Source organism: Prionailurus viverrinus, chromosome X, assembly GCF_022837055.1.
Source record: "Prionailurus viverrinus isolate Anna chromosome X, UM_Priviv_1.0, whole genome shotgun sequence".
NCBI lineage: Eukaryota > Metazoa > Chordata > Mammalia > Carnivora > Felidae > Prionailurus > Prionailurus viverrinus.
The window spans coordinates 51,786,094-51,853,428 of NC_062579.1; the positions used below are offsets into that span (position 1 = coordinate 51,786,094).

General features: G+C 42.9%; 1 protein-coding gene across 1 annotated transcript; it reads left to right on the top strand.

The window, feature by feature from the left end:
- Positions 1–21,504: 21,504 nt before the first annotated feature.
- On the top strand, positions 21,505–55,439 carry IGBP1 (immunoglobulin binding protein 1). The gene is made up of 6 exons (XM_047844443.1): positions 21,505–22,147; positions 22,531–22,824; positions 30,974–31,169; positions 38,754–38,833; positions 39,505–39,617; positions 54,948–55,439. The coding sequence occupies exons 1-6, from the start codon at positions 21,957–21,959 to the stop codon at positions 55,091–55,093; spliced, it is 1,020 nt and encodes a 339-aa protein (XP_047700399.1). The 5' UTR covers positions 21,505–21,956; the 3' UTR covers positions 55,094–55,439.
- Positions 55,440–67,335: the final 11,896 nt, after the last annotated feature.

Genomic DNA, 67,335 nt, shown 5'->3' on the forward strand with positions numbered 1-67,335 from the left:
GGTCTGGGAAACTGGCATACTTTTTGCAGGCCAGCATCACCAGAGATGCCTGCATGTATATTCTTGCCTTGGGGTGGCCGGAGAAAGGACTGTCTGACTGTTCCCTGTGATGCCCAGTCTATTGACCAAGACCTGAGGGAACTGCATTCAGGACGCAGCTGATAGGAGGGAGACAAGAATGTGGCTAGTTATAGGGTCTGGCCTTTGGAGTTTTTCTGGTTGGAAAATCTAGGAGCCTGATTATCTTTTCCCAAGAGGCTTCAGGGCCATCATTTGGGTGGGAAAGGGTTCCCGGTTCCACACATAGACAGCCTGAATCCCATGCTCACTTGCCCTTGGTGACTTAAGTGTCTCTCTCTCCCTTTCTCTCCGTCTCACTCATTTGCTCTTTTTGTATCTGACTATATATGTGTCTCAGTCTCCCTCTCCACTGTCTACATTTCTTTCTTTGCCTCTCTCTCTCTCTCTCTCTCTCTCTCTCTCTCTCTCTCTGTGTGTGTGTGTGTGTGTGTGTGTGTGTGTGTCTTTCCCCTCTCTGGCTCTCTCTGTTTCTGTGTGTGTACATGTGTCTCTTTTTGTTTCTCTCTGCGGCTGTCTGTCTCTCTTCTGTCTCCCTCTCTCTGCCACCCCCACTCACTACTCCTCTTTCACTCACTCATCACTGCTCACTCCACATACCCAGACACAGAAACACCCATTTTGTCCCTTTGGCAAACACACATTTAAAAAGGTAATTAGAAATGAAGGGAAAGGAAGTGGCCCAGAGCACAGATGTCTGCTTCAGTCAGGATGCTCAACCAAGCCCCTTGACTCTTCCTTTGGTGTGTGTTGAGGTCACAGGGCTCCAACCCCCCAAGGAACTATTGTCCTCCCAGAAACTGGTTCACTGGGATATCCGTGAGATGGATGACAACTTGCTGGGGCCTGTAGCATCAGATGGAGGAGCTGGGGGATGAATGAAGGTGGACTCCATGGAGTAGATTAATGACTTTTAAGGTCTGTCCCCGATGTGAGATTCTAGGATTCTGAGATTTTACACTTGTGATTTACTTGACCCTGAAATGACTAGACGGGGGTCAGTTCTAGGCTTCTTACATTAAGTATTACAAACTACATTCAAAGGAGAGTGAGTAGAATGGAACAAGGACTAGAGACCACATCACTGTCTCACAGCCAACATAAAATTAAATGCCTCTGTGTGCCAGACACTGGACAAAGCATTGGCCATATGGAGATTAATAAGGCACAGTCTTTTTGACTTCAAAGAGTGATCAAATCTAGACATACAAGTTTAATGATAATAACCCACATTTACTGAGTGCTTACAAATGTGCCACATACTGGTCTAAGTTTTTTCCATGTGTTATCTGGTTTAGTCCCCATTTTACAGATGAGGAAACTGACACACAGGTTACATTTGGTGACACTTCAGTACCATAAGGATTGATTGAAAGAGCTAGGGCTGCCTAGCCTGGAGGAGAGAGGATTCAAGGGAACGTGGGTCTTTTGTCTTCAGACTTCCATCAGAGTCCGAGAGAACAGACGTATTTGTATGTGGCCCCAGAAGGCAGAGCTGGAACCCAAGAGTGGAAGCAGATCTGGACTTCATACAAGGAAAAAACCTGTCTTAGGAGTCAGAACTGTCCATAGCTAGAAGAGGCTTCCTGGAAAGGGAGGGAGATGTCTAAGCAGAGGCTGCATGAGCATTCAGGTAGGAGGGAAGGGAAGATGTGCCTAAAGGTCTCTTATAGTTCTCAGAGGCTATATACTGGCTTAAAGACCCAAACATGACCTCTTTAAAGTCCTCTGGGGATTCACACTGTAGCTGCCACGTGTCTACCTCTATATATAGGGAGCATCTGTGGCTTGCTTGTGCTCATCCTCCATCACATATTTCCTAATTCTCTTCATTTGTCTGCTCCCAAAGGGTTTGGGGCCATGCCTTGCAAAAGAATTCCCCCCGGTCTCCCCCCCCCCCGCACAGTTTCCTAGTCAGGCCTTGAGCTGACAGACATTGGCTCTTTCTCAGGATGATCAAACCACAGCAGGTGACTAACAAGCCAGTCACCACCACCCAGGTCCACGAAGCCCACAAACTCTCATGCCTCATACAGGGTGAACTGTGGTCACCCATTAGTCTGGCCCAAGAGACTTCCTGGCACCCAAGATACCTACTCTAAGTGTGGCACACTCACATTGGCAGCTAACCAAAGCATCCAGCAGTGGAGAAGATTGTGAGAAATGGTCAAGCTCATGAGGTGGCCAGGCACAGTCCTCAAGGTCACCCCTTTCAGGGCTTGCAGGCTATGGTAGGGAAAGTCCAGACTGGCCAAGCAAGAGCAACCAAGGCCCCTGGGAAGGCTAATCAGTTTGTAGTCAGAGAAGCCAAGGGTCTGAGCTCCTGTAGGCAAGGGGGCCATGCCTGGGAGCTTTTCATTTCATTGTGCTACAGAAAAATCTTCCATGGCTTAAAGAGGACTACAGACCCTGAAAGGTGTTCATGGTTAAAGTCACCCCTGCATTGCCAGAGAGATCTATGGAATGAAGGGAGGCAGGAGCAGACTCCTGAACATAAGACTGTGGGATTGTTTCTTTGAAGGCCCTAAGGGTTCACTAGGAAAGCTGTCCTGAAGGGCTGGGGGTACCTTTTGAACGGTTCTTCCCCCATGGAACCATACTTCCAACACAGGTGCAGGTTCTGGCCCCCTGAGTCCACAGTCTCCAGCTTGGGCATAATCTCAAAGAACTAGCTGAGCAAATACTAATATTCCTCTGGATATCCAGAGATGTCAAGGGCAGAAGGACAGTATAGAAATAGGGACTGGCCTCAGAACTGGGGATGCCATGAGGCAGTGGGTTGTCACATTCTGGAGACAGTTCCAGGCCAAGCTGAGGTGCTGAAGGGCAGGAAGCTTACCAAGAAAGTGTCTTGGGAATTCTGCCTACTTTGGCCAAGTGGGATATGTCAAGATGATGCCATTTAGATTGGATGTTATGTCATGGCCACTCTGAGATTCCACCTAGTCATCTCTTGGTACCAACTGGCAGCCTCCTTAAGCTGGGGACAAGGGATTTAATTCTAGAAAGGCCAGGGAGCTGTCAGAGAGATTAAGATAGATAGAGGAGATGGTATTGGATGGGGAGAAACGGAAAGGTACTCAGTCAGTTATGACTCAGGTCTAATACCTGAGACTGGTATGCCCCATCCCATTCCTCGGCTGCAGGTAACTGCAGGCCATTGGGGCTCAAGTGGAGCTGCCACAGGTTTTGGACGCAGAGGTGCAGTGAATAGAATTCCTGGCCAAGTCGAGCTCCTACAGCAGGAGCAAGCCAGCAGAACCACAGAATGTAGTTGTTGCTCAGGTGGATATCCAACAGCAAAGGGGATCTGACAAGGTGCCCCAGGCCAGGCAAGGCATGTGGTTGTCTAAGACATTGAGGCTCTTGAATGAGCTGAGTTTGGCCACCTAGTAAGCAGTCATGTCACTGTTGAAGCAGTTGGCTGAGAGGTCCAAAGCCTGAAGGTGACCCAAGGACTGGAGTGCTCTGTCATTAGCTGGATGGTCCCGGAGGTTGGATGCCAGGATGAGGGGGCTGGACCAACCAAGCTCATGAAGGGCCTCTGAGGCCAGAACCTTCAGCTAGTTTCCCTGAAGTGCCAAGTGTTGGTCTGGCCTCAGTTACACCATCTCCACCGCTAGGGCTTTTAGAAGGTTGTGAGAGAGGTCCAGTTGTTCATGGGAGCCCTGCCAGAGAAGTTTGGAAGCCAAGACCCTGGCAGGAAATATACCCTGGCCATCAGGGTGGGGGAGAGAAAAGAGTATCCTGTGAGCTAGACAGTGAGGTGGAGTCAGGGAACAAGAGCTGAACCCCATTCACTTCTGAGTACCTCCTGTGGCACTGTCACATACATGACCTTGCTCCAAGAAGTAGGGGTGGTTGTTCTTGCTTTAGAGATGATGAAAGACGCTCAGAGAAGCAAAGTGACCTGCCCAGTGTACAGAATTTTAACCCAAGTCTCACTGACTCAAAGCCCATGCCCTTTATATTACTTATCTTGCCTCCTTGAGTGTATCTTGTTCTAGTTCAAAAGGCCCTTGTTCTCTATGGCAACAGGAAATTCGTTTCTATCTGCAAATGAATCAGGGGATCCTACAGTACAATACAATCAATATAGTCCTTGAGTGTTAGAGCCGGAAGAGACCTTAGAGACCATGTCTCCCTGAAAACACTCTCATTTTATAGCTGGAACAAAAGGCTCAGAGAGGGGGAAGAGACTTGTTTAAGGGAACAGCAAACCTGAGTCTGCCCACTCACCTGCTGCCCCAGGAGTTCATCAGGACTGGAGAAGAAAGGAGAGAGGCAACAATGACTCCATTTCTGGATTCCTTGGGTAGATACTGCCTACTCCTAGTTACTCTTTCTTAGAGATGGGGTATCCACCCAGGACAGGAGAACCCTATTTCTAGCCCCTTCTCCTGGGAAAAGGGTCATCCTGGGAGGTTCTTTTCCCATCCTTCAGCTCACCCCCATTGCCCACCCTGCCCCACAAATATAACTCACTGGGTAAAAATGAGTTTCGAGGTAAAAACAAACGAGGTTCAACTCTTTACTCTACCAGTAACTAGCTTAATAATCTTAGGCAAATTCTGTAATTTCCCTGAGCCTCAGTTTGCTCATCTGTAGAATAATGATACAACTACCTCTCTCATAGGCTTGCTGTGGAGATAAAATTCAGTGATACCTATAAAGCTCTTAACACAGAGTACGTAAGCATAGATATTCATTTGTCTCTGTCCTATCCACCACAGACTCACATATTTTCACCCCAGACTGGACCAGAAAGGCAAAGGTCCCCAACATGGGAAAGGTAGCAAGCTTGGGGCTGCCACCCATGAGCTTCAGAGACAGCAAGGCCGGGAGTGGGCTGAGTTCTGGTTGGGCCTTGCCGTTAGGCTCCTTCAGTTTTCCTCCAAAACCTGAACCTGGATGGACCTTGAGTAATTTTAAATAGGCCCATTCCAGGGCAGGAAGTGCTTTTTCCACAAGAACAAACAAGTGTATCTTTTTCTAGTTCAAAAGTCCCTTGGAGAATCTGAGATGTGAAATGTGAGGCAAGATGGCAGCTTAGGAGGACGCTGGGCTCACCGCACGTCCTGCTGATCACTTAGATTCCATCTACACCTGCCTAAATAACCCAGAAAAACGCCAGAGGATTAGCAGAACGGAGCCGCCGGAGCCAAACGCAGACGAGAGGCCCACGGAAGAGGGTAGGAAGGGCGGCGAGGCGGTGCGCGCTCCACAGACTGGCGGGAGGGAGCCGGGGTGGAGGGGCGGCTCGCCTGCCAAGCAGAGACCCCGAGTCTGGCTGGCAAAAGCGGAGGGGCCTGACGGACTGTGTTCCCACAACAAGCGCGACTTAGCGTCTGGGAGGTCATAAGTTAACAGCTCTGCTCGGAAAGCGGGAAGGCTGGAGGACAAAGGGAGGGAGAGCTGCTGAGCCCCCTGACAACAGAGCTCAGTTTGGTGGGGAACAAAGGCGCTCGCCAGCGCCATCTCCCCCGCCCATCCCCCAGCCAAAATCCCAAAGAGAACCAGTTCCTGCCAGGGAACTTGCTCGCTCGGCGCAAACACCCAACTCTGCGCTTCTGCGGAGCCAAACCTCTGGCAGTGGATCTGACTCCCTCCCACTGCCACAGGCCCCTCCTGAAGTGGATCACCTAAGGAGAAGCGATCTAAGCCTGCCCCTCCTGCCCCCGTGCACCTTGCCTACCCACCCCAGCTAATACGCCAGATCCCCAGCATCACAAGCCTGGCAGGGTGCAAGTAGCCCAGACGAGCCACACCACCCCACAGTGAATCCCGCCCCTAGGAGAAGGGAAGAGAAGGCACACACCAGTCTGACTGTGGCCCCAGCGGTGGGCTGGGGGCAGACATCAGGTCTGACTGCGGCCCCGCCCACCAACTCCAGTTATACACCACAGCACAGGGGAAGTGCCCTGCAGGTCCTCACCACGCCAGGGACTATCCAAAATGACCAAGTGGAAGAATTCCCCTCAGAAGAATCTCCAGGAAATAACAACAGCTAATGAGCTGATCAAAAAGGATTTAAATAATATAACAGAAAGTGAATTTAGAATAATAGTCATAAAATTAATCGCTGGGCTTGAAAACAGTATACAGGACAGCAGAGAATCTCTTGCTACAGAGATCAAGGGACTAAGGAACAGTCACGAGGAGCTGAAAAACGCTTTAAACGAAATGCATAACAAAATGGAAACCACCACAGCTCGGCTTGAAGAGGCAGAGGAGAGAATAGGTGAACTGGAAGATAAAGTTATGGAAAAAGAGGAAGCTGAGAAAAAGAGAGATAAAAAAATCCAGGAGTATGAGGGGAAAATTAGAGAACTAAGTGATACACTAAAAAGAAATAATATACGCATAATTGGTATCCCAGAGGAGGAAGAGAGAGGGAAAGGTGCTGAAGGGGTACTTGAAGAAATCATAGCTGAGAACTTCCCTGAACTGGGGAAGGAAAAAGGCATTGAAATCCAAGAGGCACAGAGAACTCCCTTCAGACGTAACTTGAATCGATCTTCTGCACGACATATCATAGTGAAACTGGCAAAATACAAGGATAAAGAGAAAATTCTGAAAGCAGCAAGGGGTAAACGTGCCCTCACATATAAAGGGAGACCTATAAGACTCGTGACTGATCTCTCTTTTGAAACTTGGCAGGCCAGAAAGAATTGGCACGAGATTTTCAGGGTGCTAGACAGAAAAAAAATATGCAGCCAAGAATCCTTTATCCAGCAAGTCTGTCATTTAGAATAGAAGGAGAGATTAAGGTCTTCCCAAACAAACAAAAACTGAAGGAATTTGTCACCACTAAACCAGCCCTACAAGAGATCCTAAGGGGACCCTGTGAGACAAAGTCCCAGAGACATCACTACAAGCATAAAACATACAGACATCACAATGACTCTAAACCCGTATCTTTCTATAATAACACTGAATGTAAATGGATTAAATGCGCCAACCAAAAGACATAGGGTATCAGAATGGATAAAAAAACAAGACCCATCTATTTGCTGTCTACAAGAGACTCATTTTTAGACCTGAGGACACCTTTAGATTGAGAGTGAGGGGATGGAGAACTATTTATCATGCGACTGGAAGCCAAAAGAAAGCTGGAGTAGCCATACTTATATCAGACACTAGACTTTAAATTAAAGGCTGTAACAAGAGATGAAGAAGGACATTATATAATAGTTACAGGGTCTATCCATCAGGAAGAGCTAACAAATATAAATGTCTATGTGCCGAATACCGGAGCCCCCAAATATATAAAACAATTACTCATAAACATAAGCAACCTTATTGATAAGAATGTGGTCATTGCAGGGGACTTTAACACCCCACTTACAGAAATGGATAGATCATCTAGACACACGGTCAATAAAGAAACAAGGGCCCTGAATGAGACATTGGATCAGATGGACTTGACAGATATATTTAGAACTCTGCATCCCAAAGCAACAGAATATACTTTCTTCTCGAGTGCACATGGAACATTCTCCAAGATAGATCATATACTGGGTCACAAAACAGCCCTTCATAAGTTTACAAGAATTGAAATTATACCATGCTTACTTTCAGACCACAATGCTATGAAGCTTGAAATCAACCACAGGAAAAAGTCTGGAAAACCTCCAAAAGCATGGAGGTTAAAGAACACCCTACTAACGAATGAGTGGGTCAACCAGGCAATTAGAGAAGAAATTAAAAAATATATGGAAACAAACGAAAATGAAAATACAACAATCCAAACGCTTTGGGACGCAGCAAAGGCAGTCCTGAGAGGAAAATGCATTGCCATCCAGGCCTATCTCAAGAAACAAGAAAAATCCCAAATACAAAATCTAACAGCACACCTAAAGGAACTAGAAGCAGAACAGCAAAGGCAGCCTAAACCCAGCAGAAGAAGAGAAATAATAAAGATCAGAGCAGAAATAAACAATATAGAATCTAAAAAAAACTGTAGAGCAGATCAACGAAACCAAGAGTTGGTTTTTTGAAAAAATAAACAAAATTGACAAACCTCTAGCCAGGCTTCTCAAAAAGAAAAGGGAGATGACCCAAATAGATAAAATCATGAATGAAAATGGAATTATTACAACCAATCCCTCAGAGATACAAACAATTATCAGGGAATACTATGAAAAATTATATGCCAACAAATTGGACAACCTGGAAGAAATGGACAAATTCCTGAACACCCACACTCTTCCAAAACTCAATCAGGAGGAAATAGAAAGCTTGAACAGACCCATAACCAGCGAAGAAATTGAATCGGTTATCAAAAATCTCCCAACAAATAAGAGTCCAGGACCAGATGGCTTCCCAGGGGAGTTCTACCAGACGTTTAAAGCAGAGATAGTACCTATCCTTCTCAAGCTATTCCAAGAAATAGAAAGGGAAGGAAAACTGCCAGACTCATTCTATGAAGCCAGTATTACTTTGATTCCTAAACCAGACAGAGACCCAGTAAAAAAAGAGAACTACAGGCCAATATCCCTGATGAATATGGATGCAAAAATTCTCAATAAGATACTAGCAAATCGAATTCAATGGCATATAAAAAGAATTATTCACCATGATCAAGTGGGATTCATTCCTGGGATGCAGGGCTGGTTCAACATTCACAAATCAATCAACGTGATACATCACATTAATAAAAGAAAAGGTAAGAACCATATGATCCTGTCAATGGATGCAGAAAAAGCATTTGACAAAATTCAGCACCCTTTCTTAATAAAAACCCTTGAGAAAGTCGGGATAGAAGGAACATACTTAAAGATCATAAAAGCCATTTATGAAAAGCCCACAGCTAACATCATCCTCAACGGGGAAAAACTGAGAGCTTTTTCCCTGAGATCAGGAACACGACAGGGATGCCCACTCTCACCGCTGCTGTTTAACATAGTGCTGGAAGTTCTAGCATCAGCAATCAGACAACAAAAGGAAATCAAAGGCATCAAAACTGGCAAAGATGAAGTCAAGCTTTCGCTTTTTGCAGATGACATGATATTATACATGGAAAATCCGATAGACTCCACCAAAAGTCTGCTAGAACTGATACATGAATTCAGCAAAGTTGCAGGATACAAAATCAATGTACAGAAATCAGTTGCATTCTTATACACTAACAATGAAGCCACAGAAAGACAAATAAAGAAACTGATCCCATTCACAATTGCACCAAGAAGCATAAAATACCTAGGAATAAATCTAACCAAAGATGTAAAGGATCTGTATGCTGAAAACTATAGAAAGCTTATGAAGGAAATTGAAGAAGATTTAAAGAAATGGAAAGACATTCCCTGCTCATGGATTGGAAAAATAAATATTGTCAAAATGTCAATACTACCCAAAGCTATCTACACATTCAATGCAATCCCAAGCAAAATTGCACCAGCATTCTTCTCGAAACTAGAACAAGCAATCCTAAAATTCATATGGAACCACAAAAGTCCCCGAATAGCCAAAGGAATTTTGAAGAAGACCAAAGCAGGAGGCATCACAATCCCAGACTTTAGCCTCTACTACAAAGCTGTCATCATCAAGACAGCATGGTATTGGCACAAAAACAGACACATAGACCAATGGAATAGAATAGAAACCCCAGAACTAGACCCACAAACGTATGGCCAACTCATCTTTGACAAAGCAGGAAAGAACATCCAATGGAAAAAAGACAGCCTCTTTAACAAATGGTGCTGGGAGAACTGGACAGCAACATGCAGAAGGTTGAAACTAGACCACTTTCTCACACCATTCACAAAAAATGAACTCAAAATGGATAAAGGACCTGAATGTGAGACAGGAAACCATCAAAACCCTGGAGGAGAAAGCAGGAAAAGACCTCTCTGACCTCAGCCGTAGCAATCTCTTACTCGACTCATCCCCAAAGGCAAGGGAATTAAAAGCAAAAGTGAATTACTGGGACCTTATGAAGATAAAAAGCTTCTGCACAGCAAAAGAAACAACCAACAAAACTAAAAGGCAACCAATGGAATGGGAAAAGATATTCGCAAATGACATATCGGACAAAGGGCTAGTATCCAAAATCTATAAAGAGCTCACCAAACTCCACACCCGAAAAACAAATAACCCAGTGAAGAAATGGGCAGAAAACATGAATAGACACTTCTCTAAAGAAGACATCCATGGGGCGCCTGGGTGGCGCAGTCGGTTAAGCGTCCGACTTCAGCCAGGTCACGATCTCGTGGTCCGTGAGTTCGAGCCCCGCGTCAGGCTCTGGGCTGATGGCTCGGAGCCTGGAGCCTGTTTCCGATTCTGTGTCTCCCTCTCTCTCTGCCCCTCCCCCGTTCATGCTCTGTCTCTCTGTCCCCAAAATAAAATAAACGTTGAAAAAAAAATTAAAAAAAAAAAAAAGATGATCCTGGCAATGCGTTAGTTTCATAAAAAAAAAAAAAAAAAGACATCCAGATGGCCAACAGGCACATGAAAAGATGTTCAGCGTCGCTCCTTATCAGGGAAATACAAATCAAAACCAAACTCAGGTATCACCTCATGCCAGTCAGAGTGGCCAAAATGAACAAATCAGGAGACTATAGATGCTGGAGAGGATGTGGAGAAACGGGAACCCTCTTGCACTGTTGGTGGGAATGCAAATTGGTGCAGCCGCTCTGGAAAGCAGTGTGGAGGTTCCTCAGAAAATTAAAAATAGACCTACCCTATGACCCAGCAATAGCACTGCTAGGAATTTATCCAAGGGATACAGGAGTACTGATGCATAGGGCCACTTGTACCCCAGTGTTCATAGCAGCCCTCTCAACAATAGCCAAATTATGGAAAGAGCCTAAATGTCCATCAACTGATGAATGGATAAAGAAATTGTGGTTTTTATACACAATGGAATATTACGTGGCAATGAGAAAAAATGAAATATGGCCTTTTGTAGCAACGTGGATGGAACTGGAGAGTGTGATGCTAAGTGAAATAAGCCATAGAGAGAAAGACAGATACCATATGGTTTCACTCTCATGTGGATCCTGAGAAACTTAACAGGAACCCATGGGGGAGGGGAAGGAAAAAAAAAAAGGTTAGAATGGGAGAGAGCCAAAGCATAAGAGACTGTTAAAAACTGAGAACAAACTGAGGGTTGATGGGGGGTGGGAGGGAGGAGAGGGTGGGTGATGGGTATTGAGGAGGGCACCTTTTGGGATGAGCACTGGGTGTTGTATGGAAACCAATTTGTCAATAAATTTCATTAAAAAAAAAGTCCCTTGTTATCTATGGCAACAGGAAATGTGTTTCTATCCACGAATGAATCAGGGGATCCTACACTCAGTACAGTCCTTGAGTGTTAGAGCTGCAGGAGGCCTTAGAGACCAAGAACCAACAATTCTCATAAGGCAGAGAACTTGGGGATGGGGATGAAGGCCTTTGAAAGTGAAAAGGAAATAGAGGACAGTTGCCAGGCTTTTCTAACATCTTGAGGTGCCAGGAAATGAGCAACATGGGATCCCTTCCCTGACTGGCCTATGTTTTCCTCAGCTCTATGGGGCTGTCATAGGGAAATTCCTTCAGAGGAAGGGAAATTGAAGCTCTGAGTAAATTGCCCAGCCTCTCAGCCGCTGTATCATGGGACTCTGGCTCAGAGACGAGAAGAAAGTCTGAAGGTGGTGGCCATGTTGGATCTGGGATAGCACCACTTAGTAGGTGTTGTGCTGGGTGCCTTCCACCCACTCACTCAATTCATTTATGCCAAGCTCCGTGGGGGGTAGAAGAGCCTCAAGTCTCACATGTATTAAAACATAACAACTGTTCTATGACATCCTTCTCTGGCCCTAGCTCTCCTTCCCTTTTCAGGCAAGCTCTTAGAAAAAATTGATTGCTGATTTCTTCTTCTGAAGAACAGTCCTTGGACTTGATCCCTTGGTCTCCATCTCTAATACTTCTCTCACCTGCCCCTAGTCTCTTGGCTCCTTCACAGCAGCTGGACCGCCAAGCCGGCAATTTCGACCATCTACTTCCTTGCTTTAAGCTCTTTGATGACTCCCCACTGTCCACCAGATCAAGTGCCCCCTCCTTCACCTGGCACATGACACCCTTTGTGATCTGGCCCCTGCTTATCTGTCCTTATTTCTTGTCACTCTCCCACAAGAAACATGCATTTTAGTCATACTTAACTAATTACAGTTACTGGAATGTGCCCACACTTTTTGATAACTCTCTCTGTTTGCACATACCATTCTTTCTCCTTGGAATGCTCTTTCCAGCTTGACTGTCTGGCAGTTTGACTTTCCTATAAGCTGCAGCTGAAACGTGTTTTCTCTCGTGAAGCCTTCCTTGATCTTCTTTTTTTTTTTTTCTTTGCTTCAGGCTCCTTGTCACCTAGGTGGCACCCTCCTCATACTACCTGGCCAGTTCTTGTCACATCTGGTCTCGTTTATCTCCACCCCAGCCCGTAATTGTTTTTCTCGTGAGCTTTATTCTATACCAGGCACTCTGGTAACAATGTACACATTTATCCCATTGAATCTTCACATAACCCTGTGAGTTTGGTACCATTATCATCCTTGTTTTACAGCTAAGAAAACTAAGGCTTGAAGAATCTAGGTCACTTACCCAACATCACCCAGGATATGGGGTTAATAAATAGCACAGTGGAGATCCAAATGCAGGCTGACTCAAAAGGCTTGACCCTGGCACTAAAGTATCTATTCTTTATTCCTTCAACTTGTGTAATAATACTGGGAGAGGCTTGCTGAGGCTGGGCAGAAGCAGAGATGAAATTCTTTAGGTCCATGTGTCCTGATGTCCTAGAGGTTACAGAAGTGACCTTGGGGCAGCCTAATGGCCAGAATCTGAGACAGAGAGCAGGGTGAAGAAAGAAACCAGGAGAAAAAGATGCAAAGCTTGAGGTACTGACGCTGTTCAACAACTCACACAGTATCCCCTGGCCATGCCTAGACAGAGAAGGTCAAACAGTCCTGAGCAAGACTGACAGGTGGCTAGGAGAAGGGGTGGGGAGGAGCAAATGAAGCTAGAGTTCAGGCTCCAACTGCCACCTGGTGGTCAGCCTTAGAGAGACAAGTAGATGGGGCTAGGGTCCAGTCTTGGCACAAGCCAAAGGGCAGAGAGGCTGCTCAAGTGAGCTGGGCCCTGGTTCACAGCATTCATTCAGTCATTCATCCATCCATCTTTCCACTCATGTCTTCATTCAACAAAGGTGTATTAATACCAGGCACAGTCCAGGCACTAGGAATACAGCAGCGAAGAGTACAAAAATGCCTGCTGTCACTGAGCTCATATTCTTGCCGTGGAAGCAGACAAAAAATAAGTAGATGACATAGTGTGTTAGATGGTGATGAATACTATGGAGGAAAATCAGGGAAAGGGGAGCGGCAGAGGCTTTGCCATTTTAAATACAGCCTCACCGAGAAGGGAAAATTTGAGAAAATACCTGAAGGAGGTGAGAAAGTTAGCCATGGAGATGTCTGTGGGAAGAGGATTCTACGATAAGGAAACAGCCCAGGAAAGACCCTAAGGTAGGAGCACATGTGATTGAGGAACAGTCAGGAGGCCAGTGTGGCTGGAGCAGAGTGAGTAAGGGGTGGGATAATAGGAAATAAGCACAGAGAGGTAGGCAGCGGTTAGATCGTGTGGGGCTCTGAAGGCCTGTTTTCTGTACTGAGTGACATGGGGAGCTATGGGAGAGTACCTTGCTCAGGGTCACCCAAGCTGGCAAGTGGCACTAGGCATTCTTTCTCAAAAGCCTATCCTCTGCAATACTGATAGGATAGACACATAGACCAGAACAGGAATGAGAACCCAGAAATAGCCCCACACAAATCTGCCCAAGTGAGTTTTGACAAAGGCACAAAAGCAGTTCAGTAGAGGAAGGATAGTCTTTCCAACAGATGGTGCTGGAGCAGTCGGACAGCCATAGGCAAAAAAAATAATAATCCTTGACCTAAACCTCACACCTTATACAAAACAGAACCCACGATGGATCGGTTACGGATGACTTCAAATATAAAATGCATTACCTAAATGTAAAACACAAAATTGTAAAACTCTTAGAAAAAATTAGGAGAACATCTTTGGGACCTGGGGCTAGGGAAAGGATTTTTATGCTTTTTTAAATGCTTTTTTATGCTTGACACCAAAAGCATAATTCACAAAAAGAAAAATTGATACATTGGACCTCATCAAAAGTAAAAACTTCTGCTCTGTGAAAGACATCTTTTGTTCACAACACACCAAAATAAAAAACAAAACTATCAGCTTTGTTTATGATAGCACCAAGATGTCCTTCATCAGGTGAATGGTTAAACAAACTGGTACATTCATGGAATACTACTCAGCAATGAAAAGGATGAACTATTGATACAGGAAACAACTTGCATGAATCTCCAGGGAACTATGCTGAGTGAAAAAAGCCAATCCCAAAAGGATACATACAATATGATTCCATTCGTGTAACAATCTTGAAGAAACAAAATTATAGATAGGAAAACAGATACATGGTTGCCAGGGACTAGCGATGAGGGGAAGGAAGTAGGTGAATGTGGTTATAAAAAAGACAACAGGAAGACTCCTTGTGAATGCTGAGCAGTACTGTACCTTGACTGGGGCTGTGATGCATGGACCTCCCCGTGTGACAAAACTGCACAGAACTCCACACACACACCCAAATAAGTTCATGTAAAACTGGTGCAATCTGAATAAGCTCCGTGGAATGTCTCTCTGTCAGTCAACTGGTTGTGATACTGTCATACAGTCATACAAGATGCCAACATTGGCAGAAGTGGGGTGAAGGATGCACAAGACTGGGACCCTGCAGCTTCCTATGAATTACTTCAAAATAGAAATTTTGAAACAAAACCAAAAGCCCTAGAAGAAACCATGAGAGACTCTAAACAAAAACTTGGAGTGTTTTGATCAAAAAAGTTTGGAGACCTCCACTGTGACAGTTTAAAAAACAACAAAAACACCTTAAAAGATTTTCCAGTGTTCATACCTGAAAAATCAATGAAAAAAATCAGAACTATTATGACCTGACATTAATAAGGGGGATATTCAAGATGACAATTTGTCCAACAGTCTTATTTTACAGATGGGGAAAGTGAGGCATGGAGACGGGAAGCTACTTGTCCAAGGTCATATATAGCAAAGGAGAATGTTGGAAGTAAAATCCTCTTGGTGCCCAGTTTCAGTGAGGATGATAAGGGGCTTGGTGGGGGCAACAAGGCCAAGTGCCTTCATTTTTGTGAGCTTCTCTTCCTTAAGCTCTGTAAAATGGCTGGTTATGAGTTTAAGTACCTAGCCCAGTGCCTGGCACCTAATTAACTGATACTCTGTAAACTGTAATTTCCTAACACCCTTTGTTTGAAAGAGGGGTCACCATGCCTTCAAAGCTGGGAAAGACAGAGACTGAAGCCACAGCAAGGAGTCACCCTTACCTTCCTTCCAGCCCTCTCTGAGTTCTAGACCTCTAGTAGAGATTGATCCTGGTACTGTCCTGGGGGTAGGGCTGAGGGTCACCATGGAGATGAGTGAGGAAGGGGGATGAATGAGGCTTTTAGTTTCTTTTCTTTTTTTTTTTTTAATGAAATTTATTGTCAAATTGGTTTCCATACAACACCCAGTGCTCATCCCAACAGGTGCCCTCCTCAATGCCCATCACCCACTTTCCCCTCCCCCCCACCCCCATCAACCCTCAGTTTGTTCTCAGAGGCTTTTAGTTTCTATGGAGACAGCTTGAGAAGTGGGGATGTGATTTGGAAGAAAGGTTGGGGAGTGTGGAGTTCTTTCCATGAAGATGGGGAGGGGGCTTTCTGAGGCTCACCTAGGGGTGGAGGAGGGGAATTGGAGAAATGAAGCCTCTCATCTCCATGGCGACAGATGGGGGTGGAGTGGAGTCACCTAGGGAACCGTGGGAAGTGAAGCTTTCTATCTCTGGTGCTTAGAGGGCTACTAGGGGTTCACTTAGACCTATTGAAATGTTTTCCGTGTTCTTCTGTGTACCACCTAAATTCGTCTGTCACATCACCTGTATGCCTCCATACTTTGGGAAAGGCTGGACAAGTATATCTACTGTAGTCTCTCAGAGCTACTATGGAGCTCAGTTAAGACATTGTTTATCTAAGTTCTTAGAATTAAGGGTTATACAAATGAGCATGGAGTAGCCCCTGCTTGCTTTTCGTGATCCATGAGGACAGGGGTTTTGTCTGTCTTGTTCATTCCAGTGCCTAGAACAGTGTCTTACATATAGCAGGCATTCAGTAAATACATCGTGAATAAATTAATCACCTATCTGCTGTTGCCTCTGACTGTATGTTCCAATAATAACAGAATGGTTCAAGCTCCCCTACACATGCTGTCACCATTCAAGACTCAGTTTCGGCATCATCTCCTTTGAGAGTCCTTCTGTGAACCCCCCTGGCTAGGCTTCCTTCCTGGGTGTTTCCATCATGCCGTCCATGTGTCACTATAAAGGCATTTACTACATTACACCGAAATCATTTGTTGTCTTTCTCTCCTTCACCTTAGCTGTTGGAGCCTCAAGAGCAAAGACAATGCAAATTCATATCCCAGTAGCTAGCACAGTGGCTGGCATGTAATAGGTTCTCAATAAATGTTTAATTGAACCAAATGCCTTCCTATTGTTTATACCACATCTACACTCCCCTGGCTGACTATATGTTCTCCATAATGCGGACCAGCCTACTGATTTGATCTTACTTCCTTTTACTGTTAACACAAGTCTGTTACATGTTCGTGTCCTCATGTTCAGGCCTAGGTCTGTCATGTCATATTCAGGCCTAGGTCTGTAAATTGTTCTTCACTAGGTCTGTAAATCCCCCCCCCCTTTTCTATAGTACAATATAGTGGTTAAGAGCTTGAGCTCTAAAATCGGATCTCAATTCAATGAGTTGGGTTCAAATCCCAGTATAAGCCAACACCATTAGGCCAGTTACTTCAGCGTCTCTGAGCCACAGTTTCCTCTTCTGTAAAACCAGGTTGTAATATCAGCTTCTTAATGGAAGTTGTGAGAATCTGTTGAGAAAATGCATGTGAAGAACTCTGCATGGTCACCTGGCAGTAGTGAGTGCTTGAAGAAGGTTAAGTGTTGTTGTTATGGAACATTTTTCCTTTAACACTGAGTCCCTGCTGAACAGGTGTGAAGTGCTATGCTGAGGTAAACAAAGACTAATAAGACACTCTACCTGGCCTCAAGGAGCTCTCAGTCTAGTGAAAGACAGCTGTGGATAGAGAAAACCATTACCCAGTACTACCTATCATAGGGAGATGAGTGAAGTGTTGTAAGAGCTTAGAGGAGGGTGTCTCACCTACAGGTGAAAGATCAGGAAATACATCCTGAAAGAAGGGATTCTTGAGTTAGGTCATGAGTAATGAATAGAAATTTGCCAGGCAGACAAGGGAGAGAAGGACATTCCAGGCAGAAGGCACAGCCCCTATCAATGCATGAAGGCCTAAGGTAGCACGATAGGTGTTGGAGAACAAGGAGTTTGCTAAAGGTAGAGCTTAGGGTCCATGGAGGAAGAGAATGAAAAAGATGTCAGCATTAGATCAGAAAGGATCTTGTAAGTCAGGTATAGAGTTTGACCTATATGGGAATGCCCCCCCCCCCTCAGGGCCAAAGTTATTCCCTCCATTCTTACCCAATCATTATTTGGTTATTTGTTTACAAGTCTCTTCCATTGAACTATGGGCCCCTTAAGGGCTCAAACCCTGTTTCCTCGCTCTTTGAATTCCCAGTGCCTAACATTGTGGTAGCACACAAAGAATGTAGAAAGAAGGATGGAAGGGGCTTCTGCAAAGTCATACAGTTACTCAGTAGCAGAGGAGGTGGAACACAAATCTGAGTGTCCAGAGTATTTTTATAACTGCAGAACCACATTCCTAAAAGTTAGATATAGAAGTAGGAACTGAAATCTTTGATTTAATGCAGTCTTTGTTGTTTTGGAGTTTTTCCTTTCATGGCTCAGTAAGCTTCTTGCCATTAGTCAGACAAATTCTAATCTCAAAAACAATTGGTGAAGGGGCGTCTGGCTGGCTCAGTTGGTAGGGCATGTGACTCTTGACCTTGGGGTCATAAGGTCAAGCCCCACGTTGGACATAGAGATTACTTAAAAGAAACTTGCTGAAGATAGTTTAAACACTAAGAATGAGAAAGTAATTATTTCACAAATAATTTTTGGCCAGTTACAGCCTGCTCTTGGCTTTGCCCCCTACACAAGTAGATCTCATCTAGTGCTGTTGCTGGCATTACAGGTACAATTATCAGTAGAATGTTACTCACTCAGGACAAAACAGCAGTTGATCCTCTAAAGCAGACTGGAGAAGGTCTAAGCTGCCAAGCACACCAATTCAGATAGGCAGGAAAAGGTCTGCTTTAACATTTCTCTTGAATCACACAACTGGTTTACTAAGTTGACAAATTTGTGTTAAGAATCAAACATGACAGGGGTACCTGGATGGCATAGTCGGTTGAGCATCCAACTTCAGCTCGGGTCATGATCTCACGGTTTGTGGGTTGGTGAGTTCAAGCCCTGCATTGGGCTCTGTGCTGACAGCTCCGACCTTGGAGCCTGCTTCGGAATCTGTATCTCCCTCACTCTGCCCCCACCCACTCGTGCTCTGTCTCTCTCTCTCTCAAAAATAAATAAACATCAAAAAAATTTTTTAAAAAGAGTCAAACATGACAAGTGAATATCTGTCATGTCTATCAGGGAGTCACATCAGAAAATACTTGAAAACTCATCTCATTTCTGCAGTCATATATAGATTACTTAAAATGCTTTCTACTATTCTCCTGGACTCTAGTTTCTCCTCATCCCAACTCGCTCTGTATACTGTTGCTTAGTCAGTTGTCTCAGCTCTGTGACCTTGGACAAATCACCAAACCTCTCGGTCTGTTTCGTTATCTGCTAAATGAAGTGGCTGTGCTAGATTAGCGTCCTTTCTACTGTGTTAGTTAGAGTCCTCGAATCCCACAGAGGTACCTTGGTGCCTTTGGTGCCACTGAGCAGGTTGGAGGAAAGGTGGGCCAGAGGCTGAGTTGGCAGGCCTCTGTGTATCCATTCAAACACAGCAGCCCTTTTAGAAATTATAGGCCTGGGACGCCTGGGTGGCTCAGTCGGTTGAGTGTCTGACTTCGGCTAAGGTCATAATCTCACAGTTTGTGGGTTTGAGCCCCATGTCGGGCTCTGTGCTGACAGCTCAGAGCCTGGAGTCTGCTTCATATTCTGTGTCTCCCTCTCTCTCTCTCTGATCCTCCCCACTCACACTGTCTCTCTCTCTCTCAGAAATAAACATTAAAAAAAATTTTTTTTTAAAGAAAAAGAAGTTATGGGCCTGCCTAAAACCTGGTTTGGAAAGCCAGTTCTGCTATTTCAAAAAGTTTATTTCCATGATTTCCAAGGGCCCTTCTTGTTCCCTTAAACTAGGACTTAAAATTAAAATCACTAGGATGTTTTAATGTGATAGTGTTTACACACAGAAACACAATAAACAACTCATTTTTATTGTTGCTTTTTTTTCTAACCACTTTTTAATCTGGGGATCACCTCAGAATAGGATGCAGTGCACTACTTAGCACAACAATTTGAATATGCACTCTGAATGCAATTGGCAACTCCCATAAAGACTATTATTTTGAAAGCCATAGAAAAAGGGCTTACAAAGTTGAGGAGCAAATTCAATTTCTGCATACTTTTTTTTTCTCTGAGGCAACAGCAGAGCTGTGTCTTAATCCAAGCAAATGCACAGAAACACATTATCTGTAGTCCCACAATTACCGAGTTTCCAAGTCTCCACAAGTACTATCTTCTTTGTATCTTCTTTGTATTCCTGTAGTCACTGACCCTGAAAGTTCAGTTTACTAGAGTAATTAGAGGTGCCAGACAAATCAAATAAGTAATTTTCCAGAGCCACCTTTCTTCCTCAGCTTCTAAAGCTGGGGGGTTGTCAGGGGAGGTTTCTTAGAATCATCTGGGAAGCCTTTCCAACCTACACTTAGTGTGCCCCACACCCCTCTCCCTCCTGCAAAGCGCTGTTTTAGCTTGGGGCTTCATGGAGTCCCACTTAGAAGGGCCTGTCCATCTTTTTAAATCCTACTCGATCTAAGATAGATGTAGGTTAAAAACAAGTGAACATAGAAGACACTGGCTTTGTCACAACTGGTTGGGCAAGTCACTTCTTTCTGGTCTCAGTTTTTTCCTCTGCTCTTTGAGGTCCCCTTCCAGCTTTGAAATTCTCAGACTGCATATCCTGTCTAAGAAGCTTTCTGAAGTACTCTTAGCATAGAATGACTTGTCATTTCTTAGTTTTCCAACAGCCTGTGCAATACAGCATATCCCCTAGTTCTGTACTGTCCTATGTTGCCCTCTAGTTGTTTTCACATGAATTTTTTTTCTTCTCAACCAAAGTTAGTTTAAAATATATTTAGTTGAAGAACTTATTTTCCAGGTAGGCAGTGTGCATTCTGCTTAACTTAAATCCCCTAGGGCAACTTGTGGTGTGTCCGAAGGCAATCAGTATATTGATTCATTCAAAGCAATGACATCCCTTCTTTCAAAGACCTGGAGTTCTGTTTTTACATCATTGCTGTCCAGTAGAAATATAATGTGATCCCGATATGTAATTTTAAGTTTTCTAGTGGGCACGTTAAAAAAGTGAAAAGACACAAGTGAAATTAATTGTAACCCTATCTTTAACCCAAACATATACAAAATATTAGCACTTTAACATATCAGTGTGAAAATCGAGATATTTTATATTCCTTTTTCGTAGTAAGTTTTCGAAATTGGTTGTGTATTTTACGCCTACAGCACATTTCGTTTCAAAATAGCCACATCCGCGGGCTCAGTAGCCCCATGTAGCTAGAGGCTACCCTGTTGAACACCGCAGTTCTGCATGATTGGGTTGCTTTCCAAACCGACCACTTTTTTTTTCTATTCTTAGGACACTGAGCACTAGGTTAGCTGGAAGGGTGTAAAACTTAATCGGACTCATTCTTGTAAGGGAAATAGAGTTGTAAATCGCTAGCTGTAATCCATTGTCGTTGGTGTCTTGACAGATTCACAGAAAGTGAAAATTTTCAGTGGCTTGGGGGGGGTATAAAAGAAGGTTTCACAAAATAAGTAACTTTTGAAAGGAAACTGTGGAGTGACTAGAGTTGCAGGTTACCAGGGGTGTGTGAGGGAGGGGTGGGTGCGTGTAGGAGCCCCGCCGATAGGTCGCAGGGGTACGGGGGAGGGGTGTAGAGTGTGCATGCGTGCGTGCGTGTGTGCGTGTGTGTGTGTAGGAGGGTGACGTGAATGGGAAGAGGGCGGGCCCCAGAATTGGCTGGGAGAAGGCTGGGGCTCCCGAGGCTGGATGCATGGAAGCCGCAGGGGGGCGCCCTTTTCACTTCGCACTCAAGCGCACAGACGACCAAACCTAGGGAGCGAGGGGGCGCCTGGAGCCCCTGTCTGCCCCGGCCCCTCAACAAAGGGAGCGCCTCGTGAGGTGAGGCGTGCGCCTGGCCTGCCCCCGCAGTGAATTCAGCCTTGTCTGGCCGGGGCTAAGCTCAGAGCCCACGGAACATCCCGGCTAGGCGTCGGCCACGAGGAGCAAACCGTAAAACAGCACCCAGGGATGTGCCTGTTTGCTTGTTTTTAGCAGATCCCTACTACTTGTGATAGGCAGCAGCCTGCAAAAATAAGCCTATGGAACCGGTGGCTAGTGTCTGCAACCAGTGGCTTCCGGAAGTTCTTTGACGCTTTGGTAACGACGGAGCGACTGGACCAATACGGCGCTCTTTCCGGTCTCGTTCACACTCGCCGAGTTCTCCTTTTCCAAGATTGCCTTTGACCCCGGAAGTGAGGTTTTCCGCGTACCTTCCTCCCACCAAGATGGCAACAGCCGAAGACGAGTTACTGCCACCGCGGCTTCCCGAGCTGTTTGAAACCAGCAAGCAGCTTCTGGACGAAGTCGAAGTAGCGACTGAGCCCACCGGTTCCCGGATAATCCAAGATAAGGTGTTCAAGGGACTAGACCTCCTTAAGAAGGCTGTTGAAATGTTAGCACAGCTCGACTTGTTCAGGTATGGGGGACAGGGTAATAATGGCTAAGAACGGAGGTAATAATGGTTACCAAGGGTGGAGTCATTGAGTGTGGGTAGAGGAGACCCTTTTAAAAAGGACTAGGAACCTTTCATTCCCACCTCCCGCTGCGATCTTGTGTACCTTGTTTACGTTCTCCACCTGGCTTCGAGATAGTTGATATCCCGCGACTCTGCTCCCTAGTGTCGACTCTTTGCAAAGGCATTGGGTATGAGCCGTCAGCCACCTTCATTCAAGAAAACCGGCCACTGTTCCTCGGGCCTTCTCCCTTCGCACACCCACCGCCCTCCCCTCCCCCAGGCAGCAAGGGGCTACAGTGTGATTGCCCATCCAGGCTTCACAGCCTCCTCTTTGCTCTTTCCAGCCGAAATGAAGATTTGGAAGAGATTGCTTCCACCGACCTGAAGTACCTGCTGGTGCCAGCATTTCAAGGAGCGCTCGCCATGAAACAAGTCAACCCCAGCAAGCGTCTAGATCATTTGCAGTGGGCTCGAGAACACTTTTTAAACTACTTAACTCAGTGCCAATACTATCATGTGGCAGAGTTTGAGCTGCCCAAAACGAAGAACAACTCACCTGATAATAATACTGCTAGTTCCTCCATGGCCTATCCTAGCCTCGTTGCAATGGCATCTCAAAGACAGGCTAAAATAAAGAGGTGGGTCAATAGCTATAATTTGAGGACTGCCCAGTGGCAGTGCTATTGTGGGGGTGTGTGTGCATGTTTTTGGGAGGGAGGGGAACAGTGGTGTCTGTCACTCTTTTGGTTCCTGTTGAGCATTAGGCCTGGTGAGAGGAAGTTCTCCTGAGTTTTTCAAGAAGCTTCTGCCTTTGTTGAGATGGTCATACCTGTCGGACCTCTGCTACCCTGTGGTTGCCAACAGCAGAACGTTCTTTAGCATAGCGTCTCCCAATCATATCCCACAGCACAGCACAGCAATATTCATATGGTACAATGGGGTAGATATCTCTGAAGGGCACAATGTCTTGTAGCTATAATCCATTTATGGTCCACTGAGTGAGAAGTTCTGTTCTGAGTAATGGCTCAGGTGTGTAACATCCTGAGCTAATGTTAGTCCTGCACAGCTTCATCATGTGACCTTGAAGTTGCTTACTCTCAGTTTAGTGTAAAAAACCATTTGATGAGTGCTCACAGTGTCCAGGATCTATGCTAGGCACTGGGGGTACAAACTGAGTGTGTTTGTAGGAATATGGGTGGTCTCCACCTTGGAGGAGTTTACAGTATGGTGAGGAAAAGAGGCATAGAAACAGAGTAGCAATATAAAAGGATGTGATGGAGAAATGCACAGGTACTGTGAGAACAGACAGGAAGGGCACCTAACCAAAGAAGGAGCAGGAGAGACAGAAGTCTCCCTGGAGGAGGTGACTCCTGTGATGAGTTGTTTAAGGATGGATAGGAGTATCATCTAGAGGAAGAGGAAACACTATTTCCAGCAGAGGAAATAGTGTTAGTAAAGCTACAGGGGCATGAAAGAGCACAGTGCTGGGCTTGGAATGTATGTGGGGAACTACTGTAAGCAATCAGATGATGCTAGAACATGAAAGGGGTGAGGGAAAAGGGGAAGGAGCGATGCTGAAGAATGTTGTGGGGTCCAGACCAAGGAGACTTGGGGTGTGAGGAAGGTGAAGGAACAGCCCTACTGCTAAGAACGTGGGGAGGGGTTTTAGTCTCAGTTCCACCATTTAATCACTCTGGCTTGGGGTAAGTTGCTTAATCACTTGTGCCTTAATTTCCCCAGCTGTAAAATTGGACAACAATAGGTCTTTCTTCATAAAGTAGTTTTGAAGATGAAAAGAGAAATACACAAAAAGCGCTTAGCACAGTGTCTGATACAGTAAATACTCAAAGTCAGCTACTGTTATATCTTAGTAGCTGAGTACAGGTTGCGGAGTCAGAGTGGGGTTTGAGACCCAGCTTTACCTGTAAGCCATTGGACTTTGGGTAACTTATATAACCTGTCTGAGCCTCAGGGTTCCTCATGTGAAATCATGTAAAAATAATAATTGTACCTGTTTTATAGGATTAAGAAACATAAATAAGAGCACATAAAACAGCTAGCACAGTATCTGGCACATAGTCACTAGTCTATAAATGTCACTTACCAGTAGGCCACGCTAAAGAACCTAAACTTCAGTTGCTGACTGGGATTCACTGGAAGTTTTGGGTTTTTTTTAAAGAGTAGCACGATCATATTTGCATTTTAACTAGCATACACTGGTAGCAGTTAGGAAGCAGTGTGAGGGAGAATATTAGATCCAGTTAGGTCACAAGTAATGAGGCCTCACTACAGCAGTGGCAGAAGAGATGGGATAGATTTATTTAGAAGGGTTGAATCGGCAGAAAACTTGGTGATCAGTTAGTTCTGAGAGGTGGGGTAGATGGAAGCAACACAAGGAAGATGTCCACGTTTGTGTGATAGGTAGATGGCTTGTGGAACTCATTAAGATGGGAAATAGAGGAGGAAGAACAAATCAGGGGATAGGGAAGTGTAAAAATTTGGTATTGAGCCATTTAAGGTGTTTAGGAGTCCTCCAGATAGAGGTATCTGGTAGTATGTAGCTCAGAGGAGAGGCCTGGTCTAGAGAGGTGAAAATTGATTCATTCACTTGGCCAATATGTATTGAGCCTTTCTTGTGCACCAGGAACTGTTCTAGGTAATGGAGAACCAGATGAAGTCAATGGCCTCATGAAGCTTTTATTTTGGTGGAGGAGAGAGACAATAAGCTAGTAAATAATAATATAATTTCAGGTGGTATATATAGTTCAGGGTTAGTGACAGTGAATAATTTTTGAGGAAATGGGATAAACTGATAGGAAGTGGAATTCAGCATCATGTCTTTTGTAAGAAGGTGGGGGCAGCTCATTGGCACGTAACAGGTAGTTTAAGCAGTGAGTTTGGTATCCAAATAATGATACTTTACCCCAAAAAGGACTATAAATGCCATAGAGATACAGTGTTGTAGAGAAAGACCAAGGAGTGAGCACATCTGGTTGGAGGGATGAGGATGAAGTTTCAGGATGCAATGCACTTGAGAAGAGCCTTGAATTATGGTCAAGAATGGAAACTACAGATTTTCCTGAATGTAAAAGAAATAATACTGTTGTAGAAAATTGGAAAACCAATATTTTTTGAATTAAAAAAAAAAGGCCTTAATCCTGGCACTCAAAGATGATCTTTGTTAACTTCCTGATGTATTTGCTTCCAGATATATAGTTACTTTAGTTAATAAATGTGGAATAATACTGTATATATAGCTTTTTTATCCTCTTCAAGCCTAACATCATATTGTGAGCATTTCCCTGTGTCTTTTGAAACCATGATATTTAATGGTTATATAATATTCCATCCTATAGGTGTGCCACAATTATTTAATCTTTTATCGTCAAATATTTAGACTATGTATAGATTGGGGGGACTCGTTTGTTTCTTTTGGTTTTGTTCTTGTAAGTAGTGGTATGAACAGACATCTTTAACTGCATCTGTCACTGTTTCATTAGGATAGATTTCTAGAAGGACCAGTGACTAGATCAAAGGGTTTGAATATTTTAAGACTTGATGGTAGCAACATTGCTTTCCACAATAACAAAGTTTTAGAATATGCCCCACCACACTGGGCTTGCACGTTAACACTTAGAAAATCCAGTTGGGAAAACCAAAAAAGGTATCTCATTGTTTTTTCTTGCATTTCTTTGGCTGGAAAGCTTGGTCTTTGAACATTTTTTTAAAATGTTTACCAGACAAGATAACAACGTTATCTTTATGCTAATGGCTCCCACATTTATGTCATGAACCCAGACCTTTCCTGACCTTCAGACTCACAGACATCTAAGATTTAACATGGCCTAAGTTGAACCCTTGGTTTTTTAACTCCCTATGTGCCCCCACACCCAGGTCTTCATCTCATTGAGTGCACCACCATTCACTTAGGAGTTAGCTTCACTTCCTTCCTTCTGAATCTCTACATCCCATCCACCAGCCAGGCCTGCCAGTTCTAGCTACAAAACGAATCTTCTGTTCTTCTGTTTCTCTGGGTCTCCACTATCATACCTTAGTGTAGGCCAATAGCACTTCACCTGAAATAGCCAAACCACTAACTATGAGGCCCTGCACAGTCTGGCACCTGCTTCTCTTCAGGCTTACCCTCTCCGCTAGGTTCCAGCCCCAGTTGCCTTTTCTTTCAGTTCTTTGCACAAACCCAGTTCCTTCCTACTACAGTCTTTGTATGTGTTCTCCTTGCATGACATGCTCCTCACTTTTCTGTCATCCTGGGCTTTGTCTTTCTCCTCTACTCTAGAATGTGTACTCCTTGAGGGCAGAAGCTATTTCTCTCTTATTCACTGTGGTATGCCTAGCACAGGGCCTGGCAAAGAGGAGGTGCTCAAGAAATATTGTTGACAAGCAGGGGGAACAACATGAGCAGAAGCCCAAGGCGCTTGAGGTATGTACAGGGAATGCAGAATGGTCCAGTTAGGCAGAAGCTAAAAGTACTGTGGTCGGAGGTCTGCACAAGGAAGTAATGTGTGTATAGAATCCTGAAAGTGAGAGGCAGAAAGACAAATTGACATGTTATAATAGTATTTCAGCTGGGAAGAAGAGATAAAAATGAAGTCACAGCTATCAAAGACATTAGTTTTGCAGGAAACATTTGTATGATTAGAAAACACATTGTTGAGATCCTTGTTTATTTTCTGTAAGTCTTCCCTCTTTACCTACTGAGGCCATCCTACATAAAACACCTAAATGGTATATCCTCTCTCTCAAAACCTGTTTCTTCACATATCCTCTCTACTGATTCTCACCTTTGACAGTAAGTATGAGTCTGGTTTGATTATCTGCACCTCCATTCTTGTGACAGAAATAGAGAAGTAGAAGCTAGGTAAGTAATGGATGGGTCTAGTGTTGATTCACTGAACTTAGATTCCGAAGTGCCAGCTGGGCAGCCATGTCCATAGACAGAGGGCAATGTAACTAAAACTGGGAAGAGACTGTTTGGTGGCTAGTGCTAAAACTTTAGGAGCTTTTGGTGGGTATGGATAGTTTACCAAGGAAAAACGTTCAGAGAGGGAAAAAATGCCAAGGATAAAACCTTGGGGCAAATTAAGGGAGCAGAAAGAGGCGGGAAAGAGCAATCAGAAGTAAGACACTCAGCAAAGTATAGATAGAAGTGCTTTTAGAAGCCTGAGAAAGAGAGAGAGCAAATGTTAAGTACTCTTTGAAGCTTCTCGCTGCCAAGCTCCCCTCCTAAATACTGTAACATTTAGTTTTTGTTACTTATCACAGTGTAACTATCTGTCATTCTGTAAACTGCAAACTCCTAAAGGTCAGAGACCTTGACTAATTGTATCTTTAGTATCATAATTGTATCACTGTATCCCTAGAGCCCAAGACAACAAGAGGATTATAGTAAGTACATGAAATTTCTGTGGGAGGAACAGTTACACGGTAGTCATAAGACAAATTGAAGCAATACAGTATTGCACATAAAGCCTGGACTTGGAGTGACCAATCTGATTTCCTCCACTTAATAAGTGGGGCATCATCTAGCCCCTCCTGGCCTCCATTTTCCCATCCTCTAACAATATTCGTATTCTGTTGCTGCTTATGAAGTACTTTCATGTGTATTGTTCCATTTGATTCTGTTAACAACCCCAGGAAATGTAGCTTATTATCTCTATTTTAGAGATAAGGAAATGGGATATGAGAATTTGTTTGTCCAGAGTTACCTCATAAGTGTTCGGGCTAGGATTTAAACGCAGATCTTCAAATTCCCAGTTCTCGTGCTCATTCCAGCAAGGCACAGAAAGAGAAGAATGGTCATTTGAAAGGATAGACTGTGGATTGAAGGAAGGTGTTTCTAGGATGGGGGAAAGGCACCAGTAGAGTGAAAAATTGTAACTGCTGATGCCAGGATGTTTGATAGCGTGAGTCCTGGGAAAATGTGGGTAGTGACAGGTTTGATAGCAAAAGTGGAATGGTAAAGACATCGCCCTGGTAAAAACAGCATTAGCTCCTTAAAGACGAGGGAAGGAGAAAAGGTGAAACTACAGAGATTTTAAGGGAAAGAAGGAGATCGATGGCCATTGTCTGGCCATCTGGCACGTGTGATGGTGGCATGGAATCCACAAAAGATGAACAAAAAGAGATGAGCAAGAGTGACCGCTTGGCCAAAGTTTGATCATTTGAATTTGTTGTTGACTCATTTGACACAAATCTGTAATTCATGAGCTCTCTGCAGCAGCCTGAGACCAGAAAAAGGGAATGGGGAAAGTTGTCCAGAGTCAGAAGGCTGACAGGCATCGGGGATCCTAGGGTGGTAGGGAGTGTTTCCATGTAATGGCTCACCATGGGAAATCTAGAACAGTGCTGAAGGTCTAGGATGGTGATTTTCAATCTGTCCCTTGGAGCTGTAAGATTCCACCACAGTGCCTGGGTAAGGGGGGATGTTGGGAGCCCTCCTCTATTTTAACTAGGGTGGATTTTTATCTGTTTATTACTTATGGAGTTCCAAATAAACTCTCACAAGAAGAAAGGGTTCTTGGAGTGCCTAGGTGGCTCAGTCGGTTAAGGGTCCGACTCTTGATCTCAGCTCAGGTCTTGATCTCAGGGTCGTGAGTTCAAGCCCCACATTGGGCTCCGCGCTGGGTGTGAAGCCTACTTTAAAGAAGAAGGAGAAGGAGAGGAAGGAGAGGAAGAAGAAAGGGTTCTTTTACTAAGACAAAACGGTTTTAAAAACGCTGGCCAAAAAAGCAGGAGTGGAAGAGCTAGAAGTTTCAAAGATGACAAGGAGTGAAATTGTAGGAGTGAGGAAGTGAAGAAGCAGCTGGAGAGCACGGTTACACTGCATTCAGATAATGGGAGAGGAAGCACAAGAACGTTACTCAGAGGACCAGTAAACTGACCCAGAATTTACCCTGGATTGTATACATTCTAAGGCCCTGGTATGTTTTTTCCTGATGTAGGTACATCCAGGAAAGAGGGTGGGGGTAGGATTGGGACCAGAATGAAATGTTCTCAAGCAATGTCTGTAATAGCATTCATGAACTAGGAATTGACCTTTGTGCTGTTTTGCTCAGAAGCTGCCAATGACGATGCTGTGACAGTTATTTGTAACATAAACTGCCCCATTTGTTGGGTAAAAGGATCAGAAGATCCTAAAAGTTCGTATAATAAAGAATGTCTCCAAAGCAGTGGTTCTTGATTTTACATGGGTCATGGACCTTGTTGATAATCTGATAAGAACTACAGATCTCTCCCAGGCCAAAAAATTTTAAAAATAAAAAGGTAGAATTCTATATTAAATTTCAGGGAATTCAAGGACCTCCTCCCCTCAAACTCTATCCATGGACCTCAGGTTAAGAACTCCAGATTCTTTTCCTTGACTTTTCTCTCTCAAGCCCTTACATCCAATAAATCTGTTTTCTATTTTAAATACATCCACATCTCTCCACCTCCCTGTTTCAAGTCACTGTCTCATTTAGATTGTGGCAATATCCTCTTAATTGATGTCCCTGCTTCCATCCTTGCCTCCCACCTCCCGCCCCACATTCTATACTCAGTACAGCAGCCAGACTGGCCCTTATAAAAAAAATTTTCATGTCACTCTATTTATGTCATGTGTTCTCTTCAAAAGCCTCCCGTGGCTTTCCTATCTCAAAATATCCTGGTGTTTAATATTTGGGGTCTTGGAGCACACAGGGTCCTACAAATTGTGGTCCTGGCTATCTCTCTTACCTCATTTACTGTCATTCTTCTTCACGCCGGCCACACCGGCCTCCTATCTGTTTTGCAAACATGTCAAGTCAGGCTCTCTCCCACTCCAGGACCTTCGTATTGCTTTTCCACCTTAGAATACTTTTTTGGATATTGGCATGGCTTGCTTCCTTAGTGAAGTCTTTGCTCAGATGTCACCTCTTCCTGATCACCTTGTATATAATAGCAGTTCTACTTCTATGCCATCATTCTGTTCACCTTACCTTGCTTTTTGCTGCTGCTTCATGGCACTTATCACAACCTGACTCATCATCTCTTTTTGTCTGCTTCCACTAGAATGAAAGCTTCAGGAGAGCAAGGACTTTGTTGTATACACTGCTGTATATCCAGCACTGAGAAGAGTGCCTGTCACACAATAGGTACTCAGTAAATATTTTTCAGATGAATGATAGATGACATGTAGAATGTATCCTGAAAAAGGCAAGCAGGATGGTTGTGAGTCTTTATATTAGGCACCTGGCTGGGTCAGATGGTGAGTTTAAGCTCCATGTTAAGCATAAAGCTTACCTTTTAAAAAATGTGATAGTGTAAATAAAAGTACTTAGTGTAGCACCTTGTACTTGAGAAAAATATAATAGAGTATTTCCTTGGTTCAAACCATATGATTCCCTTAGCAAAAGGATGAGCCAGAAGAGCTGGGACTGTTTTGCAATCTGTGACTCCTTGAAGTGGTACTTCCCAAGTGGACATTGTTTGATACTAAGTATCTAACCTAGTAAGCCTTGAGCTTCCACCTGGAAGATGATGGGAGGAGTTGCTCAGATCAGGTTATATCTGTAATTTTCCAGCTTTAGAATGTATTTCTGAGCCCCTATTCATCCATTCCTTGCCTTGCAGTCTTGAGGGAACTGCCCTGGTGGTGAGTTCTGGGGTATAGAATCTGTATTTTTGCCAAAGGGGAAACCGGCATACTCACTGCCTGGTCATCAGCAAAGGTAAACTCTTATTGTGGCCTCCTTTGATGGAATAGCGCTCTATTTTTGAGTTCATGGGTAATGCTTTTCTGTGCAACAGATACAAGCAGAAGAAGGAGGTGGAGCATAGGTTGTCCGCACTGAAATCTGCTGTGGAAAGTGGTCAAGCAGATGATGAGCGTGTTCGTGAATATTACCTCCTTCACCTTCAAAGGTGGATTGGTATCAGCTTAGAAGAGATTGAGAGCATTGACCAGGAGATGAAGATCCTGAGAGAAAAAGACTCCTCAAAACAGGTAAGCCTGGTCACTGCCCATATAGCTCAAAAAGCTGTTAGAGATTTGGACGTTCTACAGGAGAGTAATCGAATTAAAATCCTTTTAAGTCTCCATAAAATCATTGTTCTTCTTAAGATTAGTGGAGAAGGCTGAAGATTCACTAGGCGTAGCCTTCTCTCTAGCTTACAGTGTTGTTTCCCAGGGATTTCTAACCTGTAAAACACTTCTAGCCATTTGTAATTTTGTGACATGCCACAGGTAGGGAGACTTCTTTAAAGTAAAAATTGGTTTTGGCCATGAGAGGTCATGACTGCCTAAGGAATGCACAGGGAGGTGGGCCTTTAAAATCTGTGTCTGACTGTAATAAACAAATCAGAAGAGGGATGGGATGGGAACTGAGAAGGAAAGTAGCACTGGAGGAGAGAAAGAAAAGTGTAGGAAGAAGATCAAAGGAAAGATCAGGAATATATTTAGGTTTGGGGAGGAATCCAAATTTAACCTTAGACAATGATGCTCTCTTACACCCTTAGATCTCCCAAGTAGGAGACACAGAAGGACATTTCCATGCACAAAATACTGGGTGTAGTGATAAAACCTGATGTAAGGCAGCTTTGGCCAACTTTGAAGATCATCACCGTGTTTTAGAGCTGCTGCTTCAAAAGATTAGGCTCCTCTGCCACTTACTTTTTGGTTCAAGATACAAGCATGGATTGAGTTGAATTTATCAGCTAGTCGCAAGCATTTATTTCAGTCCTCAGAGAAACCTCTTCCAAATTGAATTTGTGCTAATTATTAGCCCAGGAGCTTATGCCTCCAGGTAACATCAACCTAGTTCCTCATGTTAAACGATCAAAGAATAAACAATATTCTAAGACCAGGAGGCCACTTGAGCATCTCTAGATGAATGGTTTTCAAGCATTTTGAGGCTGGACTCTTCTGGATCCTCTCCTGCCCCCTTCGTTGTTGTTGTTGTTGTTGTTGTTGTTGTTGTTAAACACTCCCTTATTTGGTGTTGGGATCAGCTCTGGAAGTGATGGACGTAAACCCAAGTGAACACCTTTTCTCTGACCATACTTTGTTTCAGTATGCTCGGTACAGCTGAGGTTCCCTGAAACATTGTTATACGACACTGTATGAAAGTTACTAACACAGTCTTCCCCCCTTGCATTTAGGAAACCGTCTTCTAAAAACCTGGAAGTTCTTGACAGTTAATTGCATAGTTACATTGGAAAGGGTCTTAATCATTCAACTTTAGCACTGAAGGCCAGGCTGAGGAAAGGGACTTCAAAGTCAGCTTGAGGGATTTATCTGGAACATGGAAAAAGCCTTTGGAATCTCCTTCTTTAGAGGGAAATATTTTTTTTTTTAATAATGCAAATCATTTTATTTTTTTTTTCAGTTTCTTTCCTTTTTTTTCAATATATGAAGTTTATTGTCAAATTGGTTTCCATACAACACCCAGTGCTCACCCCAAAAGGTGCCCTCCTCAATACCCATCACCCACCCTCCCCTCCCTCCCACAACCCATCAACCCTCAGTTTGTTCTCAGTTTTTAACAGTCTCTTATGCTTTGGCTCTCTCCCACTCTAACCTCTTTTTTTTTCCCTTCCCCTCCCCTATGGGTTTCTGTTAAGTTTCTCAGGATCCACATAGGAGTGAAAACATATGGTATCTGTCTTTCTCTGTATGGCTTATTTCACTTAGCATAACACTCTCCAATTCGATCCATGTTGCTACAAAGGGCCATATTTCATTCTTTCTCATTGCCACGTAGTACTCCATTGTGTATATAAACCATAATTCCTTTATCCATTCATCAGTTGATGGACATTTAGAGTCTTTCCATAATTTGGCTATTGTTGAGAGTGCTGCTATAAACACTGGGGTACAAGTGCCCCTATGCATCAGCACTCCTGTATCCCTTGGGTAAATTCCTAGCAGTGCTATTGCTGGGTCATAGGGTAGGTCTATTTATAATTTTTTGAGGAACCTCCACACTGTTTTCCAGAGTGGCTGCACCAATTTGCATTCCCACCAACAGTACAAGAGGGTTCCCGTTTCTCCACATCCTCTCCAGCATCTATAGTCTCCTGATTTGTTCATTTTGGCCACTCTGACTGGCGTGAGGTGATATCTGAGTGTGGTTTTGGTTTGTATTTCCCTGATGAGGAGCGACATTGAGCATCTTTTCATGTGCCTGTTGGCCATCTGGATGTCTTCTTTAGAGAAGTGTCTATTCATGTTTTCTGCCCATTTCTTCACTGGGTTATTTGTTTTCTGGGTGTGGAGTTTGGTGAGCTCTTTATAGATTTTGGATACTAGCCTTTTGTCTGATATGTCATCTGCAAATATCTTTTCCCATTCCGTTGGTTGCCTTTTAGTTTTGTTGGTTGTTTCCTTTGCTGTGCAGAAGCTTTTTATCTTCATAAGGTCCCAGTAGTTCATTTTTGCTTTTAATTCCCTTGCCTTTGGGGATGAGTCGAGTAAGAGATTGCTACGGCTGAGGTCAGAGAGGTCTTTTCCTGCTTTCTCCTCCAGGGTTTTGATGGTTTCCTGTCTCACATTCAGGTCCTTTATCCATTTTGAGTTCATTTTTGTGAATGGTGTGAGAAAGTGGTCTAGTTTCAACCTTCTGCATGTTGCTGTCCAGTTCTCCCAGCACCATTTGTTAAAGAGACTGTCTTTTTTCCATTGGGTGTTCTTTCCTGCTTTGTCAAAGATGAGTTGGCCATACGTTTGTGGGTCTAGTTCTGGGGTTTCTATTCTATTCCATTGGTCTATGTGTCTGTTTTTGTGCCAATACCATGCTGTCTTGATGATGACAGCTTTGTAGTAGAGGCTAAAGTCTGGGATTGTGATGCCTCCTGCTTTGGTCTTCTTCTTCAAAATTACTTTGGCTATTCGGGGACTTTTGTGGTTCCATATGAATTTTAGGATTGCTTGTTCTAGTTTCGAGAAGAATGCTGGTGCAATTTTGCTTGGGATTGCATTGAATTTGTAGATAGCTTTGGGTAGTATTGACATTTTGACAATATTTATTCTTCCAATCCATGAGCAGGGAATGTTTTTCCATTTCTTTAAATCTTCTTCAATTTCCTTCATAAGCTTTCTATAGTTTTCAGCATACAGATCCTTTACATCTTTGGTTAGATTTATTCCTAGGTATTTTATGCTTCTTGGTGCAGTTGTGAATGGGATCAGTTTCTTTATTTGTCTTTCTGTTGCTTCATTGTTAGTGTATAAGAATGCAACTGATCTGTACATTGATTTTGTATCCTGCAACTTTGCTGAATGCATGTATCAGTTCTAGCAGACTTCTGGTGGAGTCTATCGGATTTTCCATGTATAATATCATGTCATCTGCAAAAAGCGAAAGCTTGACTTCATCTTTGCCAATTTTGATGCCTTTGATTTCCTTTTGTTGTCTGATTGCTGATGCTAGAACTTCCAGCACTATGTTAAACAGCAGCGGTGAGAGTGGGCATCCTTGTCGTGTTCCTGATCTCAGGGAAAAAGCTCTCAGTTTTTCCCCGTTGAGGATGATGTTAGCTGTGGGCTTTTCATAAATGGCTTTTATGATCTTTAAGTATGTTCCTTCTATCCCGACTTACTCGAGGGTTTTTATTAAGAAAGGTTGCTGAACTTTGTCAAAGGCCTTTTCTGCATCGATTGACAGGATCATATGGTTCTTATCTTTTTTTTTGTTAATGTGATGTATCACGTTGATTGATTTGCGAATGTTGAACCAGCCCTGCAGCCCAGGAATGAATCCCACTTGATCATGGTGAATAATTCTTTTTATATGCCGTTGAATTCGATTTGCTAGTACCTTATTGAGAATTTTTGCATCCATATTCATCAGGGATATTGGCCTGTAGTTCTCTTTTTTTTACTGGGTCTCTGTCTGGTTTAGGAATCAAAGTAATACTGGCTTCATAGAATGAGTCTGGAAGTTTTCCTTCCCTTTCTATTTCTTGGAATAGCTTGAGAAGGATAGGTATTATCTCTGCTTTAAACGTCTGGTAGAACTCCCCTGGGAAGCCATCTGGTCCTGGACTCTTATTTGTTGGGAGATTTTTGATGACTGATTCAGTTTCTTCGCTGGTTATGGGTCTGTTCAAGCTTTCTATTTCCTCCTGATTGAGTTTTGGAAGGTGTGGGTGTTTAGGAATCTGTCCATTTCTTCCAGGTTGTCCAGTTTGTTGGCATATAATTTTTCATAGTATTCCCTGATAATTGCTTGTATCTCTGAGGGATTGGTTGTAATAATTCCATTTTCATTCATGATTTTATCTATTTGGGTCCTCTCCCTTTTCTTTTTGAGAAGCCTGGCTAGAGGTTTATCAATTTTGTTTATTTTTTCAAAAAACCAACTCTTGGTTTCGTTGATCTGCTCTAGTTTTTTTAGATTCTATATTGTTTATTTTTGCTCTGATCTTTATTATTTCTCTTCTTCTGCTGGGTTTAGGCTGCCTTTGCTGTTCTGCTTCTAGTTCCTTTAGGTGTGCTGTTAGATTTTGTATTTGGGATTTTTCTTGTTTCTTGAGATAGGCCTGGATTGCAATGTATTTTCCTCTCAGGACTGCCTTTGCTGCATCCCAAAGCGTTTGGATTGTGGTGTTTTCATTTTCGTTTGTTTCCATATATTTTTTAATTTCTTCTCTAATTGCCTGGTTGACCCACTCATTCGTTAGTAGGGTGTTCTTTAACCTCCATGCTTTTGGAGGTTTTCCAGACTTTTTCCTGTGGTTGATTTCAAGCTTCATAGCATTGTGGTCTGGAAGTATGCATGGTATGATTTCAATTCTTGTAAACTTATGAAGGGCTGTTTTGTGACCCAGTATATGATCTATGTTGGAGAATGTTCCATGTGCACTCGAGAAGAAAGTATATTCTGTTGCTTTGGGATGCAGAGTTCTAAATAGATCTGTCAAGTCCATGTGATCCAATGTATCATTCAGGGCCCTTGTTTCTTTATTGACCGTGTGTCTAGATGATCTATACATTTCTGTAAGTGGAGTGTTAAAGTCCCCTGCAATGACCACATTCTTATCAATAAGGTTGCTTATGTTTGTGAGTAATTGTTTTATATATTTGGGGCTCCTGTATTCAGCGCATAGACATTTATAATTGTTAGCTCTTCCTGATGGATAGACCCTGTGATTATTATATAATGCCCTTCTTCATCTCTTGTTACAGCCTTTAATTAATTAATTAATTTTACGTTTATTTTTGAGACAGAGAGAGACAGAGCATGAACGGGGGAAGGGCAGACAGAGAGGGAGACACAGAACCGGAAGCAGGCTCCAGACTCTGAGCCATCAGCCCAGAGCCTGATGCGGGGCTCGAACTCACGGTCTGTGAGATCGTGACCTGAGCCGAAGTTGGACGCCCAACCGACTGAGCCACCCAGGCGCCCCGACAGCCTTTAATTTAAAGTCCAGTTTGTCTGATATAAGTATGGCTACTCCAGCTTTCTTTTGACTTCCAGTGGCATGATAAATAGTTCTCCATCCCCTCACTCTCAATCTGAAGGTGTCCTCAGGTCTAAAATGAGTCTCTTGTAGACAGCAAATAGATGGGTCTTGTTTTTTTATCCATTCTGATACCCTATGTCTTTTGGTTGGCACATTTAGTCCATTTGCATTCAGTGTTATTATAGAAAGATATGGGTTTAGAGTCATTGTGATGTCCGTAGGTTTCATGCTTGTAGCGATGTCTCTGGTACTTTGTCTCACAGGATCCCCCTTAGGATCTCTTGTAGGGCTGGTTTAGTGGTGATGAATTCCTTTAGTTTTTGTTTATTTGGGAAGACCTTTATCTCTCCTTCTATTCTAAATGACAGACTTGCTGGATAAAGGATTCTCAGCTGCATATTTTTTTTTCTGTTCATCACATTGAAGATTTCCTGCCATTCCTTTCTGGCCTGCCAAGTTTCAGTGGATAGATCCGTCACTAGTCTTATCGGTCTCCCTTTATATGTTAGAGCACGTTTATCCCTTGCTGCTTTCAGAATTTTCTCTTTATCCTTGTATTTGGCCAGTTTCACCATGATATGTCGTGCAGAAGATCGATTCAAGTTACGTCTGAAGGGAGTTCTCTGTGCCTTTTGGATTTCAATGCCTTTTTCCTTCCCCAGTTCAGGGAAGTTCTCAGCTATTATTTCTTCAAGTACCCCTTCAGCACCTTTCCCTCTCTCTTCCTCCTCTGGGATACCAATTATGCGTATATTATTTCTTTTTAGTGTATCACTTAGTTCTCTAATTTTCCCCTCATACTCCTGGATTTTTTTTATCTCTCTTTTTCTCAGCTTCCTCTTTTTCCATAATTTTATCTTCCAGTTCACCTATTCTCTCCTCTGCCTCTTCAATCCGAGCTGTGGTTGTGTCCATTTTATTTTGCAGCTCATTAATAGCATTTTTTTTAGCTCCTCCTGGCTGTTCCTTAGTCCTTTGATCTCTGTAGCAATAGATTCTCTGCTGTCCTTTATACTGTTTTCAAGCCCAGCGATTAATTTTTGACTATTATTCTAAATTCACTTTCTGTTATATTGTTTAAATCGTTTTTGATCAGTTCGTTAGCTGTTGTTATTTCCTGGACGTTTTTCTGAGGGGAATTCTTCTGTTTCGTCATTTTGGATAGTCCCTGGAGTGGTGCGGAACTTCACGGCACTTCCCCTGTGCTGTCTTGAATAACTTGCGTTGGTGGGCAGGGCCACAGTCAGACCTGATGTCTGCCCCCAGCCCACCGCTGGGGCCACAGTCAGACTGGTGTGTGCCTTCTCTTCCCCTCTCCTAGGGGGGGGATTCACTGTGGGGTGGCGTGGCCCGTCTGGGGTACTTGCACACTGCCAGGCTTGTGGTGCTGGGGATCTGGCGTATTAGCTGGGGTGGATAGGCCAGGTGCACGGGGGCAGGAGTGGCAGGCTTAGCTCGCTTGTCCTTAGGTGATCCACTTCAGGAGGGGCCTGTGGCAGCGGGAGGGAGTCAGACCCGCCGCCGCCGGAGGGGTGGCTCCGCAGAAGCACAGCGTTGGGTATTTGCAAGGATGGAGCAAGTTCCCTGGCAGGAGCTGGTTCCCTTTGGGATTTTGGCTGGGGGATGGGCGAGGGAGATGGCGCTGGCGAGAGCCTTTGTTCCCCGCCAAGCTGCACTCTGTCGTCCGGGCTCAACAACTCTCCCTCCCATTGTCCTCCAGACCTCCCATTCTCTGAGCAGAGCTGTTAGCTTATAGCCTCCCAGATGTTAAGTCCCGCTTGCTGTCAGAACACACTCCGTCCGGCCCCTCTGCTTTGCAAGCCAGACTCGGGGCCTCTGCTTGGCCAGCGGGCCACCCTAGAGGGGAATATTTTAAAGACAAATGATTTTTTACTTTTGGCGAGATGATTTCTGGGAGAACTTTCTTTTCCTCCCTTTTCAGCAAGGTACTCAGGGGAGCTAAACAGCCTCCACCATTAGTATTCTGTTGTATCTTAGAGACTGATAAATAGGGAGTGGGCAACGTTTGAATCCACGGCTTTTCAGGCACCTGAAGCCTTAAGAGCCTGTATCATGGGGTAAGCAGAATGGCAAATGTGTTTCTGATAATGAATTTCCTTTCCAGGTACCAACTTCTTACTCACCTCGTCAGGACAGGCCTCCAATGAAACCCTTCATTCTCACTCGGAACATGACCCAAGCAAAGTAGGTAGTACTAAAAAGTGGGTTGCCTTTAGGCACCCTGCTTTTATGGTTCAATTACAGTGCATGTTAAAAGACCATGTCCTCATCTGTGGTGGCTGTTCTTTCATCAATACGATGTTACCTCTAATATTTTCTATATGTCTGTCTTCATCAGACATATCACTCAAACTCAAGCTTAAAAGTAGGCTCAAAAGAAAACTAACAAAAATAAAACAAAGGAAAGGAATCTGGTGGAGAATTGTACACTTCAATTGTTTCCCATTGCCTTCAGCTACAGTTTTCAAAAGGACATATTGGCCTGTTTCGGATTTAATTCTGAGTTCTTGAAAGAAGACACTCTTCCATTGGGTGGCAGGAAAGTCTCCTTTCCTCTGTGTACTGTGCAGACCCACCAACTATAAATACAAAGCATCTGCTTTGTGGACACTGGCCTCTGGGATTGCTTTCTGAGTGATGATCCTGAGCTATTTATCTTCTCGTGAAAGCTCTTGACTATAATGCCCCTTCCTGGATGCTTCTTGTTACATATCCTCCAGTTTACATAGCTCCTCAGAAGATAGCTGGGCAGGGGAGCCAGGATGAAATAAACGCAGCCTTTGTCACTAAAGAGAAGAGGCTTTTTAGTAGTGCTGTGCGTGTTTAGTTTTCTAAATGTGGTGTGATTCTTGCAGAGTATTTGGAGCTGGTTATCCAAGCCTGGCATCTATGACAGTGAATGACTGGTATGATCAGCATCGGAAATATGGAGCATTACCAGATCAGGGCATAGCCGTGACAACACCAGGTATGAAGGGGTAGGAGGAAAGCAGTTATACTATTATTGGTCCCTTACTCCCTAGCAGTTAAATTCAGACCAAGTATTATTGCCCTTTAGGAGCAGAAGGAATCTGAACAGAGATTCTAGGCAATATTTTATGTTATTTATTATTAAGATAAATAGCAGATGATTTGGGAAAGATGTAGGGAGCAGCTGTATGATTCTGGAATCTTTCCAGATGTCATGGCATAAAAACAGACTGAGCTCTAGATAGCAAAACCAAAAATCCATGGACTGCATTTGCACCTCTGGTAATGGCAGAGTAGGTTGTATCAGGCCAATCCCTCCCACAGATAATAATTACAAACTGAAGGAAATAAAACCTCTACCTAAAGGAACTAGAGAGTGACCAAAAGCAGACATAGACTGGAGAGTAGTCAACACTTAGAAGAAGGGAATGGTACTTGGAATTTCTTGAAGACAGGGAGTTTGACTTACTGTATTCTTGGTGTCCAACTCGGTAATTAGATCACAGTACATACTTGGAGTCATCTTTGGAAGGGAGAGGTGGAGACGGGTGTCCCTATAAAGATGGAAGCAACATGGTATATTAGAAAAAGTGTGGACAAACCTGGGGTAACCAATTACTCCTGCTACTTAATAGATAGGACATCACCTAGCCCCTCTGAGCCTGTTTCTTATATCATTTGATCCTCTTAACAACGCTATGAAGCAAACATCCTTATCCCCGTTTTAGGATGAGGAAATGGTGTCTGAGAACTGACGTACCCAAATGCAACATAGCTAGAAAGTGGCCAGGCTAGGATTTGAATTCAGGTCTTAAAACCCCCAGTTCCAGTGCTATTTCCACTATAGCACAGAGAAGAGAAGAGAAGAGAAGAGAAGAGAAGAGAAGAGAAGAGAAGAGAAGTCATTTGAAAGGGTTTCCTGTTTCTTACATCTTCTCACCCACTGGCAGTCTGCAGTTACTGTGATGTGGGGGTAGGTGAAACTTGGATAGAAACTTACAGCCTTACTGGTTGAGGAATGAGAGAAATGACTTCAAGGTGACCATAGCAACTGAAAAATGAGATGATATCTCATAAAGGAGAGAACCTCAGAGGAGGAGCCCTGATTCTCTGTATAAACCTTGCCCAAATCTCAGGCTGACACCTAAGCTATGTGTGCCCAGGATAGATTCCAAGCGCTCTAGATAAGCCTAAAGTAACAATGGAGGATTCAGCTGCTGCCCAGTGCAGAGGAAATAGAATTTGGAATTTTGGTTCTAGACAAATGAAGTGCCTGCTAAAATGAAACAGAACTCAGAATCTCTACAACATACCATTCACAAAGTCTGGGATTTAATTCCAAACTATTATACATAGAGAGAAACAGGAAAATGGGACTTCTGCTCAAGAGGAAAAGCAATCAGTGGAGACAAACCCCAGATGACACAGATGCTGAAATTAGCAGACAGGGACTTTAAAGCAGCTTATTTACATGTTCAAGAACAGGGGAAAATATGCTTGTAATAAGTGAGAAGATAAGAAGTCTTAGTAGATAATATCTATTATCCACTAACTTTGTATTTACAAACAGTACCTGCTACCCAGAGACAAGTATTAATGTAGCCCATATGGACTCTTGAACCCTCTTGAGATTACAACATACATGCTCCTAAATCATTGTGGTTGGATTTTCAAGTATCCTAACTTGTTCCTGGACATGTAACATGTTGATAAACCTCTCAATTTTTAGCAACATATAGAAACACTTCCAATCAAAAACACTTCACAAGTTCTACTTTGTGTCAGCCATTGCTGACATTCTGTCCCTAGAGAATACAGTGATATCTGGTGTGTTGCAAGCTTTCAAGATAGCCTGAACTTTAAAAAGTTGGTCCATTTAGTTGTATCCAATGGATGTAGATTTGCCTCCTAGTTCACTTTGTGTCAGGAGCTAAAACTGTGAACCTAACTTTCTGTTATTGGTGAGTAATAACTAAAAATAAAGATTTTATTTTCATGCTCAAAAAAAAGAAAAGAAAGGAAAGAACTCTCAGTGGAGAAGTGCGAACTATACACAAATTCTGAAACTGAAAAATACAGTATCTGAAGTTTACAAACATTGGATAAGCTTAATAATAGCAAATTGGCAGTGACAGAAGAAAGTGTCAGTGAATTTGACAATAGATTAATTCCAATTAGTCTGACAAACAACAAATTGGAAAAAAAAAAAAAAGGTGAACAGAGCCTCTGTGACCTGTGGAACAAGGTTAAAAGGTCCACGATATGTACAGTTGAAATACCATTAGGAAAGGAGAGAGACACAGAAGGGGCCAGGAAAAAATTTTTTTGAAGAAATGATGGCTGAAATGTTCCCTAAATCAATGAAACACAAATTTACAGATTCAGAAATTGTATCAAGCCCCAAGCAAGTTAAATACAAAGAAAGCCACACATAGGCACATCATTGTCAAATGGCTGAAAACCAAAGGAAAAGAGAAAATCTTGAAAGCAGCCAGGGATAAAGTACACATTACATTTAGAAGAACAACAGTAGGAGTTGTTTCTGACTTCCCATTAGAAGCAGTGGGAGCCAGAGACAGTGGAGCAACATCTGTAAAGTTTTGGGGGAAGAGGAAGACCTGTCACTCCAGAATTTTATACCCAGTGAAAATATACATCAAAATGAAGGCATAATTAAGGCATTTTCAGATAAGGCTGAAGGAATTCTTCACCAGGAAACTGGCATTATGAGAAATTCTGAAGGAAGTTCTTTAGGCTAAAGGGAATGATACCAGATGGAAACTTGGATATTCAAGGATAAGGTGCAGCAGAAATGGTAATTATGTGGGTAAATACAAAGGACTATCTCCCTCCCAACTTTTTGAAAGGGCTTTTTGAAAAAAGGCTTCCTTAAGGCAAAAATTATAATAGTGTCCTGTGGGGATTATAATGTATGTAGATGGAATACATATGATGGCTATAGCAAAAAGAACAGAGTAAATGGGATCTTGTTTTGTGAGATTCTTCTGTTTTATGTGAAGTGGTACATATTATCTATTGCTGTGTAACAGGTTACTGCAAAATGTAGCAACTTAAAATAATAAACATTTATTGTCTCACATATTTTCTGAGGGTGAGGAATCCAGGATCAACTTTACTGGGTGACTGACTTAGGATCTCTTGAGGTTGCAGTCAGGGTGTCAGCTGATATGTAAGCTATACAGTCTTCTGAAAGCTTGACTGAGGCTGGAGGATCTGCTTCCCACTCATGGACTCATCATTCATGTGGCTATTGGCAGGGGGCCTCCCCTTGTGGTTCTCTGAGGTTGCTCACAGCTAAGAGCTTCCTTTCCCCAAAGCAAATGATCTGAGTGAGAATGACCAGGACAGAGTATCCTCAGTATCTTATATAACTGAGCTCATATATATATATAAGATATATATATATATATATATGATATATATATATATGATATATATATATAATATATATATATATATATATATATGATATATATATCTTATATAACTGATCCTCAGTATCATATATAACTTATATGACCAGCCTCAGTATCTTATATAACCTAACATTGGAAGTGACATACCATGACTTCTGCCATGTTCTGTGGGTCACATAGTATGGGAGGGGACTACAGAAAAGCGTGAATACCAGAAGGCTGAGACAGATAGAGTCCATCTTTGAGGCTGTCTCTGACATGGTTCAGTATTAACTCCAAGTACACTGGGAAGTTAGGAAGGAATATTGTATTACCTAGAGCAACCACTTAAAAAATAATGGATCAAGAGAATGAGAAGACAAGACACAGACTGGCAGAAAATATTTGCAAAAGACAAATCGGATAAAAGACTCTTCTCCAAAACATACAAAGAATTCTTAAAACTCAACAATAAGGAAACAAATACCCAATTAAAAAATAGGCAGAAGACCTGAATAGACACCTCACCAGAGAAGATCTACAGAGGACAAATAAGTATACGAAAAGCTCAACATCATATGTCATTAGGGCATTGCAAATTAAAACAACAGTGATACCACTACACCCCTAGAAGAATGGCCAAAATCCAAAACACTGACAACACCAAAAGCTGACATGGGTATGGAACAATGGGGACTTATTCACTACTGATGAGGATGCCAAGGGGTACAGCCACCTGGGAAGACCATTTCTTACAAAACTTAAACATGCTCTTACCAGACATTCCAGCAATCCTGCTCCTTGGTATTTACCCAAATGAGTTGAAAATTTAGGTCTACATAAAACCCTGCACACAAGTGGTTATGGCAGCTTTATTCATAATTGCCAAACTTGGAAGCAACCAAGATGTCCTCAGTAGCTTGAAAGGATAAAGTGTGGTACATCCAGACAATAGAATAGTATTCATTGCTACAAAAAAAAAATGAGCTTATCAAGCCATAGAAAGACTTGGAAAAACCTTAAATAACATATTACTAAGTGAAAGAAGCTGGTCTGAAAAGGCTACATGCTAATCCAATTCCAACTATATGACTTTCTGGAAAAGACAAAACTGGAGAGACAGTAAAAGGATCAGTGGTTGCCAGGAGTTAGAGGAGGAAGGATGAACAGGTGGAGCACAGAGGATTTTTAGGGCAGTGAAACTATTGCATGTATACTAGTGGATACATGTCATTGTATACATTTTTCCAAACCCACAGAAGGTACAACACCAAGAATGAACTCTAACATAAATTATGGACTTTGGATGATACTGATGTGTCTGTGTAGATTTGCTGATTGTAACAAGTATTTTACTCTGGTGCAAGATGCTGATAGTGGGGGAAGCTATGCCTCTGTGGGGGCAGGAAGTATATGGCAACACTGTGTATTGTTTGTTTTTAAAAATAATGCAGATAGACAAAGCTATAAAGTCAGTGGAGAAATTAAAAGAGAAGAAAGCAGAAAAGAACAAATAGAGAAACAAACAAGAAAAATAGATGCGGTGAACAGAAAACCAATAGCAGAATAATAGATCCCATTCCAGTAATATCAGTAATTAGTCTTACTTTAAATGGAATAAACCTCCAAATTAGAAATCAGAAATTGATTTCAGATTCAGCCACATGCTGTCTACAAGAGATGCATTTGATTTTATTAAATGTTTATTTATTTTGAGAGAGGAAGAGTGAGCACATGTGGGGGAGGGGTAAAGAGAGAGGGAGACAGAGAATCCCAAGCAGGCTCTGCACTGTCAGCACAGAGCCCGACACAGGGCTTGGTCTCACAGTTCGTGAGATCACAGATCATCAGATCATGACCTGAGCCGAAATCAAGAGTCAGACAGTCAACCAACTGAGCCACCCAGGCACCTCAAGAGATGAATTTTTTTTGATTTTTTTTAACATTTATTTATTTTTGAGACAGAGAGAGAGAGAGAGAGAGCATGAAGAGGGGAGGGTCAGAGAAAGAGGGAGACACAGAATCTGAAACAGGCTCCAGGCTCTGAGCTGTCAGCACAGAGCCCGACGTGGGGCTCGAACTCACGGACTGTGAGATCATGACCTGAGCCAAAGTCGGCCGCTTAACTGACTGAGCCACCCAGGCACCCCAAGAGATGCATTTTAAATGTAAAGGCACAGATTGGTTAAAAGTGAAAAGATGAAAAAGAATATACCATGCTGACAGTAAGCATAAGAAAGCTGTAGTAGCTACAGTAAAGTCAGATAAAGTAGACTTCAAGACAAAAGGTGTTACTGGATGTAAACAAGAACATTTCATACCAATAAAAGGGGAAATTTATCAGGAAGATCTAGCAGTAATAAACATCTTCATGTCTAATAACAGGCTTTAAATTACAAGAATTAAAAATTGTCAGACCAAAATGGAGAAATAGACAAATCTACACTCATAGTTGGAGATTTTAATACTTCTCTGTAACTAATTGAAAGAATTACTAGACAGAAAATCAGTAAGGATGTAGATGATCTGGACAACACTAGCAGCCACCTTAACCTGTTTTATATTTACAGAACAATAAATCCAACAATTGCAAAATACACCATTTTTCAAATGCACATGGTACATTCACCAAGAGATGATATTCTGGGCCATCAAATAAGTCTCAATGTTTTAAGGATTGAAATCACACTAAATATGTTCTCTGACACAATGGAATTATCAATAACAATATACCTAGGAAGTCTTCAAATATTTTTAGACTATAGTTGTTTTTTTTTCTTAATTTACATCCAAGTTAGTTAGCATATAGTGCAACAATGATTTCAGGAGTGGATTCCTTAATGCCCCTTACCCATTTAGCCCATCCCCCCTCCCACAACTCCTTCAGCAACTCTCTGTTTCTTTATATTTAATATATATAAATTATAAAATATAAATCTATATTTAATGTGTATATATATCTTAAGATCTTATATATATCTTATATATATTTGTATATATATAAACAAAAAGTAATGTTTTTATATTATTTTTGCTTCCCTTATGTTCATCTGTTTTGTATCTTAAATTCCTCATATGAGTGAAGTCATATATTTGTCTTTCTATGACTAATTTCACTTAGTATGATACTCTCTAGTTCCATCCACGTAGTTGCAAATGGCAAGATTTCATTCTTTTTGATTGCTGAGTAGTATTCCATTATATTATATTATATTATATTATATATACCACATCTTTATCCATTCATCCATTGATGGACATTTGGGCTCATTCCATATTTTGGCTATTGTCAATAGCGCTGCTATAAACATCAGGGTGCATGTGCCCCTTTGAATCCACACACCTGTATCCCTTGGATAAATACCTAGTAGTGCAATTGCTGGGTCGTGGGGTAGTTCTGTTTTTAATTTTTTGAGGAACCTCCATACTGTTTTCCAGAGTGGCTGCACCAATTTGCATTCCCAAGAATATAGGTTTTTTTTTTAATGCTTATTTTATTTTTGAGAAAGTGAACACGATGTGGGAGGGGCAGAGAGGGGGGACAGAGGATCCAAAGTGGACTCTGTGCTGACAGCAGAGAGCCTGGTGTGGGGCTCAAACCCACAAACTACGAGATCATGACCTGAGCCAAAGTCAGACACTTAACAGACTGAGCCACCCAGGCACGCTCCAAATATTTTTTTTTTAATATTTATTCATTTTTGAGAGAGACAGACAGACAGACAGCATGAGCAGGGGAGGGGCAGAGAGAGACAGGGAGACACAGAATCCAAAGTAGGTTCCAGGCTCTGAGCTGTCAGCACAGAGCCCAACACGGGGCTCAAACTCACGAACTGTGTGTGAGATAATGACCTGAGCTGAAGTTGGATGCTTAACCGACTGAGTCACCCTGGCGCCCCTCCAAATACTTTTTTTTAATTTTTTTTAATGTTTATTTTTGAGAGAGAAACAGAGCATGAGTGGGGGAGAGGCAGAGAGAGAGGGAGACACAATGTGATGCAGGCTCCAGGCTCTGAGCTGTCAGCACAGAGCCCAAAGTGGAGCTCGAACTCACAAACTGAGATCATGACCTGAGCCGAAGTCAGCTCAGCTGACTGAGACCACCCAGGTGCCCCTACCCCTCCAAATATTTTTAAATTAAAAAGCATGCTTCTACATAACTCATGGGTCAAAAAAGAAATCACAAAGAAAGTGAGAAAATATTTTTAACTGAGTAACAATGAAAATACATTACAATTTGTGGCATACAACTAAAGCAGTGCTGACTGGGAAATGTAGGACTTTTAGTGCTTCTGTTAGGAAAAAGAGAAAGATAAAATTAATCACTTATGGTTCTACATTAAGAAGTTGGGAAAAACAAGAACAAAAGAAACCCAAAGTAAATAGAAGAAAAGAAAAAATAAAGACATGGAGAATCTAGAGGTGGTGGTGGTGATGCACAAAGGTCGCCCGTATGTGTACCCTCATGGCCTGGCGGTTTTGCTCATAGGTACATACCTGAGAGTAATGAGACTGTATGTCCACAAAAGGCTTGTGCAAGAATGTTCAGAGCAGCATTATTTGTGATACCCCAAGCTGGATACTTCTCAAATGACTTTACATAATAGAATGGATAAAGAAATTCTGGTGTGTTGACATAACAAAATATTGTTTAGCAAAAGTTAAACTAACTCTAGTTTTTGAGGTATCAGTGGCAAATATGGCAGAATTTTGCAAATGTAATTATGAGTGAGACAAGCCGGACACAAAACAGGATATACTATAGGATTCCATTCATATAAAGTACACAGGCAGGTGAAACTTGTATATGCTGGTCAAAGGCCAGCATAATGTTTACCCTTAGTGGGGGATCATGAGTGGAATTGGACCTAAGGGGGACTTCTGTGGAGTTAGTGTTTGCATCTAATCTGAGTACCGATTACATGGATGTGTTCAGATGTGAAAATTTTTTGGGCAATGCTATGTTTGTGTCTATGTGTACATGTATGTTTCAATAATAACACACCAAAAAAACCTCATGAGCAACATTTTCAATAAGCCAGGCGACAGCACATCCCCATGAACTTCACAAGAAAAACAGTAAGGGCGAGTCACTCATAACCACAAGATGAGCATGTGATTGGCATCTGTGTAGGAGAAAGCAGGAAGCATTGACAGATCATCTGAAAGAGCTGACAAACAGCAGAATCCCCAAACAGCAAACAAGTACTCACTAAGCATGTGGCAGTCCAGTTTAAGGACAGCAGTTGAAATGGGAGGGGTTTTTCACTCCAACAAAAACTGGGTAGAAATAAGCCATACAGAGAAAGATACCATATGGTTTCACTCTTATGTGGATCCTGAGAAACTCAACAGAAACCCATGGAGGAGGGGAAGGAAAAAAAAAAAAGAGGTTAGAGTGGGAGACAGCCAAAGCATAAGAGACTGTTAAAAACTGAGAACTGAGGGTTGATGGGGGGTGGGAGGGAGGGGAGGGTGGGTGATGGGTATTGAGGAGGGCACCTTTTGGGATGAGCACTGGGTGTTGTATGGAAACCAATTTGTCAATAAATTTCATAAAAATAAAATAAAATAAAATAAAATAGGAAAAAAAAACTAAAATTTAAAAAAAAAAATTAAAAAACTGGGTAAATACAAAGGACCAGAGGGTCCGAAAGATATGGAGAAGTCTAATCTTCCATGAACTCTTGAAAATGACCCAGCAGATCTTGCTTCCAAGACAAGGTCCCACACTAAGGAGAAATTGCTGACAGTAACATTGAAACTGAGTAGAACAGGGACCATAAAGAAGGAAAGAGAGGGGCACCTGGGTGGCTCAGTCGGTTAAGCATCCAACTTCAGCTCAGGTCATGATCTCACGGCTTGTGAGTTTGAGCCCTGTGTCGGGCTCTGTGCTGATAGCTCAGGGCCTGGAGCCTGCTTCAGATTCTGTGTGTGTGTGTGTGTGTGTGTGTGTGTGTGTGTGTGTGTGTGTGTGTCTGCCCTCCCCTCCCCCACTCACACTCTGTCTCTCAAAAATAAACATTAAAAAAAATTTTTAAAAAAAGGAAAGAGAAGGGTCAGATGAAAGTGGGAGAGAGGACTGGAGCCAAGAACTCCAATGAAGCAAGAGTCATCTTATCTCTTTAACGTACATACAAATAGCAGAAAGGGAGCCTCCGTGAAGTGAGAAAAGCTACCCTGAACCATACTTTCTGAAAGTTCAGGAAAGCTTATTACACGTAAGAATGAACAACAGATGGTGGTGATGGTTGCACAGCTCTGAATATCCTCAAACCACTGAACTGTACACTTTAAATGGCTGAGGTTTATGGTATGTGAAATCTGTCTCAATAAAGCTGTAAAAAATTTGAACACAAAATTATCAAGGTCAGATCCCACACAAAATTATTATAAAGTTGGGGGGGGGGGGTAGAATCAAAAGCATTCCATAAAGACACACTCAAAAAAACAACAAATCTAAAATATATGCTGTTTTTAAACATTTAATATATTTTTACTGCTAAAAAATATATACTGTTTGAAAATTAGTTGGAAGGCATTAGGAAAACTGTATAAGACACAGGAGAACCATACAAATCAGGATTCATAAAACACAGAAATGCGGTGACAACTTGGGAGACGTAAGAATTATTTCAGAAGTAAAAGCTAGACCAGAAACAAGCAAGAATGGGTGAACAAATGCCTTACTAAGGTAAAAAAGAAAATGTTTTACATAAAAAACAAAGATAAATAGGACTGGGGGTTGGGGGAAAGTGGCCAGTGTTAAAGATAGCAGAGAAGACCTGGCTTATGGGTAATAGGATTATCTACAGAAGAAAACCAAAGCAAGGAGAAAGAATAAATGCCAAAAACTAATGTTAAGGAAACTTTCCTGGTGGTAAAAAAAAAAAAAAGATACAATTTGATAAAGCACACCGTGTACCTGAGGCTGACAAGAAGACATGTCATAATAAAATTACTAGACTTTAAAGAAGAGGAAAAAATGCCTTAGACATTTCAGCAAAAATAGCCTGTGATTTTAAAGTCTTGTGACACCAGCGCTTTTATGCCAGAATAAAATGGAGTAACATATGTTTAACATACTCAAGGGGAAGAATATGAGCCAAGGACACTATATCAGGTAAAACTGTTAGGTATAAAGGGTACAGACATTTATCAACATAGAGGAGCTCAGGAAATACTTACTGTTCCCAGGATCCCTTCCTAAGGAATTTACTAGAGAATGAGCTTCAGATAGCCAAAATGATGAGAAAGACCTCAACTAAGTACTGGTGGTGAGCACTAGTTACTTGTAGAACCAAGACTAAATAGGGGTTAACAGGGAGACAGTAGAGTATGTAATGTTTATATGTTCAGTGCTCAGATAATGTAGATACAGTACAACTATTTTTTTTAATGGAGAATTGGGGAAAGCATATGCAAAAAATAATGAACTGTTGTCAGCAATTACATTGGTGACAACATTCTAAGACTGTGTGTGAAATAATGTGAGTAATTATGAGATAGTCTAATTCTATCATCTTCTGTCTTTGAAAAGTAAGACTTTTAGTGTGGAAGAACACAGATGAAATTCAAAAAAGTTTAAGTTAGAAATAAAGTGCTGAATAGGAGCTCATGAGAAATTTTATTTATAAGTAAATACACGCATACAGCTTGTGGTCTTGAAATACCATTCTCATTAAAAGAAACCATGATGTCTTAGAGAAATAGCTAATTCCAAGTCTGGGGCAGGAAATGTACAAGATGAGCTGGAAGCATCTTGTTAGAAAGATAGGGAAGAGGGGCGCCTGGGTGGCTCAGTCGGTTAAGTATCTGACTCTTAATTTCGGTTCCAGTTGCGATCTCACAGTTCGTGAGTTCAGGCTCTGTGCTGATGGTGGGGAGCCTGCTTGGGAATTTCTCTCTCTCCCTCTCTGCCTTTTCTCCCTACTGCCTCTAAATACATACACACATGCATGCATACATACATACATACATACATCCTTAAAAAAAAAGACACGGAAGACATTTTGAAAGACAACTAGGCTCCTATCAAAAGGACTCAGAAGCCAATTTGAAAGTTTCCACTAGCCAGAGACAGTTTGGCTTCAAAAAGGGTAATTGTCAGTAGCAACAAGCACAACCAGGGCACAAATTTGGGTTTCTAATATCATTCTCTAATTTTAAAAAACCGGAGCCCAGGGCGCCTGGGTGGCTCAGTCAGTTAGGCGTCCGACTTTGGCTTAGGTCATGATCTCACAGTCAGTGAGTTCGAGCCCCGCGTCTGGCTCTGTGCTGACAGCTCAGAGCTTGGAGCCTATTTCAGATTCTGTGTCTCCCTCTCTCTCTGCCCCTCCCCTGTTCATGCTCTGTCTCTCAAAAATAAATAAACGTTAAAAAAAATTTTTTTAAACCAGAGCGCATTAGAGAAATGGCTGCTTCTAGGCTGAGGCAGAGAATAAACAAGATGACCCTGAAGAATCTTTTAGTACTAGAAAATGAAGAAGGACTCAAAAAACAAAACAATTTAAGTATGTTAATGGACACAAGGGCCAGCTGAAAGAACTCTTGCTGGCCAAAACTGGAAGAATTTGAGCGGGAAAATAACAGTATTGGATTACCAAAAAAATATATAAATATCCTTAAGTCTATAGCAATAGAAATAAATGATGACATAAATAAATGGAGAAGAGACAGGAAAGTGCTACATAATTTGTGTATATACTCCTGTCTCAAAGACATGGAGCACAACTCCCTCTCCCCTTTAAGTATGGGCTGTTTAGTGACTTCCAAAGACTACAGTGTGGAAGGGGACTGAGAGACTTCACAGTTAGGAACCTTACAAATGCTGTCTTATTCAGATGATCCAGGTTAATTAATATCAACAGTGAGAAGTCATGTTGATGGTTGTGTAGCCTAGATTTGATGTGATGAGAAGGGTGCTTCAGCCTTTATGATATTCTCTTCCAAAACCCATAACCTCAGTCTAATTAGGAGAAAAACATCAGGTACCCCTAAATTGAGGGACATTCTGCAAAATATCTGATCAGCACTCACCAAAACTGCTCGGGTCCTCAAAAACAAGGAATATCTGAGAAATTGTCACAGCCAAGATGAGACTAAAGAGACAGAGGACTAAATGTAATGTGGCGCTCTGGATGGGATCCTGGGGCCAAAAAAGGACACTAGATAAAACCTCAGGGAAAAAGTAGTGTAAGATGCTAATCATAGGGGAAATTGGGTACAGATGTATAGGAATTCCATACTATCTTCTAAATTTTTCTGTAAATATAAAACTATTCTATTAAAAGCTTATTTACTTATTTTGTAAGAAATCATTGCAGTGGGTTAAAACCCATCAAATATGTTGGGGCGCCTGGGTGGCTCAGTCGGTTAAGCATTCAACTCTTGATCTCAGCTCAGGTCATGATCTCAGGGTCGTGAGTTCAGACCCCACATTGGGTTCCGCACTGGGCATGAAGCCTACTTAAAAAAAAAAAAAAAATATATATATATATATATATATATATATATATATATATATATATATATTTAAATCCATGAGTCATAATTATATTTTAAAGTAGAAATTGTTCAATTTCAGAAGATGATAAGGAACCAATTGATTACCTTCGCAAGTGGTAAACAAAGTGAAAGAAGCATTTACATTGTCTTTTTTTCTTGAGTAACTACATAGGAGATGAGGGGAAGCCTGTCTTCATAAAAGCATTCTAGTTAATAAAAAAGAAATGTTAAAATGAGGAGTATCAACTTTTTGAAACCTCCAGAAAGTCAGTGAGTCCAGGCATCAAGTGTCAATTGCTAACATCACCACACATGAGCTATAGATGTTATGCGCCACCTGATGAGGGAATACAGCACCAGCTGGAGTCATGTGGAAGGGCTCAACCCTGAGTCAGATCAAGCCTCTGTATCCACTTGCCAATGTGCAGAAATACAGAAGACCCTGTTGAACTGCAGCACAAGTACACAGCAAAATCCAGATTTGGGGAAACTATACAGGTCAGATGCCCCAGTTTCTTCAATAGATAACTTGTAAGGAAAGAAAAGGATGGAATTGGTGCCTGTAGATTAAGAAGATCACAAAACATTTTTATTTTTTTGACTGCATATTTTTTTAATGTTTTTATTTTTTATTCTTGAAAGAAAGAGTGTGAGTGGGAGAGGAGCAGAGAGAGAGGGAGACACAGAATCCAAAGCAGGCTCCAGGCTCTGAGCTGTCAACACAGAACCCGACGAGGGGCTCGAACTCACGAGCTGTGAGATCATGACCCAAGCCAAAGTTGGATGCTTAACTAACTGAGCCACCCAGGTGCCCTGATCGGAAAACATGTTTAAATAAGACTAACCTTAAAAACATTACGCTTAAGCAAAAGAAGGCAGACACAAACACCGTATAGTGTTTGATCCCGTTTATGTGAAATTTCCAAAATAGGCACATCTATAGAGACAGAAAGTAGATTGCTGGCGGCCAGGGGCTATGGGGAGGGAAGGAAAGGGAATCAACAGAACGTGGGCACAAGGGATCTTTTTGAGGTAAAGGAAATCATTTCTCGCTGATAGTTTCACAACTCTGTACTAAAGATCATTGAGCACAAAAATGTATAAGTGGACAACTCTGGTGTCTAGGGATGCACACTTGGGTAGTAAAGCTATAATAAACTCCAGGAAGTTATTACTATAAAAGTTGATTTAGTGGTTACCTTTTGGGAGGAGAAAGGGGGCATTCCTATTTGGAAGATGCTCCTGAAGAAGCTTTTGGGATAAGTACAGAAGCTCTATTTCTTTTCTTTTTTAAATGTTTTTATTTTTGAGAGAGAGAGAGCATGAGCAGGGGAGGGGCAGAGAGAGAGGGAGACAGAATCTGAAGCAGGCTCCAGGCTCTGAGCGGTCAGCACAGAGCTCAGTGCGGGGCTTCAACTCACGAACTGTGAGATCATGACCTGAGCTGAAGTCGGATGCTTAATCGACTGAGCCACCCAGGTGCCCCCAGAAGCTCTATTTCTTGGCCCAAGTGGAGGCTACAAAGGTATAGCCTCCCTATAAAAACTTAAAGTTATATATATTTTTGTGTGATTTCCAGTATCTTTTATTTTACAATAAAAAGTGTTAAAAAAAAAAAAAACATAGATCAGATTGGAAGAGATTAGATTCCCATGTATTTCATTTGTTATCATAGTAATGAGCATCTTTCTCGTGGGCGAAGTCAGGGTAGCCAAGAAACGCTCCTTTACCTCGCAAAGAGAAAACACAATTAATGCAAAAGAGGGATGTAGCAGTTGGTTTAATTTCTTTTGGGTGTGCCTTTTGGATTTCAGACCCTGTTCCAAACAAGTGTCAAATAGCACAGATACTCGTTTCTGGTAGGTTCAACTGCCCTGTGATTTACAATTTGACACACACACGCACACACACACACACACACACACACACAGAACTGTAGAACTGTAATAAACTGGATGGAGGAGAAAAAGTCACCTGAAGTCCCTCCTTCCAGACATACCATAAATCAGTAAATCATAAATATTTTTTACTTTAGTGTTTTTGGCTTGCTGGGGTTCTGTTGGGCAGTTGGTGTTTTTGGAGTGTGTGTGTGTGTGTGTGTGTAAGGGGTGGTGTTTGGCCTTTTCAGCAAGAATTCTTTCCCAATATAGAACTGATTTTGAGAATTCAACTGTTATGTTTTTGCCTTCTTGTGAAAACCACTCAGTGCATCGTTTCTTATCTGTCATTTAACATGTCACTGATTAAGTAATAGAAGTATCCTCCGAGACTCTGCTGGCCCTGGGGTAGGCAGCTAGGTACTAGTCCTTGTTCTCATTTTGGGCAGCTGTGTTCAGCGTGGAGCCGAGGCTCCTGACATTCCCTCAGTTCCTCACCCCTGCTTTCCCATTTTTCCACTCTGGCAGAGCTCAAAAGAACTGCTCAGGAACATGAAGATCAGGAACAAAAGGAGGAAGAAGATGATGAACACACACTCCACAGAGCTCGGGAGTGGGATGACTGGAAGGACACCCATCCCAGAGGGTATGGCAACCGACAGAACATGGGTTAGTCTTCCCACAACAAGACGGGACTACAGGGACTCACACCTTCTGCAACAAGGAAAGCCGTGTTGTCTTCCTCTCCCTGGACTCCTGCTTCAGCTGTGTTCAATGAAGGAAAAGATGTTTAATCTTGCTTTGTGTTCAATAAAGTGTCAGCCAATTTAAGTATGTATTTGTACTTTAGGTGATGAGCCAGCAATCTTGTTTTGGCATTATCATCCTCATCATGGTGTATTTCCAATTTCTTAAGTAGAAAGACAAAAGTACTGAGAAATTGCTCTGTATAATCAATGGCTGTATGAATTATCTTTAAAAAAAATAAAGTCCCTTCTATTACAGGAGCCTGTGCAGAAATTGAGGTATCAGGTTTTTTTGTTTTTTGTTTTTTGTTTTTTTGAGGGGGAGAGAGTCAACTGTGGGTCCCCGGGCTTCTGAAGGGGATCCTGGTCATCTTTGACGTGGGCAGTGACTTTCCCAGCATCAAAACCACCCAGATGAGCTGGCACTTGCTTTCTCCTTCCTACCGTAGCACTGTGAAATAACCCAACATGACTTGACAAGGGGCAGGTGTGAAAGCTGGGACTTTCCCTGCCTGAGACACAGCACTGTGTTCAGGAATTATTAGAGCTATAAATGAATGGGCCATAACAGTCCTGTCTACCTAGTCTTCCTTGCCTTGACTGGTAGAAATGAGGGAAGCAGATAAGGTGCTGTGAGAGTCATCCTTGTGTACACGGCTGGTGCCGGGGCCTTTACTCTCCTGGAACTATTTGCCGGAACCCTTAGGGTAAAGAGCAGCTCAGGCTGTAGCCCAGCTCTTAAGTGGGCTGTCTTAATGATGAGGGAGCATAAGGCAAACTGAGGGCAAAGTACAAGCTAGCATACCGCACCCCCCCCCCAGGTGGGATATGTGTGATATTCCTCAGTCACTCCCGGATGCCCAAGAACAAAGGAGAGGAAAGGAAACAAATGGTTAACTGATAGAGATCACAGTCATGCAGGACATGAATCTCCATCAGTTTACAAATACCTTAGTAAATTATAAGAAAAAGGCAATCTTACAAATAGCCTAATCTCCAGAAACTTCTACACTCAATTTCCTGGATCCCATAATATCGCCTTCCCCTATGTAGTGATGTGGGGAAACAAGGCAAGGAAATGGCAGGTAAAATTAAATTTCTTTATCACCTGCTGCCCATTGACAAATACTTGAGGCAAATACAGAGTATAACATGTCTCCAAGAACCCCCTACTGTCCTAACATTAATGCCTTACTAGAGGAAAAACAACCTTAGCTTGACAACAGCAGGGCCTCTAAGGAGTCTTCTTTAGCAGATCAAAGTCCTTCTGGAGGCCTCCTTTTGCCTTTACCTCCTCAACTCCACTGTATACAGCCAGTCACTCTTCACAACCCCAGTGCAGCTCTTTCTGCTCACGGGTCCTGTCCCAGTGCTTTAATAAAATCACATTTTTGCACCAAAGACTTCTGGAGAATTCTTTCTTGGCCATCAGCTCTGAACCCCCACCACTCCAGAACTTCATCAAGAAGACCATTTGGTGGGTAAGGGGCATTAAGGAAGACACTTGTTGGGATGAGACTGGGGTCTATACATCCCCTATACATAGGGGATGAAACACTGGAATCTACTCTTTGAACCATTATTGCACTATATGCTAACTTGGATGTAAATTAAAAACTAAATAAAATTTTTAAAAAGGGATACATGTACCCCAGCATTTATAGAAGCATTACCAATAATAGCAAAATTATAGAAAGAGCCCAAACTTCCGTCAAATGATGAATGGATAAAGAAGATGTAGTATAATGGAACATAGCCACAAGAAAAAAAGCTTGCCATTTGCAATGACATGGATAGAGTTAGAGACTATTATGCTAAGTGAAATAAGCCAGTTAAAGACAAATGCCATATGATTTCACTCATATGTGGAATTTAAGAAATGAAACAAGCATGGGCGGGGGCGGGGAGGCAAACCATAAAACAGATGCTTAACTACAATTAAGAGAACACACCAAGGGTTGATGGAGGGAGGCAGGTGGGGTTTGGGCTAGATGGGTGATGGGTATTAAGGAGGGCACTTGTTGCGATGAGCACTGGGTGTTATATGTAATTGATGAATCACTAAATTCTCCTGAAACTAATATTACACTGTGTGTTAACTAACTGGAATTTAAATAAAGACTTGGAAAAAAAAGACCATTTGGGCTCTCCTTGTCTGTGCTGTGCGATGCTGTGCTGGCACAGTCTGCCATGGTAAATGTGCCATGGCAGTCACTGTGCTGTTGGTGAGGTGCCTGCAGCCATGTCAGTAAGTGGGTGTGGAGGAAGGACAATGGCTCAGATGACATGGAAGGGTACCTACTTTCTGTTGTGGAAGTCCTCAGCTCTTGGGTTAATACAGGGAAAAAAAGCAGCCATGTGTCAAGGCATGATCTGTATAGAAAACATACTTTTGTTCTATGTGGCTTAGGTACACTTATGTTTTCTTTCAAGAGGGAGATGACTCGGCCTTCCTATTCTAGCTTCTGCCATCTAACTTAGGAGAAGGGTTTGAACAGGAGACTCACGTCCCTCTTATTTATGGAGTGGTAAGTGGAGGGCTGTCAGACGAGAAATAGGTTTGTGTTTAGTGGGAGCAGACAGAAGACTACCAATAATATATTTGTATACTTTTTTAAATATGTTTTTTAAAGTTTATTTATTTTGAGAGTTAAGGCAGGGGAGGGGCAGAGAGAGAGAATCCCAAGCAGGCTGGAACTGCCAGCATAGAGCCTGATGTGGCACTCGAACTCACAAACCACGAGATCAAGACCTGAGCTGAAATCAAGAGTCAAACGCTTAACCGACTGACGACCTGAACCACCCACCCAGGTGCCCCATTTGTATACTGTTTAATAAAGGACTGACCTTACCCTCACAACATAAGCTCCTGAAACTGGGAGAGCACAGATTGAGTTCCCCAAGAATTTGGGAAGCAAACATTTGTTTTTATTTTTTTTAATGTTTATTTTTTGAGAGAGAGCAGGTGCGGGGGAGGGGCAGAGAGAGAGAGGGAGACAGAGGATGGGAAGCAGGCTTCGTCTAGACAGCAGAGTCTGATATGGGGCTCAAACTCACAAACCAACAGTGAGATCATGACCTGAGCTGAAGTCAGGCACTCAACCAACTGAGCCACCCAGGTGCCCTGCAAACATTTGTTTTTAACTCTCTTCCAATTACTACCCAGTTTCCTATAGTAATGGCCCATTTCCTGCTCTTGAAACTCCACCCAGAGTTCATTCTCAAAATGGACCAGGTTGTTCTGAGTCTATCTAAAGATGGGCCTCCTAGAAGATCCAGCTTGATTAACCCCTTCACACATTCTGATACATAAGAGGTAAATTAGACGAGGTGAGTTTGAATCCTGGCTTTACAAATCGCAAGCTATGTGATCTCGGGTGATAAAATTTCTCTGAACTGCTCCTGTTTCCTCGATGTCTAGACATGAGCTGTATCATGGGGATGTTCAATAGTGGCAGCCATTATAATACACTCGAGCAGCTGAAGAGTAAATGCTTTCTGTTTGTCTGAGCTCCATGATTATAGTCTGTTCACTAGGAAGGGAAAAGAGACAGACAAGTATTGGGCACTGAACCCAGCGCTTTCACATACTATTAATACAATGGGGCTGCAAAATAGGTAGCACTGGCTCCAGAATACTGATTTCCCCAAGTTCACACTATTAAGCTGTGCTTCTGTCATTTTCCATAAGCTTCCCAGTTGCTTGTGCTTTTTTGTGTCTTAAAGCTGCTTAAAAAGAGGGAGCAGCTTTAAAAACCCAACCCCAAACCACCACTTATACATTATTGGAGCTCTAGAAATTCCTTCTTAGCTGACTCACCAAGGAAAAGGTTATGTCAGCTCCCCTGCTATTTCTCCCCCAGCTGGGGGATATGAAGACAGAGGCAGTGAGCAAGCCCAGCTTCCTCCATTTTCCTCCTCGCCACAGTCAGCCCCCAAAAAGAACCACCTTCTCTACTCCCACCACAGCTGGCCCTTTCAGGGTCCTAGAGAGAGCTGGGTTTGATGTACTCCTGGAGGTGAGTTCACCAGATAGTAATACTGCATCATGGTTTACCAAATGCTTTCACACAGACTGCTTATTTCATTCTAACAACCTGTCAGGAAGGAGATGATATCTTTGTTTTACAAAGAAGGAAACGGGTTCAGGAAAAACGGCTCAGTCACACAGCTAATAAGTAGAAAGTGCAAACCTATCAGTGTAGCCAAAATGTTTGCCCTCAGTAGCTCTCACATGGAGGCCAGATTATTTTTTAAGTTTATTTATTTATTTTGAGAGGGAGTGAGTAGAGGAGGGGCAGAGAGAGAGAATCCCCAGCAGGCTCCACACTGTCACAGCCTAATGGGGAGCTCCAACTCATGAACTGAGAGATCATGACCTGAACCAAAATCAAGAGTCCAACCCTTAACTGACTGAGCCACCCAGGTGCCTGGAGGCCAATGGGATTTTTAAAAGGTGAATGCTGAGGGGCACCTGCGTGGTTCACTCAGTTAAGCGTGAGACTCTTGATCTCATGGTTCATGGGATGGAGCCCAGCCTCACCCTCTTCCCTCTTCTCTGACAGCCTGCTTGGGATCCTCCCTCTTCCTTTCTCTCTGTTCTTCCCTTACTCACATTCTCATGCTCTCTCTCTCTCTCTCTCTTTTTCTCTCTCTCTCTCTCAATAAATAAGCTTAAAAAAATAAAAGATGAGTGCTGAGCACTGTCTTTTCGTGCCATTCTGCAGTGATCTGTCCCTTCCACTCTTGTTCCTCTGGATGTGCCTGTGAGAAAGATGGGGCAGAGGACTGAATGAGCTGATTTCAAGACCAAGAGGTTGGTGTTAAGAGTACTGAGCTAGGGTCTCAATCTGCCACTCCCTAGCAGAATCACCCCAGGCCACCCTGGTCACTCAGGTCACTTCTGTCATTTAAAACAACTTGCAAAGGGTGGGGGAACTTTTGGAACTAAATCCACCTCTCTGTATCACCTAAACACCACAGTCCTCCTCTGCTTACTCTGGGCCTTGCAGTTTGCTTATCAGCACCACAGACACCTTGCCACCCATTTCTGTTGGATGCCCTACAGCAAGATAGTATTGTTACCATTATCTCCTTGCCCAAACAGCCCTACAACACCTGCGCATCATTTCCTCACAGTTTGTTTTTAACCCATTCATTGAAGGTACAGCTTAACTCACATTCCACAACAAGGAGACATGGGTTCTAATCCCATCTGTGTCATTGCCTTAGCCCCCTCCAGATGCAGACAACATCTGCCCTACTTACCTCACAGGCAGAAGTGAGGGGCAAATGAAATCAAATATGTGAGCACACTTCAGTGACAAAGTATGGCACAAGAGTGAGGAATAAGAGTGGTAGGCTGCTGGTAAGCTAGGGGGACAGAGGAGGGGATGAATTTTTTTAAGTCTTTCACAACTTTATTGTAACCCCTGCCCCTCTAATGCTTTCTCAATCTGTTGTCTATATATCACCACCAGCAAAAGGGTTTGTGAAATGCTCTGTTTTGTGGGCTGAAATGACCAGCCCAAGAGAGCACGGTTATGTGCAGTGGAACCTGAGAACCAGTTTTAACACATCTGTTCACCAGGCTACCTTTGACAGATGTATGTGTAGGATGGTGAACAAAGTCTTAGATTTCAGTTCCTTTTCACAACTGGCAATAAATCCCTCAAAGACAGGATGACTCGGCAATAACTTAGGCTAGCCTACTCCTGTGTGGTAACACCAATAAAAATAATAGTTGCTATGCTATGCTATACTATACTATATACCAGGAGATTTACATTATTCCTAATCCTCACAAACAACAGCCCAAATAAGATATTATAACCTCAATTTAGAAGTGAGGAGACTGAAGGGTGCCTGGGTGACTCAGGCAGTTAAGAAACTCTTGGTTTCAGCTCAGGTCATGATCTCACAGTTCATGGGTTCGAGCGCCGCCATCGGGCTCTGTGCTGACAGCTTGGAGTCTGCTTGGGATTCTCTTTTCTCCTTCTCTCTGCACCTCTCCTTCTTGCTCACTCTCTCTCTCAAAGTAAATAAATAAACATTAAAAAAAAAATGAGGAGATTGAGACTCAGAGAAGTGATTTCCCAAAGATCACTCAGCCCTAAGTGGTATAGGTAGCCCTGGATTCCAGGTTGGCCTGACTCCAAAGGCCACACCCTTCTAGTCAGCCTCAGTGCCTCCCTAGAAAGCACAAAGCACAGGGGACCTATGCAGGTGGGCAATAACACCCTGGTGGCACACTGCTCTGGGAGTAACCCTTTCCCTTTCTCTAAGTTTTGGGCAACAATTCTATCAGTTTTGCCCGACAGGCACTCCAGGGCACATCTGAGACCTGCTTAGTGGGGGAAACACCCCCCTCCTAGAAACCTCCCCTTCCTGGGGTCCCCACATCCCGCAGTCTGTTGGGGGAGGGAACATTCCTACTCCCAATGCCAGGCCCATCTGCTCTCCCCTTCCAGTCCTAGCTGATCTTTAATCTTTTAAACCCTCTACCCCAGGGGCACCTGGGTGGCTCAGTTGGTTAAGCATCTGACTTCAGCTCAGGTCGCCATCTCATGTTTCATGGGTTTGAGCCTCACATTGGGCCCTGTGCTGAGAGCTCAGAGCCTGGAGCCTGCTTCAGATTCTGTGTCTCCCTCTCTCTCTGCCTCTCCCCCAGTCATGCTCTGTCTCTGTCTCTCTCTCTGTCTCACTCTCTCTCTCAAAAATAAATAAGCATTAAAAAAATTTAAACCCTCTACCCTAGCCTCTGGCTTAGGGACTTCTACATATTTTTAAGCCTGTCAAAGCCCCCCTTGGTCCAAGGCCTTCCTAAACAATTGAAACCAGACCCAGGCCATAAGTGCAAGAGGCTTAGAGGCCAGGTGCTGGCAGGAAGGATTTCTTTCCTGGACTTTGGGCCTTTGAACACTCAGCAACAGATACCACCTCTTCTATCCTGGTGCCCTTGGTCCTGGCTCAGACACATTGAGAGGTTTGCAGAATGACCTATCACCAGCTTTATGTAACCTGTCTTCTCCTTACCTGTCTACCTTCTCCCTGGGTGAGCTCCACCCACCTCCAGCTTCCCTGACCACAGGTACCCTGATGGCTAGCGCTAGCCACAACCTTTCTGCTGAGCTCCCAGAGCTAGATCCTACCATCTACTACACAGCCTCTCTTGACAAACAAACACAACTCAGATTCAACAGTCTTGAAATGAAATCATCACATTCCCACCCCTCTCACTCCATCAGAACTTCTTAGGTGCCCACAGACTACTTAGTGCTCATCCCAAGAAGCTCCACATTGTTTCACGCTCTTTCCTCCTGACAAAGCAAGCCGTCAGTGTTTGTGGAATGAATTACTGAGTGAATGAGTCCCATCATGAATCACACTTCTTCATCAGTCAGATTCATAATAATCCAGCCTCTCTCTTTTCATATTCAAACAACTTGACATAAAAGACAACCCAGAATCTCTTCACCTTACAGCAGGGTTCATTTTTCTCTCTCAGATATCCTTTCATCCTATCACTGAAGAGAACACATTTGTACAAAGTGCATTCAACAAAGAGTTCTGCTTTATATTCTGCTTTTACAGCATAACATATCGCATACTACAGAGTCTGTCTTACAGTAATTTTAGTGACTTTTAATGATTGCAGGTTTGTCTGTAATGTTGCTATATAATAGCTTACTTAGCCAGCTCCAGATCGTGAGCATTTGAATTATTTCCGGGTTTTACTGGTTTGCTCCTGTATTCATTTAACAAAGTAAATTACCTTATTTGCCTTGTGCTCATGAAATATCCCTGGAGGGGAAACAGTGTTGGGTGCTTAGAGGCCAGGAGTGGGAAGGAGATTTTTCACTGAATTCCTTATAGTCCCTTTTGAATTTTGAATCACATGAATATAGTAACTATTCAAAATACATACACCAAAAGCCTACCAAGCATTGTACTAGAAGCTGGGTGTAGAGGTAGGGTCCACAATCCCTGACTAACTCCCTGATATATACTCTCCCCAAAATAGGTGTAATGTACCCTGGGAATCCAGAGGGGAGAGCAGGGTAGAGATAGCAAGGGTAGGAGTTAGTCAAGCTGGTAAGGCCCAGAAGAGGAGAGGGCACTTCCTGTTTGGGGAAGGAGGCTGTATTTAATGGTTTGTGAAAGTGGTGGGAAATGAGACTCTCAAGGAAGGCAGAGACCAGTGTAGAAAGGGCTCTGGATGCCAGGCTCTAGGGTTCCAACTTGATCCCGAAGACCATGGGAGACCTTGGAGGGTTTGAAACAGGACAGATGCAAAGAACTGTATTTGACAGACATCCTCTAGCAGCAGCATGGAGACTGAAAAGGATGGGAGACCTGCAGAAGCTAAAGTCCAGGAGACAGTGACAATCAATTGAACTAGGGGACCAACCGCCTGGTTTGCCTAAGACCATCCTGGGTTTAACATTGAAAATCCCACATCCTCAGTGCCTGGCAAACAGACATGGCTGGTCACCTTAGCCTGAACAAGGTACCAGATGCCATTGTACTCCAAGGCCTGCCTGCCCTGAGAAGTGATCCACTGACATTCATGAGATTTTGAAATACCCACCCTATTCTGCCCTACCCTCCACCTTTGCAGGCCCTTCCTTGGAACCACCTCTCCAGGATCTACTTTCACTAGATTCTAGACCCCCTGACCTCCAGACGTGAAGAGATTTGTAAAAAAAAACATCCCATGTATGATTTACAGCCTTCTGTCCTCTTCCCTTCCACGAACCTGAGACTCCAGTCAAACTAAACCAGTCCCTGTGCCAAAGCAAAACCCTCCAGACTTTTGTGTCTACTGGGCACCACAGGAAGGATCATATTCCCTACTTCTCTGCCTGTTGGAGCCCACTGCAAACACCACCTCCCTACAGCTGAATACCGGTCCTATCAAGCAGTTCCTGGGTGTCAGACACTGCCCAAGGAGCTTTTCAAACATCACTAATCGTCACAGTGAATAAATATGATTAGTCCTTTTTTTACCAGATTAGGAAACTGACACTTGGAGAAGTATCTTGTCCAAGGTCACTAGCCTTTCCCTCTGTCTTTGTAATTTTCCGATGGCCCTAATACTTGTATTGATGACCTATGCACTTCTTTTACTCTCTGCCTCTCTTCCCTGACACACCACACATGCACAGTTGTCAGCCTAGAACAATACCAGGCTTATAACCAGACCTCAATAAAAATTTGGTGAATGAAGGACTATGTGTGTACCTTCTATAGTACCTAGTCTGGTGCTTGCCATTAAATAGGTTCTCCATATGTACTTTTAATTGAACTGAAATTGCAACACCTAACCCAATAAGAATATGGCAGAAGGTGGGGGAAGGGGGCGCCTGGGTGGCTCAGTTGGTTGAGCATCCGACTCTTGATTTCGGCTCAGGTCATGATCTTATGGTTTGTGAGTTTGAGCCCCCTGTCAGGCTCTGTGCTGACAGCATGGAGGCTGCTTGGGATTCTCTTTCTCCCTCTGTTTCTGCCCCTCCCCCCTCTCTCTTTCTCTCTTTCTCTCAAAAAATAAACTTAGGAAAAAAGTATGGCAGAAGGGGAAAGATCAGAGGATAGAGCACTATGGTAAAACCTCAGCTATCCAAAGCTTTCTGGAAACGAGTCATTCTGAAGGCTGAGGGTGGACCTTTGAATCCAGGAAGAAGAATCCTGGGACTGCTTCTTTCTCAGAGCTTCCCTCACTTCCACCATTCCTTTTGAACCACCCAGTCCCCTTGACCTTCTCTTCCTTCCATTTTTCTCCTGTCTTTGTTTTTCTGTTGCTCCTTAGACACTCCTTAGCTTGCCAGCTTATCCCAGAACCCCATTCCTGTTGGTTTGAGAAACTAATTGCAGTCTTTCCTGGACTGTCCTTCATGCCTTTTGTGCCTAGTCTGTTTCCCTTCACTGCAGCACTTCCTCTTCCATAAAGTCCTCCCTTATCTTCTCAGGCTAGTAGGCGCTTCTCTCTTCTGCGCACCTCATAGTACCCCAGATGTGTTGGTGATTATGTCTACCTCACATCCTGGACTGTGACTTTCTTGAGGGGTAGAATCATGTCAGCCTTAAATGTTTGTGAATGAAATTGGCAGACCTTTGTGCTTCTTGGCCACCTTTATTTTGGTACTGCTTACTCTGAGACAGCTAAGCTTTTGTTTGTTGGTTGAATGAACTGTAATTGGGAAATCATGAGTGCTGACTGTTCAGGGTTTGTCTGCTGGCCTACTTCACTTTGTCCTGCCTTTTCTGCATTCCCTGGTATTTATGTTACACTTGTCCACTTGGCTGTAGAAAGCTCCAGCTCCAAAGCATGATTTCTGCTTTGGGGAGAAAAGGGTGACCAATCAGGGGCTTGACCCATCCCTGCCTGTCCACCTTGCTTGATGAACCAGGAGACCAGATCTCCTTCATTTGTTCCACAAACATTTACTTGAGTATCCACTCTGTACCAGGCCCTGAGCTGGACATTAGGGAGAGAGAAATGGAAACTGATCTGTCCTTGCCCTGCCTTGGACACCCTGTGTGACTTTGAGTCCTTTCTAGGCCTCTTCCATTTACCCATCTGAAGGTGAAGGAGGGTAGAGACCTGATCTATAAGGGGACATGGAGCTCTCAACATTGTGGATCTTGTCCATTCTGGATACTCCAGCCTTCTACATCTGCGCTTTCCCCTAGAAGACCGAGGCCCACCTAACTTAACTCTCTCCCTCCTCTTGTGAAAATTCTGAGTGGACATGCTCCAATACATCTCACCCTGTATGTGGCCAAGTAGCCCCAATAAGCAGATTGAGAACCCCAGGAAGCCAGGGGAAGAAAAGAAAGAGGAATTAGACAAAATGGGGTGACATGCTTGGTGACCATCTAGAGTACATTGGGGAATGAAATCACACCACCCCCACAACATACCAAAAATGTTCCCTAAGCTTAACTCTGCAAAATCTTAGTCTAATCAGGCAGGTGAAAACCAGAGTGGAGTTTAGGGAGGAAGACAGAATTCTGCTAATCTGCATGGAAAAGCCTAAAGAATCTATTTCCTTGCACTTGTAAGATACTTGATACCATTTTTGTATTTGATTTTCCTAGCAGCCTTTTTGATTACATTCAAAATGTTTTTTGAGCACCTTCTATATCCAAGGCCTTATGCTGACAATACTGGCCTTTTTGTTTAAGACACCACAAATTCAAGTGCATAGACACTTTTATGATTTTCTTTTGCTTAATGTCTGTCTCCCCCACTGGACTGTAAGGTCAATGAAGGCAGAAATCACGTCCATGTTCTTCCCCACTGAATTTTCAGCATCTACAGCAGTGCCTGGCAAACAATAGTCACTCCATAGATAGTTGCAGAAAAAAATTATAAATCCAGAGTTCTGGGACCTGGGAACAATCTTTAATTTTGTAAAGGCCAGTGTGTAGAAGTAAGCCTCTTAGCCTGAAACATAGTAGATATTCAATAGACACGAACTGAACTCAACAAATAATAACAGGGAACACATAATGCTTACTGTGTGCCAGGCACTATGCTAAGCACTTTACACTCATTCACTCATCCCATCCTCAGAAAAGCCCTATGAAGTAGGTACTACTATCATCCCTGTTTTACAGATGGGGAAACCGAGGCACAGGAGTTCACCAACTTGTAAGTGGCAGAGCTGATATTTGAACCCCAGCTATCTGGCTCTAAAATATGTGCTCCTAACCACTACACTGCCTTCCAACAATGAATGCTCAAGCTGAGATCTAGAGAGATGGAGCAATTGGCAAAGGTGTCACGGGAATAACATGGTGGACTTCGGACTGGAACCCAAGATATGTTCTCTGTACAGTGCCTCTCCCACTCTACCATGTGGTATCTGGCCGCTGATACCGAGCCCCTGTGAAATAGAGGCACAAGGAGGGATCTGAGAAGTTAAGATATCTGTGCAGAAAAAGGCCCAAGTTGACGAGGTGGCTCTCAGCAGAAGACAGGAGGAGCCAAAGAGCAGCCACTAGGGCAGAAACAAGTGGAGTTACCAGGTCTCCTTTCTTAAGCAGGGAAGTCGGTTGCTTTTCAGAGGTCTTATTTGGAGTCTAAGCCATTCTCTTTTCCTGCACTCATCTATCAGGGACCTCCCCACACACAGCAAGAACCACCCCTAAGCGATATCTGCCTT

Coding starts and splice junctions, on each gene's coding strand:
- IGBP1 (XM_047844443.1), top strand. CDS start 21,957: ATGGCAACAGCCGAAGACGAGTTACTGCCACCGCGGCTTCCCGAGCTG. Junction 22,148..22,530: donor GCACAGCTCGACTTGTTCAG/GTATGGGGGACA, acceptor TGCTCTTTCCAG/CCGAAATGAAGATTTGGAAG. Junction 38,834..39,504: donor CGGAACATGACCCAAGCAAA/GTAGGTAGTACT, acceptor TGATTCTTGCAG/AGTATTTGGAGCTGGTTATC.